Consider the following 71,753-nt stretch of genomic DNA (forward strand, 5'->3'; position numbering starts at 1 on the left):
ATGCACTCTCAGTTAGGCTCACGGATAAACATACATTCACGGTTAGGGCCACACTCCGATAATCAACATGAGAAACCTTCGAGGCGAAATGTTCATTCGCGGCAAGGCACGTAAGGAGCATCGTCCACCTTGCATCGGAGTAGGTAGCATAGCGAACGAAGATAAGCAATCACTCAATTCGGCTCAAGTTTAACCAGTAGCCTGCAAGTTACTCGCTCACATGGTAGAAACATACCACACTGACCGCAACCACTGCATAGACGAGCCGAACACATAGAAGAGCAGCCTAGACCAGTAGGTCACGATCGGGGGCAGCCGAGGGCTCTGCCACTTCAATAAAGGCAAATTCAGGAAGAAGTAGAAATACTCATGACCGAGCGATTGCGCGATTTCCCGCGTAACGAAGCTATTGATAAGACACTTCGATGAAACATGACCAACATAAACGAGTCATCTTTCAATGACAATATTGAGCAGACGGGACTACCCCACATAAATTGCCAGATATAAAGACATTTTCTGTTTTGACAAATGCAGCAGCTCAGCCTAATGGCACGCCGGGGGCAGACGAGTACCAGAAGGACACACCAGCCCGACTACCAAGAACTAGGGGCATACCTTGTTCTTAACACTCCAGATAATTCCTCCTGCTGCGCATAACCTGGCCCAAACCAGCCCCATCTTTGATTTCACAACCACACATGTATGCTCCATGGTTCCCGACAACCATTGATCTATCACCATGGCTCATAACTGTGCTAATCTTGCACCATGGTTCCCAGCCATGCCGATTTTTCCATGTTGCTCGTGCCAACCAAGCCTCAAAAAGGCACATGATGAAACACTTAATGTGTTGGAAATGTGCCCTAAAGCCAATCATATGATGATACTTTACAGACATTTCACATGTTAAACTAATCTAAGTTTAATATCAAGGGCAAAGATTATTGTTTGAGCCGTCTCATATAAATGTTATATGCTTAAACGATAAAGTCCAAGGAATATGTGATTGGGAGAATACGATCTAAAGAAGTTGGATTCATGAGACCATTCTTTCGTAGACGCATCCTAAATGTTCCTGATTATAGGATTGCCAATTGGGCATTGACAGTCCGTTAAGATCAGTACGTGCTGTGTCTTCTCTCAGGGAGAGTGACTAGTCTCGAGTCATTAGTGTGTGTGACATCAAGACAAGTACGTAGGTGCTCAATAGAGAATGAGTTCACTGAACACGATCAATGAAGAGTTCTCATATTCATGTCACATGAGAACTCATGGTTGGGATAATGCAAAGTAGTCCTTTGACCTGAGGCATCGTCGTTGTCTTGTGGTTAAGTCCTTGATATTTGATTATGTCAAACGTCATTCCATTGGAGTGTCCACGACATCGTTGGGGTTAAGCCACTTAGCCATTGAGGCAAGTGAATGCGCAACAAGGGATCTCTAACCTTCAAACTGTTTGAGGGAGAATACTCTATGATATGATTTAGAATCTCTGGCCAGAGTATGAATGAGATTTAGGAATGCGTTCCAAATCACATTCAAGGAAATCATATAAGCACACGAATCACATTGGATAGTAGACATGAATAAATAAACTATCAAACCAAACAATGTGGTCAAGAGTATTAGATTAGAGAAATACCGTATTGCATTTGTAATCCCAAACTGAATAGGTTCTTCACCTCTTCTGATTAGCTTGCGTAACCATGATATACTGCTAGGTGTCACTCATGGTTTGTGGAAGCCCTAAACGTGTGTAATCACTAAAGGGAGAATTGAAAGTAAGTTTCAATTCACAATCGATTTGAAAGAGTTCTAATCGCCCACTGCCTCGCTAAAAGGAACCTAATGGATCGTACACCGTGTAAGGTGGAGATTGAAGAAACAATGGAGATGAGTAAGAATAATTAAATGGTTTAATTATTTATGGCAAGGATTAATTAATATGTTAATTAATCAAACGAATAAAGTTCGTTAAAGACCTCAGGCTAGTTTTGGGCCTCAAGGCCCAATGGGCTTCGAACGTCAAGTCCATTGACTTAAGTTGTATGACAACTTAATTCACAAAGGCCCAAAAGCCCAAACAAAACCCCATGGCCGGCCATTTAGAGGAAGGGTAGTGAACTTGCTTTAATAACAAGTTTGCCACTCAAATGAATAAAGGTATAAATATGACTTTATAGCCAAAATTCATTAAGGGTTTGTTTTGGAGAAAATTGGAGAGAACATGTCTCTCCATTTCTCTCTAAAGAGGCCGGCCCCTTGGAGGGTGCATCTAGCAATCCCACTACTCCAAGGTCACTCATTTCTTCTCCAATCTAACCTTGGTGAAGATACTTAGAGGTTCTCTATTTTGGGAACTTGGAGAATCCTATTCTTCCATCCAAATCCATAGATTTAATATGCAAGGAATGAAGGCCCTCTCTTTGGGTGATTAGCCTTTGCTTATGCAAAGAGGAATCTACAAAGGTATATTTCTCAACTCACTTTGATTTGAGTTGAGTTTTGGTTCACCAATCTACTAGGCTTTGAATTTCATGGTTAATGTTTTGTTTTTAAGTGCATGCAAGCATGATTCCGCCTTTAATTGTTAATTGCATGCTTATTGATGTTGCTTAAATGAACATGTTTTCACAAAATTATCCTTCATAATGATGGCACAATAATTCTGGGAGCAGCTTATTGAGCTTACACCCTTACGCGAGGTCCACAAGCAGTTTGAGGTCTCAAGCAGATCGCTAAACATGACCTCGCAGACTAAGGATTATTTCGGTTGTCCCAGCAGTCCAGTTTTCCTCAACTGCACTCACGACAACGACTTCCATGCTTTCTAGTGCAAGAGTGTAAACCAATTCCCCGACACCCATATGGGTCTGCTCTCCAGTGCAAGAGGATAAACTAATTGCTCTCCAGTGCGAGTGGGTAAACCAATTTCCTAACACCCGTATGGGTCTGCTCTCCAGTACGAGAGGATAAACTAATTACTCTTCAGTGCGAAAGGGTAAACCAATTCCCCGACACCCATATGGGTTTATTCTCGAGTGCGAGATGATAAATTAATTGCTCTCAAATGCGAGAGGGTAAACTAATTGATCTCTAGTGTGATAGGGTAAACTAATTCCCTGACACCCATATGAGTAAGCTCTTTAGTGCGAGAAAGCCACATAGTTCAAAAGATCGAATGCTTGAAGATTAATTAACCAACAAATGGTTAGGGGGCAGCAACCACTTTTACACTTAACAGTTCACTCATCCGACACTTCATCTTCAACAACTTTGATCTTGGCAGCTTCATCCTTGACTGCTCCATCTATGGCAGTTGAAAAATCAAACTCAAGCAGTTTCCTCATTTTGAGCAGGCAGCCCAAACAATTGCCTATTCCACGCCACTTCCTCAACCCATGCCGAACCAATCCTTGACTTCAATCAAGCCAAGCTGCTCAAGCAATGACCCTTGCCACATCACCTCCTTGGCCCATGCCAAGACGACTTCTGGCCCCTGCCAGCCAACGTGTCGCACCACCCTGATGACTGCCCCGTGGCAGCACCACCCAAGAAAAAGACAAGAAGAAATTAAGTTTTTATTACATTGGTGTGGCACGGAGAAGACGAAGAAAGCAACAAAAAACGGTCTTTTGCACGGGCAAGATGTAGAAGATTGCTAGAGGAGGGGGAACAAATATCCTCTAAGCTCTCTCTCTTGTAGGGTAGAATAAATCTCTCCAAAGTTGATTTAATAACCCACTTAAGGTGGACTGAAATAGGATTTGAGAGAAATTTATTTTCTTTTCCTAGAAGGATCTAATTTCATATTAAAGAGAGAATCTACATCAAAACAGGAAGCAGTCCTAAGTTTCCTAGACCAAGAAGATCTCTACATCTGCTGCCCTTTCTTATGAGCAGCCCAGCAGGTGTGGGGGCATTTGTGGAGCAAAAAATAATCACAGGGCGACACGTGGATTTTTGGTAAAAAGGACAAAGTTACCCCTGAGACACACCGGTTGACTTACGCGTGAGCAGTGGACAATCATTCTTTAATCAAGCCAAGAGTGTCCAAAAAAGGTAACCAATTCCAAATTATCTCATCCATCCTCATCTTAGGTAATTACTTCATAACGTACAAATTATTCCATATAAATGGAGATTAATTCCTAATTAATCCATTAATCATCAATTAAATCACCCATCTCACACAAAAATACCTCTAAGGGCCGGCCACCTCCATGCTCTATATATATCACCCCATTTTCTCTAAAAACCTAAGTTCCACACTCTTGCAAAACTCCCAAAAACTCTCAAAATACTTTTCTCTCTAAATTCTAACTTTGGCATCGGAGGTTCTTTGGCCAAAGCCCTCCCATTCATCATGAGCGCGTGAGGCTTTTGGCCTTGACCTAAGGTGTTAATTGTTTTGTAGGTGCAATTTTGTCTAAGAAGAAGAAGGCGGAAATTTGTATCCACATTAATCATGCAAGTGATTTGGAAGGCATGGGAGATGAGAATGAGTAGGGTGTGGACTCCACTTGGCATACAACCAAAAGTCATAAAAGACGGAAAGTGGTCCTGTTCGGATCTATTCCATCAAATCCACCAAATCAAATTATATTAACATCCGACAAATTGTTAAATACACTTCACATAATTAATACACCTCATATTTGCTTTTTCAATTAAAAATTATCTTAATACACCTCATATACTTACCCATAATACCCTCACACCCCCCATTCATAATATACACCTTACATTTTCTATATACACCCCATATTCTCTATACATCCCACATTTCTCAAATCTTATAAAGCTTTTAATTTGGACAAATAATGCCGACTGAAATTTTGACAAAAGAAGCCGTCTGAGATTTATAGCATATGTGAGTTGTTTTCAATTCCACCATTAAAACCCATGTCATCTGTTTTTAATATTTTGTGGTAATTTTAGGTGTTTAATTTTTCATGTAATCCCTATGATCCCTAAAATATGAATATAAACATAGAAACTTGAATAACACATCAAAAACAAGATTCAATAATTATCGATGTCATCAAAATCACTAAAACAATAAATAGTATGAAGTTTTACCTCATGTGAAGCTTCCGAAACATCGATTTCATGTTTCATTCGTTAAAAATATTTTTTCTCAATCAACATGTTTGTAGTTTCATTGGTTAAGGTTTTGTTAAACAATTGAGGGTTAAAGGGGTTTTGATAGTTGAAGAAGATGAATAATATGTTAAAAGTGATTTGGGGTGTATATATAATTTTTTAATTTTTTTAACCTTATAAGGTCAAAATTGCCACTACATAGTAGGATAAATAAATTATTTAATATTAAATTTTAATGTAGGGTGCATTCAACATTTTGTGGGATGCTAATATAAAAAGCCATCAAATAATCTGGACTCTTAAAATTTGATCTAACGGCTAAAATTATTATAACTTTTAAAGTGGACCTTTGTTTGTAGTCATTGGATCAAATTTCAAGGGTTCGGATTGTTTGATTTGATGGAAATCACCCAAATCGCCCTTCACGCTGAGAAATTCATAAAATTTTCGTTGTATCTCCGAATTCGATTCTGCTTGCGCTGACACGTTCGTACCGTCGAGTACCTTGAATATGCAGTAAAATAATAGCTCATACGCTCACAAAATGATGGTCAATGAAAGTCAACAATCTTGCCTAAAGGGGCATTTTCGTTAATTCACTCTTTTAAAATTAATAAAAACGTAAAATTAGGGACATGTTGTCACACTTGGCCTCCTGAACTCGCTAATCATTCTCTCTAGTTGGTTATAATCCTATCAAATTTAAATTGAATTTGGATTCAATTTTATCGAATTTAGTTGAATTTTTTTCCAATTGGGATTGTGGAATGCGAGAAAAATGTCAGCGCGAAATACTCGTCCATTGGTTAACTCTTAAAAAAATAGTTTTTTTTATAGTTAATCCACATGGAGCCATATGATTGGATTAGTGGGACCACATCAACACACAAACAAAAAATATTGATGAAATTTTAATGGAATTATTAAATTGTTGGGCGTTAGGGACCAAATTTATCGATTTTTGAAACTCAAGGACCAAAATGAGGAGTTGGATCAATGTCAGAGACCATTTGTGATAAAAAAAAACTTATTTTGTGTAATCCACGTGTCACCATTTCATTAGATTTGTGGTTCCACATATAAACTAATAGGATAGTTGACGGACAGAAGGACCAAATTGATGTGAGGTAATGGATATCAGGGACGACATTTATTGATTTTGAATGTGAATGACCAAAATGATAAGTTTGATCAATCTCAATGACCATTTATGATAAAAACTCTTCTTTTTCTTATGCCAAACCACAAAACACAACACTCATAACTCTCTTTCTTTCCTTTACAGCTGCCCAACTTACACACAATGCTCTTTTCTTTCTCCTCTCTCTCTCTCTCTTCCTTCCTCTTCCGTTTCCCTTCTTCCATCTAATTTCTTCAACCCTTTTTCTTCTTCAATGGAGCTGAATTTTGGACATCTTATAGTTCTCGATCAGACGAACAACTTTCATGAAGGATCTTTCTCGATCTGAGCGACGGAAAATGGGGTTTTGGCACTCATAACATGACTGTCTAGTTTCCTGCGGAAATGGAGGCTGGGCTGGTTTTTCAAGCACCGTTGGATATTTTTGAAATTTGGATATGTTATAGGTACTGGGCAGATGAACAGCGTTCAAGAAGGAATTATTTCTGTTTGAGCGCAGAAAGTTGGAGGTCTGAAGCTCCAAACATGACAGTCGGATTTTCTGCGGATTTCAAGGCTGTAATAGTGTTTCAAATATCTGGAATGATTTCACCGTTGGATCGTTCTGAGTTTTTTATATATTATGGAAGAGACAATGAAAAGCAACTTCTATGAATAAAATATATCAATCTGAGCAAGAGAAAATAGAGTTTCGAAGCTCACAACAGGCCTGAATGGTTGACAGACAAGTGATGAACAGTCACTGATCACACCTGCGTTTCTGAAGTTATACTGCTCAGAAGGACCTCAAATTTGGATATGTTGTAGTTAACAAGTTAATGAACAACTCTCATGAAGATGTCTTTTCGATTTGAGCTACACAAGTTGGTGTTTTGGTCTGCTAAACAGGTATGACGAATTTCTGTTTTCTGGAAAATCTTTCTTTAAAGGAGGAAATGATGGTGATTTTGGTTGAAATATTATTGGGTGAGCTTGAACATATTTTCTGGATTGTTTCTTTCACAGGTTCTCATGGGAGAGAAAGGATTAACAAATGGATTTTGCTTGCTTTCCATGGCGTAGGTGATGATCTCCAAATGTAAATGCATAAACAACACAAGAATTTAAGTGGTTCACCATAATTGGCTACATCAACTGGGTTTTGTATCTTGTATATCTATTTCAATTTGTGTATGTACAGATTACAAGAAGGTGGCTTAAGAGCTTTAACAAAATATGTAAAGAGGGAGAGTTATCTGATGAGAGGAAGATTGGCTTCCAATGGTGTATCTTTTACTCATAGCCTCTGCCATTTTTTTTATAGGGAGAAGAATGAAGAAGACTCGGAAATTCCCAAACTCCCAAATTCTCAAACACTCAAGAAGACTTGGAAAATTCTCTGCGTTTTTCGTCAAACCCTTGAAGAACCACCAAGCACCCCTACACGTGCCGGTTCTTCAAATGCCACAAGCTGAAACCTTGAGACGTTCGTTCATTCGAGATCAAGTCATGGCAACTCTCGGATCAACAACTTTCGGAGATCGAATCAGATGATTCAAGTTATTTGTAAGTTTGTAACCCTAAACATTTACATTAATACAATGTTCTTTGTACACGTGTTCTCGTTTGATTTGTCATAGGATTTTCGTGTTTACACTTGTAAATATTGAACTCTTAGTGAAAGTTCTAAAGTGAAATACGAAATCCACATTTGAAATCAATTATCAAATACTGTATGCCAACATAAACACCAAGTAGAAAAATTGATGGTTATATAAGTCAGAAATGTAACTCGCCAATCACTTTACTAATTAGATTCTTATATTCTCATCATACGTGATTTATAGTTTTATAACTACTCATCCAATCAAGAAAATCTAATCCCATCTTACGTACTATAAGAACCAAAACGTAATGATTCTGAAATCATAAGAAAGAAATGTAAAATTAAAGCCTATTTGACAAACATGGTAATCACCATAGAGTGTCTAATCCTTAAGCTCCAATACCACTTTGTCCTGCCTTGACCTATGAATAAGGAGTATTCATGAGATAGGATGTGTGGAAGCATATTTAATAGAAATAAGTTCTATAACCAAGACATGATGGGGAAAAAATTAAAATAAATCTTATTTGTAACTAATACACGCTACACCGTAAAGCACTTGCTAATAATATTTACATAATATATACTTGAATTTACTACATAAAATTTATCGAATATGCATCAAAATAAAAACACTAATTATTAGTTTACAAATTAGTTCACTAAGGAAATAGGCATCTACCAAATAATAATTAAAATGTAGCAAGTCTTGCAAATACATAAAATATATGCAAATGAAATGCATGAATGTCACTCCCTTCTAATCCCACCAACACATGCCTAAGGCACCCAAGCCAGCACGTTCCATACCATACTTATACCACTTGGCTCTGAATACCTTAGAATACGAGTTAACTCCTGTGCATTTCTTAAGACCAACTTTTGTAATTTAAATTATCAATTTCCACTTTATTATATAGGCATTTCGCCCAAAGCCCAATTGTATACTTAAGCCTTTCCTCCGATACATGACATATTCAAGGTTTCAGAATATATATCCAAGGCATTCTCCAACCCTTGAATATCTTCACAACTCAAACACTTTACACAACTAAGCACTTGATATAGCACAACACTGTTTTTCTTGCTTTATGCATTTATATGTAATATGCAACATTGACTTCAAGAATCACATGCTATATTGCTATATGATAATTTTATAACCAAACCAAACAAATGAAACACACAAATAAATTATATAAATAATAGTAAGGGAGATTGGTGAGAGTTGATGATTAGAGTATACTAGAAATATTGCCCGCGCGTTGCTGCGAGATTAAAAACTGCATGAAAAAATATGTTTCAGAAGGATAAAAGATTGTTACAAATGATTAATGTTATCTACACTGAAAGATGTTTCAACTTTTTGAAAAAAGTTTTACATGAAAAGTATAAATTGAGTGAATCAAGCTCTTGAAGCTCTTTGAACCACTTTATGAGCCTAATTGGTACAATTGAAAATGAAGAGTTTAATAAAACTTTATGAACATAATTGAAACAAATTAATACCTTGACTGACTAAATGAACCGCAAATGAAAACATCTAAAATCCTATTCATTAAGTACAATTACCAAAGGAAGCTGAATAAAACGTCAAAAGTGATACACTGAGATAAGGTTGGTGGCGTCAAAATCACTAATAAAATATGCATCAAAATCACTAAAACTTGACTTCACTTGCTTGTTAAAATATAAAAAATTCAAATAATATTGTTTCCAAAAACTTGTCTAAAGAAAAGAACACCATTCACCTCTAAGGCTCTAACCATTTTTTGGTGGGTGGGATGGACGCGCTTCCTCTTCCACATTTAAAGACCAATGTTGGGGGTAGACCAAGAGTAAGTGCAACCCGACTGCAGCAAAAAAAAACGCAATTGACTTTCACACTACAGAAATAAATGTTAAAAAACACATACTTGCACCCAATGCTTTTTTTTTTTTTTGGGTGCAGTATAAGAATAAAAAAGGATAACATTCCCCCGAAACCCAAATTCATCCCCCAATTTCTTGCAACAAAATTTTAGTAATTACAAACGTCCCAAACTTACTAAAAGGTTTTCAATAACCTTCTTGCATTGCAGGGTCCAAGAAGAACCAAACCATTTCAGGAACTCACATCGCAAACATAATAGAACTAATTCAAATATGAAAATCCACAAATCATAATGCTTCTCTCTAGTGAATCATCTTCATGGACCGCAACTTCTAAAATCCTAAAAGGCTTCTTTCTTTCTCCACTATCTGAATGTTCCATTTATTTTCTACTATTGAACTAAATTTTCACTTAATTAAATCTCAAACACTTCCAACTAAATCTTAAATCAAACAGAGCTGTTCAATTATATTAAACTACACATAGGGAGAGGGAAAGAGAAGAGAGACCTGGAATTTCCAGGATCCTCAGTACTGAGAGGGGCATAATTCCGATTGGGATTCAAAAGCAAAGTATACACCAAATGCCATATCAGTGTTGTCGGATGCTGAAAAGTAACTGTAATCCAGGGAACAATTTCGTTTATAAGCAAAATACAAAATAATTAGAAAGATTCCGGGAAAATTTGTGATGGTGGAAAACATAAAAGCCAAACTAAAACTATAAGCCTGTATTAGAGGTTTATTAAATCCAATGTTGAAACCTATTTAATAGGATTGTTCAAAACCTAAAGAAGGATTGAATAGTCTTGATAGAGTAGAGGGAAAAGAAGAAGCAAGCCACTATAAAATTACAAACATCGTCCAACTGAGAACAATATGTAAAAAAGTTGGCTACTTATTTGTAAGATGGAGAATAAATGAAGGCATGCTCATGGATATGGAGGCTAATGAACATGGTTAGATACTGGGTATGCATATCATTCATTTAGTAGATATTGAGGGCAGGAAATGTAGTTTCATAATTGGAGAAGACCACTTAGGAAGAAAAATACAACATAAATGTGAATTGCAAATATAAATCCAATTTTCAAACTAAATTCACTAATATAAATCTGAAACTTGAATTATTTATGTTTTCTATTAAAAGTTCCAGTGCTTATCTTCTAGCCATCATACGTCTAAAACAATACTTTTTCATCCAAATTTTTGAAACCATTCATACTCATACCAATCAACTCTATCGTGCTCAAATCAATTCCGTCTAATACGTAACAAAAAATTTGTATTTACATGTTTACTATACCATGTCTCCTTTTCATGTCCATTAGTGAAGTCAATATCGTCGCACCAACTGACCATTATTTTGCAACTGTGAAAGAGAGATCTAGTTAAAACCTACCCCACGGGATCTTGCCACTGGAGGAGCAGCTTCCGCCACCGTAAAAAGCATCGCTTCCTCAAGAGAATGTCTCCTTGTTTCCTTTGGAGCTCCACATGTGGCTCCATCCTTTACCAAACTATTGGAACTGATGCTCATATCTACTGGTTTAGGAACTGGTTGTTTTGCATTCTTCGCAACCCAGTCTTCCCTCATACCTGAAAGTTCCCAAGAAAGTTAAGAGCAGAAGGAAATAATAACTGACGCATTCTCCATGTTCCACATAAAGCTCATAATTCATTTTAGAAAACAACTTACTTGGCACGAATAGCTTTCTCAGTCCCAAAATTTGGTGGCAATTCTTTTCCCAATAACTATTTCCCTTTTCATTCACTTGTCTACACAAAAGTACATAGAGAATTAACTAACAGGATAATGAATCAGAACGTAGTAGGTTAGAAAAGATTAAAAAACACAGAGAGCAAGAATGTGAACACTGAACTTCCGTTTTCTAACAAATCAAAGCACCCTAATAACAAAACTCACAAACCTGGAAGGTCCTCTTGCGCTTATCAACCACGACTCTGAGCTGATTGAGCAGCTGCTGCACCATCTCTAGCCAATTCAAGAGCAAGCACACCATTAAAAATCTCGAAACAAACCGATGCTTCTTGTTCCCCCAGCTCAGGTCCTGAAACATGCACTCCTTGAGTACTCTCTGCTCAGAATCACCTCGTGGAATTGCCTCGTGTGCATAAGGAAGCAACTGCAACTCAATAAGACAGATTACTGTAAAGTAAATCATGGTTCCCAATCCAAATACATATGCTAAGCAAAGCACAAATAAAGACATGAAATCATTGTAAATTTTGAATAAAATCTCTCTCTCTCTCTCTCTCTCACACACACACACACAAAATAGGAGAAGCAGATTTGCAGAGACATAAAAGGGTAAAAAATGAAGAGGCAACAAACGGTAGGAAGAGTATAAGGAATGTTTAAAACCTTCTTAGAATTAACCACATTTGGATTTGTTCAAAAAATTACAGAAAAGAATTACCAACTACATTACACTAACATTGTTGTCCCACTAAAAAAAAACTCACCAAAAATAGTCTCCGTGGTTAAAGAGGGATTCTGTCTGATTCCAAAACATATATCTCTCACTGTCAATCAAATATGTACTAAATCAGTGTAATGCACTATATCATGTTCCGAACCACAATGCATTCAAAGCAATAATCAATTGAGCACACTAAATAAGTGGAAACATTTATACCTCATTCCAATTTGTGCCTCCTCATGTTTGCTTGTAGTTACAGACTTTGATAGGGTTTCCATTTTCTTCCAACTGAAGAAAGGAATTGGCATCTAGTTATGTTTCAATAGTTATGTGTTCAATGCGAGGGAGAGCCAAATCCAAGCAGTAGGTTTCCGTTAACTTCCCACCAAGGAAAGTAAAATCAATTGCAACGATAAAGAAAAAGCACAAACTTATAAAATATGATACAAAACCATAAAAAGCAGGAAACGGTATTCTCAAAATGCACAAAAATATAAAAACAGATAGATCCCTACGTATTCAACCTTCAGAGCACACAAAAAGTTAAAATTTTCTTCAATAAAAAAGTCAAAGGGAAAATCTGAAATTATATAGCCCAAGCACAAACAGCTTGGAAGCCTGCACACAAAAGCCCCAAAAAACTACAGCCACACTCAAAATCCGAACGCAGGAACAAAACTCCAAAAATGAAAAAAAATAAAATATTTACAGAAAACGGATCTGCAAATGGAACAGAACCCCAAAATATTTAAATTTTGTTCAACAAAAGATATAATATGAAAAACAGAAATTATATACCTTGATAAGAAAGGGCTTCCAATCTTGTATGCAAAAACCCCATAATTCGAACCCCAGCCTTTCCTGAAAGCAAAAACCAAATCAAATCAGGCAACCACACACAAATCCCAAAAAAAAAGTAAAAATCAAGCACACTGAGAAAGACGAAAAACTCACCAGGAAACGCTAGGTTATGTGAGCAAGAAATTGGATTCCGACCGAATTCAAAAAAGGCAGAAACTTGTAAGGGTTGAGGGTTTTCAAACAAAAGAATTTTGCAAGAGCGCAAAAGTTTCTGACCAAGAACCGGCGTCGATAATTGGCGAGAGAAATATGCAAACGGCAGATAGAAAAGAAAGGAAGACTGATTTGCAGAGCTTGTGTGAAGGGGATGAATTTTCAAATCGCTGAAATCTCTCTCTCTCTCTCTCTGTCTCATCTCCCTCTCTAAGAAAATCCCTAAAATCCCTCCACAAATCCTCCCATATCTCTCTCTCACACACACTCTCTATCTCAGGGGCGGTCCATCCCCCGAAATCCTCATCGAATGACAACGAAGCCACCTACCCCACAATTCGCTCAAAACATTAGAGGACCAAATTGCCCTTCCAAACACATCATCCCTACCGTCGAATTTTAAGCTTTGATGGGCAGAACTGTCATCAAACGACAGAGGGTCCAACTGAGGGCCGGGCTTTTACCGAAAACTAACGAAGCCCATGAAAAAAATTGAGGCAGCCCAAACCCCAACCCAGCCACAGATTTGGTGGCAGCAGTGTGTAAATAAGGCAAAATCAAGGGACAAAATTTTGACTGTAGCTAAGCTACAGTCAAATCCTTCCTCAATTTTAGAATAGATAATATCTTACCATCGTTTTCTCTTTTCTCATCAAGCAAGCTGTTACAATTTTTTTTATTTATTTTTCCTTATTTTTGAACCCTTCCTTTTACTTTTACATCCTTTTGAATCCACCACTCATCACTTCCACCGTTCCACCAACAGAATACTTCACACTCAACTTTATGTTTGTGCCATCCCATAACTTTTGCTGCCTTTCATACAGGGTTCCCCACAAAACACCCCACTTCTTGCTCATCATCTCACACTTTGTCAACTCCACAGTCAAGGGTTTGGTGATGGACACGTTGGCTGGAACGGAGCAGTTCTCTTGGACGGTGAGCGACTTAATAGTTTATATGATCTTAGTCACAACGTCGTCGTTGTCCTCCGTGCCCCGGCTTTCACTGCTTAGTGTGACTAGCCAAAGCCAACGATGGTGCTTCTCGCTAAACTAATAAGGTTTTAGCTTCCAATTCACGACCACACTTGGGCGAGCCATAATTTGTCTTAAGTATTCATTCTTTAGCCATTGATTCAACTGAGATATTTCTTAAGACACGCTAATTCTTTCGAGACATCTCGAGACTTGATATTGGAAACGAACCAGGGGAACTGGGAGTATCCACTGAGGCCCAAATCCAACTCGATCAAAATATCCCCCACACAAAGCAAGTGGAGAAGAAGAAAAAGAAGAGTGCGAGGGAGAGTTTTTGAGCCAGAGAAAGAGGTTAGTACTTTTATAATTACGGGTTCGTTTGGATGTACTTTTAAAATGATTGAAAACGCTTTTAGAGAAAATATTTTTTGGTTCCAAAAGCACTTAAAATGCTTTATGCAAGAAGCACTAATTATGTGCTTCTTTCAGGAAGCACTTTAAGTGCTTTTTTCAGAATATACTTGCATTTTTACTAAGAATTAGTTCCAAAAATATTTTCAACAAAAGCGCTTTTAGTCATTTTAAAAGCACATCCAAACGAGCTCTACATCACTTCTAGGTTTCTAGCTATATAGTTCTTGAGCTAATTTTTAGTCTTAGGCTATTTCCACTGTCAATTTATTTATTTATTTAATTTTTTTTTTTTTTACAAACGATATTATTTAAACTAAGGGGAGGAGGTGGACTTAACCTCATAATGGGCTAACAATAATGCGGTCCAAACTCGCATTTGTGGAGAATCGAACCTAAGAGACCTCTCACTTACAAATGAAAAGGAATACCACTACACCGTAGTACTAAGTGGCATTTCCACTGTCAATGTTGTGTTGTCATCAGTCATCAGTCCTTCTCAATGAACAACGACCTGGACGACAAATTGGAAACTGAGAATTCAGTTGCTGTTGGACAATGCTGCATTAAGAATTTTCCCTTGTAAGTTACACCACATCAGATCGAGGAGGCTGTGAAATTAATGTTTGTGAAAACCATTGATGATAGTCTTATTAAGCCAACATTCTGATAATATAATTAGGGTCAATTCTCAATGCTTGCTAGCGTGCCGTAGCGAATTCATCGTTGTTGCTCTTCTCCTCCTCCTCTCTTGTATCTGTATCTTATCTTTGAGCATTTAGCTGCACTAGAATTAATATTGCTTTCTTCAATTGTATATGGTATATATTGTATGCTAATTTAATTAATTTCTTGAAATTCTAGCAACATATATCTCAAGTCCTTTTCTTTTCACCGGGTTCTTCATCACTTAATACGTTTTAGCATCTAACTGATTTTTAATAAATTTGTATAACTTTTTTCTCAGCATTTGATGTACTGAAGATATGCATGCAGCTGCTTGAATTTGGTTGATTATTGTTATTAGAGCCATAATCAAGAGTATCTAGATCCAAATTATCATAAGCTATATAGTCAATAAAAAAATAAAATAAAGAGATTATCATCAGTCATCTATGCACAACTCGTGCCAGCAAACGCTGTCTAGGTTGATGCGGACTCAGGTCTTTTGCACTGGCAGTAATAATTGAGTCTAGAGAAGGAAGCTACGAACCTGTTGTTGTGGCTTGGGTAATTCCATCTCCTCCATCCCCGCACATAACTGCATTTCGCTAGGATAAAAAAAAGGGTCTTCTGTCTTTATGTACAAAGTAAGAGTCCACATGCTCAATCCAGGAATCTTTTTCTGTATCACACTGGCATATGAAGCAGTTTCAGCTTTCTTCTGCTTTCTAAGTCATAGCGAAAGATCAGCCTTCGAGTGCCAAAGAACAGCACATGAGAATTTGGACTTATTGTAAAGGGTACCAGAGTATCATGGTGTTGATTGTACTTGACATCCGAAGCGAAAAGCACTTTCATTCTTAACGTCATGCCACCCACACTATATCTGAGAGTCCATCTATCACCAGATTCACATCCTGGTCGATCATCATAAGACCAAAAATAAAAATTATCTGAAGCATCACGGTTTACATAACAGACAAGGTCCATTGACACCCCAAGACATCCCATCATTGTTTTATCATCATCGTCATGGTCCTTCTCCTCATGGACAGGACAAGGAGGGAGTTGAAAGGCACGAGCTTCAACAGTATTGAGATCAATACACAAAAGTTTCCCTGAGGTAGCTAAGCTGTATAACACCCCACGCAAGTAGAAAAATTTCCTGCAAAGTTTGAACCTTTTGAAGCCCTCAACAAAATTGGGGTCAAGTCGCAACCCATGTCGAACCCAGTGTCTAGAATGCGACGAGAAAATGTCCATTGGGGTGGTTGTGGTTATGGAGGTTGGTTGTTGCTGGGAATGGAAATAATCAATTCGAACAACTCTGTAGTGATCTGACTCGACAGGGTCATAAGCCAAGGCAGCACAGAAATCGGCCTCCTCGGCTTCGACTACAGGAAGAGGGATGGAGGCGTGTTGCTTAGTGATGGGGTTGCTCACACAAAACTGGTAAGTTGTTGGGTTGAACAACAGAAGTAACCCATTACAAGAGTCCCTGAGATTGTCAGAGAAGTCACGTCTCTGCCACCGACACAGTTCACCGCCCAAATCCACAAGCGGTGACGACGATTCGGGGGACTTGAAGAAGGGATAATCATATAAATAGACCAGGGAGAGTAACTGATACATACCGCAAGAGTGGATCGTACGGTAGAAAAGACCCACGGTAGGAGACCGCGGCCAAAACATCCGCAGCCACACACGGGAGATTATTCGGTGCCATTGCCAGGACTTGGACACCATCTTGCACTTAACCAAATCCCTTTGTGATAATCTACACAAAACATCAAACAACGAATCCTCGCACCAACATAATAATAATGATAATAAATTGCTCCTCCTCGTAACTCCTGAATCTGAAACTGAATTTGAATCTGAATCGTTAAGATTAACACTCAGATTCAGGTCAACGGCAGCCTCTGCCGGAGCCGGAGAGGAAACCATTGATGACGACGACTACCCCTAGTGGCGGAGCCAGAATTCTGAACCAAGGGGTGCCTTCACAAATATGTATATATATATATATGTATGTATGTATGTATGCATGTATGTATGTATGTAAAAAGTTGAATTCATAACATGTTAACATATGTAATTTGTTTAATTCTCACAAAACTGAAAAAATTCCCTTAAATTCAATACTAAGAAGAAAAAAATGTAAAAATCCAGACAAAGTAAGAGGTAGGTTGTGGAAGGCTAAAGAAAATACAAAGAAGTAGAAAAAGAAGGAAAATGGGGAGAGGTCTGCAAATAAAGAAGGTGGGTTGCTTTAGAAAATTATAGGGTGTATATTACTGTTAGGTGAGAGAATCGAACCAGAAGTGGGGTTGCTTTTTCCATTTAAAATTGCACATCTCTTTTAAAACTCCCTGGCCAAACTTATGATTTCATTAGACATCCGAAAAGATTTAAAATTAAAACAGCTTAACAACGTCGTTTGCTTCATCTTCTTCCATGAGGTTCACACCTCAGATGAAGTCAGGATGGGCCAGGAACTACCCTAGTCGCTTGGTGGCTCCGCCCCTGACCTCTACCCCTACCCTAGAATGAATGAATTCTGAAACTAAGCAATTAACAGAACAGAAACGTTGTCAATGTATTTCTTTCACGAGTAACGTATTCGTAATGTTTTGTGAGAAGCTGTAAAGGGAAGTAGATCGTCGATCGATATAGTCTCTAGATATAGCCCTAAACTCTTTTTCAGTTTGCAGAGCCTCCGGATGAGTTTGTTAGCCGTTCGGTCCTGTTTCTCCCTACCTCATTCGCCAAATAAAGGGTAACCCGCGTGCTTTTATTTTTAGTTTTTTGAGGCCTCGCGCACAAATTTTTTTTTAAATTTTTAGTTTTCAAGTTGAACAATTAAGTAAAAAAAAAAATTAAATTAAATAGGAGTATGTGATTGTGATAAGTTGAAAGAGTGTGTTTCTCTTTAATTTTAGTCTTCAGATTAAATAAATAAAAATAACATTACAAATTAAATAAGTCTATTTGTTAAAAAAATTTGTGTTTATCATCTTTTTATTTATCCCTTCTCTCTATTCCACTTTGGATTTACATAGGGAATTTATGGGGTGTATTTAATCGAGAATTTAAGAGACTTTAATGAATTTATAAATTTATGGATTTATATGAAGTTTAATTGATTTGTAGAGATTCCATACAAAATTTTGATTCAATTCTCTCGAAATCTCATGAGGAGATGTGAGATTTGTGAATACTTAAAATACATTACGAAATTTCTCAAATTTCCTCTAATTCATCAACTTTCTGAAATTCTTTAAAATCAATTTCTAATTGAATACACCTGAAATGTTATAAACTTCTTTAAAATCATAATTGAATGCACCCGAATTTCTAAGGATTTTAATTAACTATCTTAAAATTCTAATTGAATACACCTTAAATTTTAGAGAATCACTTAAAATCCTAATTGAATACCCTTAAATTCATTAAAAGAATTAAAATCTCTCAAAATCTCAATTGAATAGCCCCTTACTTTCCTTGTTTTGGTGTGACTAGGAATAGGAAACTCATGATTCTCTTCGTCTCTTTTCCCCTTTGGGTTTGGGGAATTTATTAATTGTAAGTTGTAACACTTGTGTGAGTGATTAAACAAAGAATCCAAATCCAAATAGTTTATTTCATAGACCAAAAAACAAAAAATCGCTTATTTCACAAAGAGTATAGCATTCAAAGAAAAAGTTAAAAAAAAAAAAATCAAAATTTGGTAAATCAAAACAGATGTACAGTCGGGCAGACCTAATAAATATTAGATGCATAATGGGCTCAGTGTATAAAATATGTGTGCTGGATGGCCCTCAAAAAGCACGCATAGGAACCTATAAAATCATAAGAAAAATAACGAAAAAGGTTTGAAAACTTTGAGTTTTAATAATAAGGATAAAATAAAAGGTAAAGTAAATAGTAACAGGGTTGACTTTTTAGTATAAAAATATGGTTTTTCATTAAAGTGAACAGTACTGAGTGCTTTTCGTTAAAAGTTCCCTAAAATCATACCTTAGGGGGCATTTGTTTGCCCTCACTAAGTGGGATTGGATTGGACTAGACTAAAACTCAGAGCAATACCGTGTTTATTATGCAGCAGGACAACCTTTCGTGGGACTGGGACTCGCCTCGACAAAGGACGTCGCTAGACAGTCTTAGCGAGTCCCATCGAAAGGCATCGGATTGCTAAGACCTTCGCTGCTTCACTCCATCTGCTTCTCTTCGTCCGCTTCTCTCCCTTGCTCTGCTTCATCTGCTTCTCTCTCCCTTACCCATCTATCTGCTTCTCTCTTTCCCAAATCTGAAACCGCACCTAGTGCCTAAATCTCAACACCAAAATTTAAAAAAAAAAAAATCAAAGCAAAAACAACAACAATCCCCATATAAAAATTCTTCCTTATTCCCAATAATTCCCAAAAAAATCCCAAAAAAAAAAAAAAATTCCCAGAAAATTCCCGAGAAATGGATAGAGAAAGGAAGAGAGTAGCTTTGGTACAAAGAAAAATGGAGAGATGGAGGAGAGAGTAGCTTTAGGGACGATTTTGCAGGAAAAATCGCTTTGAAGGATATTGTTTTGCAGGAAAAAATGAGTGATGGGGAATGGCACTAACGAGGAAGAAAAGAATGAACTCCCAAGGAGAAGATAGTGTTCCAGACACAAACACAATGAAAAAGCTTGAATAAAAAGTAAAATATTATTGAGTTAATAAAAAAAATATTATTAAGTGTTATTTAATGATATAAAATTATAGTTGTTAACTATTTTTTTTTTTTTAGTTCGGCACTTTACCAAACGTTTCATTAAATTAGTCCAACTTAGTCTACTCTAAGCCAATCCAGCTTAGTCCATAAAGATAATCCAGTTCGAATTAGTCTAGTGCAACAAACGCACCTTAGAAGTACATAAATTATTTTTGTTTTTCTTTTCGGAGTGGTGAGGTTTGCCTACTCCTTGAAATGAACTTGTTTACGTGCATTCAATGTATTTGTAACTTGAGAGCAGTGTTCGAAACCATTGCCAGACCATTCAAAATCAACGGCGTTCCTTTGAGACGTGTGAATCAGTCCTATGTGATTTTGCCACCTCCACCAAGGTTGACATTTCAGGGGTGAATATATGTAGAAAAGTTTGATGAAAAATATTTTGCAAAGGTGTTGGGGCCAAAAATCTCACATGCAAGCACAATTATACTTCGAAGCTCGAGTACCGAGAAAGTGCCATGAGCTGAGCTTAAATCCATGCGAAGATACTGAATTAAGGGTACGTAACTAAATTTACGATCACGTCATGCTAATAAAATATTAATTTATAACTTGAACGTTAGTATAATCATGCCAAGCCTATGCAAATCCATGCAAATTTATCATGGCAAAGTCATGTTATGACGTTCACATCGTAGACAAATCGTGCCAACCACGTTATATGCTAAAATGAGCCTAAGCCACATGTAGGGGCTTGCCAAGTGGATCGTGGTGTGGATAGCTATGAAAGTTTATTGGGCCTACGTGAAACTAAGGTTGTGGAAGACTTTGGGCTTATGTCTTATAAATTCTAGTCTTGTAATCCCACCTTAATCTTAGCTGTCCAATTCAAACTAGAAACATTTCTAATTAAATATGAAATAATACTAGCTAGTTTTGTAGAAAAAGATCTTACGTTGAGACTAGTTTACATATCAAAAGTATGAGTTCTTATATAAACATAGTGTAATAAAGAAACCCAAAGAAAATAATTTATACTTGAAATAAAAATAATTACCACATACTTGTGTATAATTTGTTTTTAAAATACGGAGTATTACAATCAACCCCCCTTAAAATAAATTTCGTCCTCAAAATTTGTAAAACCTTAATCGTTTTGTAAATAAGGTAAACAAATATAAAAGATGTAGAAAAATATATCACAAAAATATAGTAACGGTTGAAGAACATTAGTAAAGTATTTAGTTATAGTGGGTGCATGGAGACTACCCTTGCATATAAAATGGATTGCAATTCTCCAATTACTATGTCTCCCCAACTCTAGCATATAAATAGTGATAGAAGTATTGCAGGTTCACAAACTAATCATGAACATCACCTACATCAGATTACTACTGGTAGCTAGTTAGTATTGTTAGAGTTAGTTTTATGAACAGTTGTTGCTAAGTTAAAGTGCTGAGTCAGCACACATTTGATGTTTATAGGGGTGTGATATCCACACACCCCAAATTACTTCTCACACATCCCTTGTTAATTTTTGTCCGTTGATCTTCTTCAATTCATCCAATCCGACAGCCGAAAATTAGAAGGGTGTGTGGATATCACACCCCATGTACAAATACTCTCTCGATGTATGATTTTGATTCATTAAAATGAAAGATTCAGTTTTTTTTTTTTTCACTTTCTCTCATGATATCCCTCTCTGGTGTCTAACGGCGCGTCAATCCTACGCTTCCCCTTTCTCATACTTTCTTGTATTTTCTCACATTTTCTCGTCTCCCAAATAGATCTCTGCTTCTCCAATTCTTCAATTTATGCCGCAATTCGTCTGATTCCTCTCATGACGACAACTCTGAACTCTCCTAATTCCTCTTCTTCGGGAAATCCTTCTTGTATGGAGCAACTTGTGCAGCCACAAAATCCATCACATTCTCCTTTGAAATTCGACTTCCGTGCTTCCTCACCACAAATGCCACTAGTCTATATCTTCCCACTTTCTTCATCCACCACACCTGCCACTACAACATCAAGTATCTCAGAACTGTTAATCAACACTTTCTAAATCTGCCAGCGCAATCTGAAACCCCTTATATTTGATCACGTCTTTAAGCCGGTCCTGTAGGTTTAAGTATCCATCTTCATCAAAGTACACAACGTCCCCTTTTTGCAGCCAACCCTCTTCATCAATTGTCGGCATTGTTTAAGTATGCATTCATGGTAGGCCCGCGTAGCCACAACTCACCGTTACTTGTTGGAGGCAGAGAGGATCCTGTTTTCCAATCCACCACTCTGGCCTGCGTGTTTGGAGCTAAAAGCCCTATTGAAGAAGGTTTTTTAAGGCTTTCGGTGTTGAAACAGCGAGTTCCTACTGCCGTGGTCTCAGTCATTCTATAACCCCGAATCAAATCGACATGAGGAAGAAACCTGAACAAACCTGCTTCAAACTCTTGAGGCTTTGTTCGGCCAAACCATCTTTAACTTTTATTGTCAATGCTGTTAAAATTGGTGGAACGACCGGAAAGTGTGTAACTTTGTACTCATCAATTGCGTTCACCACCTTATTGACATCAGATTTCTTCATCACAACAATTCTTGATCCTAAAGACAACAACCCCATCACGAAAAGGGACAACCCATAAATATGAAACAACATAAGAACATCCAAATATACATTTCTCAAACTCGAACCCTCATTGCAAAGCCTCAAACTGCACGAAAAGCTCCAATGCAGCTATGAAATTCCTGCGTGTGATCATAACACCTTTGCTCGCAACAGCAGTCCCCGAAGAATACATTATAACCGTGGTGTCTTGCTCCTAATCATCAGCCTCGGAGCCAAATCAATATTACCATAAACAAGCTTATAAAAAACCAAAAAAAACATCATTCTTGGAATCCAAAACTGCATTTTCGGGCACAATAACACCCAATGCATATAGCTTACTAACATATTCAAGTCCAGTAAACACACGACACACTTTCAAATCATCAACCTGTTTCTTGATTTCCATGACACTGCTGAGAGGATTCATCGTCGTGACGATTGCACCAGCGTGCAAAACTCCCCAGAAAGCAATGGAATAGTAAATGGAATTCAGCAAAAAGATCATAACAACGTTACCTTGTGAAACCCCCATTTTTCGGAGGCCAGAGGCAAATGCTTTGACAAAAGAGTAAAGCTGGGAGTAAGAAAGTGAGGACCCAGATGAGGAATCAATGAGGGCAGGTGAAAGCGAAACCCCATTGTACTGGTGTGAAAAATGGAGGAGACAACATCTAGAAAAGGGTCCGTGAGGAGGGTAATTTCAGGGTTTACTACGGTAAATTCCTGTTTCTGGTCAAGGTAGTTGTGATTCTGAGTGCTCTGTTTCCGTGAGGGACTAGGATTCTCTCCCATCCTCTTTCCATCCCCTTCCATCCCCTCCTCTCACATTCTCTATTTAGTATTTCTCTTTCTATAAAAAATTAATATAAGATGTTGACGTGGCTTAACAGTGACCGTTCAAATAGAAGAGGAGGGAAATAGAGGGAAAAAAAGAAGGGAGAGAATTCTGTAAGATATGGTAATTGAAGTTGTTGGTTAAGGTAGTTATGGTCATTGGAGAGAGAGAGAGAGAGAGAGAGAGAGAGAGGTTTATGTGTTATTGGTGTGTATTTTCCAGGGGAGTTCTAATGGTGGCCACAAAAATTCATGGTCAAGAGTGACTAAGAAGAGATTAGAAATTCATAAGTGTTTTGCTATTTCCCCTCCTCATAATCTTGCTATGGTTAGTATTCATCTTTTTTCTTCTATTTTATAATTGAAGTTGACTTATACTTAGCCAAGTTATATTAGTGCAGTGTTTCCCTAATGTGCCTAAGTTTGAATCTCTTTTCTTAAATTAGCCACTGATGAGGTTTGAACCTATAAAGGCTCAACCCATTTTCACCACTGTGGTAAAGAGCCTATTGCCTTTGACTAGTTTAAATTAATACATTGTGGAATTTTCTAGTATAAAATATAAAAACATTTGCAAGTGGTTTGTAGCTCAGTTAGTTAAAAGCATTCGCACTTGCACCCAAGATCCGATATTCAAATCCCCTCCTGTAGTTTTAGTATAGATTATCCTATTGTTTGTCAAAACAAAAATATAAATAATTTGAAGTTAGTGTATTTCTTTTTGAGTAATTACAATTGAAATGGTGTGTTACTTGGTTGGAAAGGAAGGCTAAATAATCAAAAGGTTAACTGAGGAAGGTGTCAATTCATTGTAATTAATATGTAATTAAATTGTTAGCCGAACATGTGGTCGGCCCTAACGTAGATTCACATCCCATAATTTTTTATACATGGTTTTATATGTTTGCGTGATAAATTTGAACACGAATTTTGTTATCCACGAATCTTCAAGTTTTTTTAACTAACACATAGAATATAAAATTTAAGAGCTATGAAAAACAAGTTTAGCTATAAACTTATAGCATCGAGTGCTATGTAGCATTGAAGCCACACACTCGTTTATCTGATCATAAGACAACCCTCATGGCATATATCGTCATCATCATGTACATGAATCCACATGTAGGGGTGGGTTGGAAAAACCGAAAAAAAAAAACCGGACCGAAAACCGAACTGATGCTGAAAAAATCAAACTGAAAAAAAAAACCGAACCGAATCTGTTGAACCGAACCAAACCGAAATTCTTCAAAACGACGTCGTTTTTTAATTCTTTTATTAATTAATAATCTTTATTCTAAACGGCAATGTTTTAGTGTTTTACCCAGCTTTAACCCTAAGGTTCTCCTGTATTCCTCTCGTGACTCTACGTCTCTCCCATTTCCCAGTTCGACTTCGTGCGCCTCCTCTCTCTCTCTCTCTCTATCGGTCTTCAAAGTTGAATCACTCTCTCTAAAGCTCTCTGTCTCTCATTCCCAGCGGCGACCCACGACCCTTCTCACTCTCAATCTCTCACACCTCGCCGTCAGCTTCTTCTGCCGTTTCAAGTCTCAACAGCAAAAGGTTAGTCTCACACTCTCACTTCTCTGTGTTTTATTTTCTACTCTATTTATCTATTCAAATTGTTCTGATCGGACAAAGATTAGAGAATGATTCATACTGTGGCCTTTACAGATTTTCAATTATTAATTTACATTTTCTGTCGATAAAGATTACAGGGATTCATACTTTGCATTTTCTGGATTTATATATACAAGTTGGTGTGCTTGATGCTTAATTATTCCCTTATTGCCTCACTTACAATGATTAGGACTTGTTATCCTGAATGGGATACTAAATGATTTACCTGGTGGCCGAAAATGTTTCAAAAACTGTATCTTCTGTTCTATGGACACTTAAATATCTCCCTTGTTCGAATTTAAAGGGAAGGATCTTCCTATTTGCGTGTTTGTACTAAACAATTAAGACCTTATTTGTAGCAACTGTTTAGGTGACAATATGTTCAAATTTGAAGGGAAAGATCTTTCCTGTTTCCGTTTTTGTAATCAACAAATAAGACCTTATTTGTCACGGAGGATTATAGAGTGTAAGCTTAGTGTTGCTTTTGAAACTGGTGTTGCTTTAGACTAGTTCTATCATAAAATATGTTAATAGCATTATAAACTGGTGTTTCTTTTGAAACTAGTTCTATTGAAAAGTATGTCTTAATTCTTGGCACTAAGCAAACTTTCGTTTGTTTATTTTTACTCATTGCTAGGCTTTCGTTAATAGCATTATAAACTGCATTTCTTCATTAGTTTGATTTAGGTTGATTAGGTGAGGACGTTGCAAATAAGATAGTGACTGTTAAGGTTTTGTTTATGACTTAAATTTAATAATGTGCTTGATAGCTAAGGTGATTTACCATTAAGGTTTTGCTGCATGATTTCACTCTGCATATTTCATATGCTTACTAGTTTTCTACTGCTACTGACAGTGAATGTTATAGTTTTGATTAACATTTACTTTTGTATAAGTTTTTAGTACTAACTACTATCCTCTTATTAATTTGTGCGAATTAGATGAAGTCAAATGCGTCAAAGGTTTCAAGGGCCTCAAGCTCAAGTTCAAACTCAATGAGATCAAAATCAAATAGCCTTCATGATCAAACGAACTCATCTTCAAGTATACCATCGGAAGTAAGTAGTCATATATTTTTATTACTTTAGCCCTTATGTTTAATAATTAATTCATTAATTGTGATGATTCTCTTACTTGAATAATTAATTGTATGATTCTCTTATTTTAGATGGACATTGTTGGTGAATCAACTCCGCCTCAAAACACCGTGGTGGCCCCTTGACAAACTCCTACTTCTCTTGGTGGATCTGGAAATCCCTCTTATGCAACTCCAAAAGAAGGTGACGCAAGTGACCAAGTAAAGAAGAAGCTCTTTTGGAATCATTAAAAAGTCATGAACAGTCTACAGTTTGGGAGCACTTTGAAAGAAAAATTAAGGGTGGTTGAGTTAAGGGGTTGTGCAAGTATTACGCCCAATCATATATGGCCGACCCGGATAAAAATGGTACAACTAATTTGAGAAACCATATAGCAAGATATAGAAGCTACGGTCCTAATAAGGAAATATTTGCCGCAAATAGGCAAAAGATCTTAACCTTTGCCGGGACGAAAGATAAGTTGGAAGTTATAGGTTTTTCTCAAGAGGAAGTAACTAAGGCTTGTGTTGAGATGATAATTATAGATGAGTTGCCTTTTATTTTTGTTGAAGGAGAAGGTTTTCGCCGTTTTTGCATGCAAGCATGTTCTATGTGGAGAGTGACTAGTCGTAAGACAATTGCTAAGGATGTACTTAGCTTGTTTTATTCTGAAAATGATAAATTGAAGAGCTAATTGAAGACATTTAGGGTGTGTCTAACATTGGATACATAGACTTATATTCAACAAACCAATTACATGGTTCTTACAGCCCATTTTATTGATGATGATTGGATGTTACATAAAAAGATTTTGAATTTTTGTGTCATTCCAAATCATAAAAGAGAATCCATTGCTCAACTTTTGGAGGAATGTTTAGTGAAGTGGGGTATAGAGAATGTGTTAACTATTACGGTTGACAATGCTTCCGCAAATGATTCTTGTTTAAGGGACTTGGTGCACCGAATAAGTGGGTGGGGGATTCCTAATGCATTCTTGCATGATGGAAAATATTTGCATATGAGGTGTATTGCTCATATTCTCAATTTGGTTGTGAATGATGGGATAAAATTGTTGAATACGGCTATACAAAGCATTTGTAATGCGGTTAGGTATGTAAGATCTTCCATTCAAAGGTTGGAAAACTTTAAAAGGTGTGTTGAGAAAGTGAGAATAGAGAGCAAAGGGCTTGTGAGTTTGGATGTCCCTACTAGGTGGAATTCCACATTTTTAATGTTGGAATCGGCTTTAAAGTTCAAGATGGTTTTTTATAGATTAAAAGTAGATGATGGTCATTACCTTCTGTACTTTGTTAAAGACAATCATGATAATATGAGGGAGGGGCCACCTTCGATGGATGATTGGAGTGAGGCGAGGATATTTGCAATCTTTTTTAGACCTTTTTATGAAGTCACTTTAAAAGTATGTTGTTCTAATACTCCAACCGTTCATACTACTTTTGGTGATTTGTTTAAAATCAAAAGTCTCTTGCATGAAAACAAAGATGATGAACTTTTGTCTATGATCTCCATGTTGATGCAAGAAAAATACGACAAGTATTGAAGTTCAATTGAGGACATGAATCAATATCTTTTTATTGCACTTGTGCTTGATTCTCGCCACAAATTGGAGAAAGTTGTTGATTATTTTGAGATACACTTTGGTGAGGATGAAGAAAAAGTTGAAAGTGCCACAAATGGGGTGAATGACTTGTTGATTGATCTTTACAAGATTAATGAAGATTTGTCTTTTAGTACTCAACAAAGTATAAGTAGTGGTGGTAGTTCTCAAACAACAAGTGGAGACTCTTCATCAAGCATGACCAAAATAGAAAGAAAGTTGAAAGAAAAAAGTGAAATGAGAAAAGCAAAGAGAGCCCGGGTTGTGCATAATGATGTTGACAAGTATCTTTCCGATCCTAATGAAGGAGAAGAAGAGGAGAACTTTGATATATTGAATTGGTGGAAGAATGGGGTTTCTAAGTACCCTATTTTGGCACGTGTTGCAAGAGAGATCTTAGCTATTCCCATATCACACTACTACAATATTAGCTTTAGGTGGTGGATGATGGTGGCAGATATTAGAAACATTATGTCGGATAAATTATATCCGACACATCATTTAATTAGTGGCGTATATTAGAAAAATAATGTCGGTTATATCCGACATAAAATCATGGCGGATATTTAGTGGCGGATATCAAAAAAATCATATCGGTTATAACCGACAGTATTTTTGAATTTAAAAAAAATATATTTTTGACATATTATGACGGTTTTTAAGTTAATGATAGTGGTTATAACCGACAAAAATTGACTATTTTATTATTTTACTTTCTGGCGGTTATTATTTTAGTATAACCAACAGAAATGAAAATTTTATTATTTAACTTTGTTGATGCACAAAATCGGAGGTCTTAGAACAACGTAAATTCGACCGTGAATCTGCAAGAAATGTAAATGACACAAGATGTATCGTGGTTCACCCAAAGGTTTGGGTTACGTCCACACTGATTATATATTTATCTGAGGGAGAGAGAGCTTTGAGAGTGAGAGCTTTGAGAGGGGGTGAGAGGGCCTAGGAATTGGCCTCAGAAATGGCCTCCTCTAATTATGAGGGTAAGGAGTCTTTTTATAGAATAAGAGCTCCTCACTTATTACATATTTGTCTATTCCTTTATTACATAATTACATTTGAGTCCCCCAAGTATTTATACGAGATCTAAATACGAAGGCCCTAAATATGGTATAAACAGTAATCCCCCAAGTCTTCAGTCAAGAGAGTCTTTTGGCTGGAGACTTGAAATTCAGTCCATATGTGGGCCGAAGTAACTAGATGTCGTCTTGAACTGGCACTTGATATGAGGCGGTGCTCAAAGTGAAATGATGCTCAACTATAAGTAGCACATGTTGCGAGGCTGCTCGGCTTGTGGCTTATGTTGCCTTGGTTGGCTCGGCTTGCGGCGCTTGAAGGTGAGAGAGTCCATTTTATAGAATAAGGGTTCGTTCCTCAATACATAAATGATGGGCTAGAGTTTGATGCTCGCGGCGAGGCGGTTGCTCAGTAGGCGACGATGATCTCTAATGGTGGTGAGAGTCCCTTTTATAGAATAAGGGCTCGCTCCTCAATACATAAGTGATGAGTTAAGAGTGATGCTCGCAGGGAGGCGGTTGCTCAGCTGGCAGCGTTGCTCTCTAATGAAGATGATGGAGTCCCTTTTATAGAATAAGGGCTCGCTCCTCAATACATAAGTGATAGGCTAAGAGTGATGCTTGCGGCGAGGCGGTTGCTCAGCTGGCGGCGTTGCTCTCTAATGAAGGTGAGGGAGTCCCTTTTATAAAATAAAGGCTCGCTCCTTAGTACATGAATAATGGGTGCTCTCTAATGAAAGTGAGAGAGTCCATTTTATAGAATAAGGGCTCGCTCCTTAATACATAAATAATGGGCTAAGTCCCCCAAGTATTTTTCATGAGGCCCAGTTGAGGCCCAATATATGGTACATAATGTAGTCCCCCAAGTCTTCGGTCAATAGAGTCTATTGGCTGGAGACTTCAAATTGAATCCATGTATGGGTCGAAGTGGCGGTTGTTCGGAGGCGGTATTTGTATACCCTGCACTGAAGCTTTGTAGGTGAAGCTTTGTAAGTGAAGCTTTGAAGCTAGAGCTCTGTAAATGAAGCTTTCGAAGCTAGAGCTTTTGTAAATGAAGCTTTTGAAGCTAGAGCTCTGTAAATGAAGCTTTTGAACTAGAGCTCTGTAAATGAAGCTTTTGAAGCTGTTTGACATGAGTGATGCTCATGAATGTTTATGTTGATTGACATGAGTGATGCTCATGGATGTTGTCATGAGTGATGCTCATGAATGTTAACATGAGTGATGCTCATGAATGTTGACATGAATGATGGTCATGAATGTTTATGTATGATTGTCATAAGTGATGCTCATGAATGTTTATGTATGAACGACATGAGTAATGCTCATGTATAATTTGGAGTACTGGGCGTACTTTTGATCACCTGGTTGGTGGCATGAAGGAGAGTACGGGTTGTACATTTCATCACCTGGTTGGTGGCATGAATTGTTAGTTGCCAAATGATATTAGAGTACGGGTTGTACATTTTATCACCTGGTTAGTGGTAATAGCGGCAGGTTGCTGAATAATTTTGGAGTACTGGACGTACTTTTGGTTACCTGGTTGGTGCTATTTTGGGCTTATGGGCCTTCGCCCTCCACACAACATTCCAGCCCATTTATTTTGGGCTTTGCCTTTTTTTTTTTTAATTATCTCTGATGGGGTTTATACAGATGTTACCGAAAGATAAGGAAAATAAATTACATCATTCGGGTGGGATGTTTATTCCTTGGTTTTGCAGTGTTTTTCTAATGCATTCTCTCTGTCTCTTCATTTGGCAGACATAAGGAATCATAATAATAGGAAGATCTTTTGCTTTTCTTCTTTTCTCTTTTCCTTTTATGCTTTTCTCCTGCTTTGCTTTTGCTTTCTCTTTTTACTTTCTCAGAAAATGATTCCACATAGCAGCGACAATCCAGAAGGAACTGGACAAATTCGTTGCAGTCGCAACTCATCCTGGACACCCCTTGTTCTGCATAGCGGACCCACGGGATAAGATCGTCATCATTCATATCCCAGTACACTATCTGTGGCACCACATCCCTGTAATGGGCTTCTTCAACGCCGTTGTATTCCTTGTACGATTCGTGCGGGAACACCTTCCTCGCGATGCTCTCGCAGATCAGAGTGGCCTGATCGAACGAGGAGTCGATCGAAGGGTTCGCCAGTTGCGGGTTTGGGCTCGCATTTGGGTTCGGGTTGAGACGGTGGGGTGGTCTGTGCAGGTTTACTGAACTTCTAGAGGGCCGAGAAGAGTCGGGGGATTTGATCGTACGGCTTGTGATAATTGGGCATAGAGAACAGCGTGGAAAATGAGGAGTTGGACTGGGTGTGGTGAAGGACACCGCACAAGCATGGACCGCCGACCACGTGGAGAGCCACCACTGCATCTATGCATGATTTCTGTTTCTTTCTATTTCTCTTCCTTATTCTTCAAGGGATTTGAGTAAAAGTTTTGAACTTTCAAATGGGTTTTCTGAAATCTGAAATGGGTTCTGCTTAAAATCGAAGAGAAATGATTGGAGTAGGAGTGAGAGATGTGGTGGCTCCGTGGGTTTTATGGGAAAGCTTTGGGTTGTTGGGTTTTTGCAGATTCACGGTGGAGGTGAAAAAATGAAATAGAATCGACACAACTTTTCGTATCGTTTCCCACAGACGGCGCCAAATGTTGATGTACAAAACCGGAGGTCTTGGAACAACATAAATCTGACCGTGAATCTGCAAGAAATGTAAATGAGACAAGATGTATCGTGGTTCACCCCAAGGTTTGGGCTACGTCCATACTGATTATGTATTTATCTGAGGGATAGAGAGCTCTGAGAGTGAGAGCTTTGAGAAAGAGTGAAAGGGCCTAGGAATTGGCCTCAGAAATGACCTCCTCTAATTGTGAGGGTAAGGAGTTATTTTATAGAATAAGAGTTCCTCACTTATTACATATTTGCCCCTTCCTTTATTACATAATTACATTTGAGTCTCCCGAGTATTTATACGAGATCTAAATACAGAAACCCTAAATATGATATAAACAAACTTTATGTTCATCCATAAGAAGATTGGCAGTCTTAAGATCCTTGTGGATTATATTATTTTGGTGCAAATAGTTCATTCCCTTGGAGACGTCAATTGCTACTTTGAGTAGAGTTGGAAGCTTAAACACACCCTTGTGCTTATGCAGAAAATCGTATACACTTCCTTTGGACATAAATTCTGATAAGCAGGAACATGAGCATCAAAAGGTGGTCATCAGTGAATTCAAATCGCATTAAATTAAAATTCGTAAGTGTTGACAATCAATATATCACTATTCTCTTCAGTTGTAACCAATTAGACGTTGTATAACAAAGATGAAAGTACGACACCCATCCATAGCAATCATGAATACTCAAGAAATAAGATACTTGTGCAGACTTGGATTGTCTGCCCTCCCATTTAGGTGCCCTCCTCGTGCCCTCCTGTTTTGTATGGTCACGGTTAAGCCACGTCAATATTTTATATTATTTTTTATAAAAATAATAAAACAAAAAGAAATAATAATATAAAATGTTGACGTGGCTTAACCGTGACCACAAAAACAGGAAGGCACGAGGAAAGCACAGAAATTGGAGGGCAGAGAATCCAAGTCCTACTTGTGCACATGAGAATCATTAATATATATATATATATATATATATATATATATATATATATATATATATATATATATATATATATATATATATATATTCTCTAAGATAAACCTGTCACAATGCATAGGTTTGGAGGTCGTGTACATGCTTCTATAAATTGCACAACATTCTTGTGCCGAATCTTCCTGCCAAATGTCATGATATCATGAAGTTTACAAAGCTGCATGGTAAATGACAACTGCCATCAACAAGTATAAGTAGGTATATGGATGCACCTCAATATATAAACTTCCTGTGAAAAATCCCTGAGCAGCTCTGCATTGACACGCTCAGAATGCGTATCGTAAAATGCGTATCGCATCAAAACATTTCGTATATTAGATCGTTGAAAAACGTTTCGTAGAATATGTATCGTTGAAAAACGGTAGATTAAACTAACACTTAGAGTTAATGTTATACTTCCCATCAAGTATAAAATAAGATTTTGTGGTATTCAATAGTGGAAATATTTTAAATTAAAGATCGAATTTGTTCAATGCATTCTTATAGAGTCGAGGAGTGTGGCTGTAAAAAATCATCAAAATTGGAGCTAAATTAACCGTTAAATTGTGATTTTTCGTTTATAACTGTCGAAAACTTTTGTTACCTAATCTCTAAATATTTGTTTTTTGTGATTTTTTACGTATGTGATCTCGGAATGTGTACAAACAAGTTTGACGGTTAGATCATTGAAAAAAGTTTCATAGAATGTGTATTGCATCATAACGGTAGATTAAATAAACACTTAAGAGTTAATGTTACACTTCCATTAAGTATAAAATAAGATTTTTGTGGTATCCACTAGTGTAAATATTTTAAATTGAAGATCGAATTTGTTTAATGCATTCTTATAGGGTCGAGGAGTGTAAATGTAAAAAATCATCAAAATCGGAGCTAAAATAACTATTAAATTGTGATTTTTCGTTTACAATCGTTGAAAACTTTTGTTCCGTTACCTAAACTCTGAATGTTTGTTTTTTGTGATTTTTTACGTATGTGATCTCGGAGTGTGTACAAATAAGTTTGATAGTTGGATCGTTGAAAAAAGTTTCGTAGAATGCATATTGCGTCAAAACGGTAGATTAAACAAACACTTAGAGTTAATATTTACTTCCATCAAGTATAAAATAAGATTTTGTGGTATCCACTAGTGTAAATATTTTAAATTGAAGATTGAATTCGTTCATTGCATTATTATAGGATCGATGAGTGTAGCTGTAAAAAAATCATCAAAATTGAAGCTAAAATAACCGTTAAATTGTGATTTTTCGTTTATAACCGTCGAAAACTTTTGTTTCGTTACCTAATCTTTGAATTTTTTTTTTTGCGATTTTTTACGTATGCGATCTTGTAGTATCTACAAACAAGTTTGACGGTTAGATCATTGAAACTAGTTTCATAGAATGAATATCTCTGTTAAATTTGCCTAAATTTTGAAGTGTGAAAAGTAATTTGTGTTAAATTTTTATTTATGTTATTCAAGTATTGATTAGACAATATTTAGTTTATGCGATGATATTTTCATTGTACAATTATCTTTTTGTTTCTTTATTGCATATTTTACATGAGTTATTATCTATTAAACCAAACAATTATTTATTTAATTTTTAAGAACGTATGCTATTTAAATTCTTATTATTTATTTATTTATTATACCAAACAATTATTATTTTATTTTTTAAAATCGTAACAAAATTTTGTGGGGGAATTTAAAATTTTGGGAGGGAATTTTGGAGGGGTTTTTGCCGCCATTTTTTTTTTGTCGATTATAACCAACATAAATAAAAAATTTCTGTCGATTTATATTTAAAAAAAATGTTTCTGTTGGTTTTAACCGACAATAATGAAAAATTTCGAACATAATACCCCCTCCATCTCTTCTTGCGCCGGTGCCTTCTCCCTTCCCCCATATTACCCCTTTTCTCCTCCCTGCATTTCCTTCTCTTCCCTTCTGTGCTCATTTCCTTCTCCCTTCCCACTTCCTTCCCCCTTTTCTCCCCTCCCTTTCTTCTACCAGGTTCAACACTTGCAGTTTATTGGGTTACAACCATGAAATCGTTAGATACAGATGCAGCAACATACAGTTTGGAGCATAAGATGTTGGACCAAGGAGTGCAGGTACAAATTTCACTTTTTAACATTTTAAGAGATTATTTTGGACGTCTTCTTTTGCAGTCTAGTTGTTGTCTTTGTTCTACGTAGTTATTTTTATTAGGAGTAATTAGGTTTTCATCCTTATTTTTACTACTCTATTGATTAAAACCTTATTACTTTTCAATTTTTGATCAAGGTCCTTTGTATTAATAATATCATTAATTATTTCAATAATAAAATATTTTTTATTTATAAATATATTCATTTAATATTAAAAATGTTACAATTAGTATATTTATATTTATGGCTAAATTTTTTATCATATTTTTTTATTTTTAGTTTGTACCCATTTTTAATTTGCAACCCTTTTTTAATTTGTACCAATTTTCCTTTCAATTTTAATTTGTACCCATATATTAATTTCTTTTTGTGCCCATATTTTTTAAAGTTTTATTTGTATTGTACCCATATTTTTTTATTTATTTGTACCCATTTTTATGTTTGCTAAATGTACCCATTTTGAAGAATGTACCCATGTTTTGATACAATAATTTTTTGGTTATTTTTTATGAATGTACCCATGTTTACACACACACACACAATAGTATATTTATATTTTAATATTTTTAATCCCACAAATTATGTTTTTTATTTAAAATCTCATTAATATAAACAACTATAAATTTTAATTTTTAATTTAAAAAATATAGTAACGTACATAGAAATAAATTATCAATTAATTTTAGGGACTTGGATCAAAAATTGAAAACCAACAAAGTTTCAGTCAAAGATTGTTCATAACTAGGGACCGCATCCAAAGTCTCCCTTTTTATTATCTCAATATTTCATGATTTGGAAGCATTTTGTTGTCCAACCGTACTATATTGGCCACTTGCTAAGGAAACTATGCTAAGTAAATCTAACTTCCTATCTGATTTGATCTATACTATGGCCTTGTCTGGCTTGGTCTTCTCTGTGTGTCATTTCCTATTTCTGATAGGTTAGATTTCTCTGTAACTTCTCCATGTTTCTAATACTGCTTCTATACATCTACAGGTCCTCTCTGAAAATGGCCAAGAAACTTTAAATACAGCTCTCAAAGCTGATTTGGTTGTATTGAACATCGCAGTTTCTGGGAAATGGTTGGAGGTTGTTCTTCGGGAAAATGTTCCCCGTGTTCTCCCAAAAGTGTTGTGGTGGATTCATGAAATGTGTGGCCATTACTTCAAATTGGATTATGTTAAGCACCTCCCACTTGTTGCAGGTTCTATGATAGATCTCCATTATCATAGATCTCATCAAATGCAGTGAATGCAGGAGATATGGAAAATGCAAAAAGTGCAGTGAATATGGAAAATGCAGAAAGTGGTTGTTTATTTTTTATTTATTATTAATATCTTTTCTGTCAGTTTTATCGGACAAGAATGATTTTATTTATTTTTATTAATACATTTTCTGTCGGTTAAATTCGACAGAAGTCTTGTTGGTTTTAGCCGACAGAAATACTGTTATTTATTCATTATTAATATATTCTCTGTCGGTTATATCCGACACAATTTCTGTCCGTTTTAGAGTATTTTTTGTCGAAAAATTCATTTCTTGACATTGGCAATTCTGTCGCTTATTATATCCGTCATTGCATCCATTTTTTGTCGGATTTTGCTTAAAATCCGACAGTAATATATGTTTTTTTATCGGTTTTTGGACCGCCAATTATAGATAATTTTGTAGTAGTGTCAACCATTGCTTCGGAATCCTCCTTTAGTACAAGTGGATGGATAATTGATCCATATCATAGTTCTTTAAGTCCAAAAATAGTGGAGGCTTTGATATGTACTCAAAATTGGCTTAACTCTATTCATGTTGCATTACATCATGAGCCAACCATTGAGGAGATGAAGTTTTGTGAAGAAGTTGAGAAATGTAATTTTATTTATAGCATTTGATTTTGTTAGATTATTTTAAATAACATTTTAATTAGTATCATTTCTTTTATTATTTGTATGTAGAAATGGCAAGTGGAAGTTAAAAAAAAAGTGCTATGTTGCCCCTTAGGCCGTCCAAGCATTACCAAGCAAATTGTCATTCAAACTTAAAAAAGTAGGTAGATCGCACGTTTAAAGTATGTATTCCATCACCAATTTCAACCATGTCTTGTTCATTCCAAAATCGCTCTCATACAATTCTTCTACTTGGACAATTTGATTTCTATGCATTTGTACTTCATCAAGAATGTCGTGTGATTATCAAGATGTGGTGATTCATGTACTTAAAAAAGGCATAAAAATTGCCTAGAAATCCCAAATTGCATTTAACATTTGCTAAATAAGTAGGACGACCATGATATTTGAATTTGGATTGGTTTGGCGAATTGCTATCAAGGTGTGGAACAGATGCCCAATCATTTTGCTCAGTAGGAAACATGTTATAGTTTTGCTCAGTAGCAATTTGATAGAAAATGTTTTGGCATCCTAGTACATGGATTCTAGGTTCCATTTCCAATGGTCGAACATGAGATCTAAGCGGTTTGTGGGGACCTCTCTACTTATCTACATAGAAACTTTGCTCAATTGGTCGTCTAATTAGTAGAAAAAACTTGACATAACTGCTATTTCATCATGTTCATGCATGCATTTTACACTTGATCTTGAGGTTGATCTTGTTGGATGAAGTTCGACCCTTTAAAGCATTAGGACACCCTCACTAACACAACTTACAAGTCGGGTTTTTTTCTTTTCATGACTCTGACACAGGTTGAAGTGAATAATTTTGAGGCTTTGATTCATTATGGTGCAGGTGCTGAGGTAGTTGTGTGCATTACGAAATCAGGGGAAGTTCTAAATTACCAGGCATTCACGAATGATATTTTAGATGTGGAAGACTTGAACTTTGGAATGTTTATTTTAGGTGTGGAAGACTTGAACTTTGATATTTATTTTAAGTTTGGACTTTTGAAAGATTTGAACTTTGATGTTTATTTAACTTTGGACTTTGAAAGACTTGATTATAATTGAACTTTGAATTGAATGTTTATTTTTGTTTGTACCATACTTGACCAATCCCGAAACTACCGAGCACCGGCCAACGCTATACTGTCAAGGACCCAGAAGAGTTCCCCTCCGACCAGGAGGCCAATCACTACTCGACACGTGTCAAGATTAGAAGCCAATCAGAGCGCAGCACGTGTCAACATCAAGAACCAATCATAACATGACACATGTCAATGTGACAAAGCTACAAGTTTTTCTATAAATAGGGGTCATTCCCCCACAATATTGCCTAATGCCATTTGTGTTAAATCATTCACAAGAACTCACTAAATTGAGAGCTTGATCCTTTGTACTTGTGTAAGCCCTTCACTACTAATAAGAACTCCTCTACTCCGTGGACGTAGCCAATCTGGGTGAACCACGTACATCCTGTGTTTGCTTCTCTGTCTCTATTCATTTACGTACTTATCCTCACTAGTGACCGAAGCAACCAAGCGAAGGTCATAAAACCTGACACTTTCTGTTGTACCAAAGTCCTCGCTGATTTTGTGCATCAACATTTGGCGCCGTCTGTGGGAAACGACACTTATTCCTACTCTCTTCAGCTGTGTCAAGCTGGTTTCTATCATTCGTACACTTTCTTTTGATCAGGCATCCCTCTCCAACATGGGAAGCGAAGGAAGCCACAGCACACAGAATGACACCCCCCTTGCACATAGTGCGAAACAACGAAAGAAGGAAGGAAACCGAGTTCTTCTTCAAGCTAAAGTCGATGAGTTGGAAGCTCAGAACAACAAGATAGCAATGAGGAATGAGGTCCTCCAGGAGCAATATGAGAAGCTCTTCGAGACACTCCACGAAGCTAGGCAAGCTCAGACACGCGAGATTGTTGCCCCCGTGGAAGTCAACCATCAACTGGGTGCCCTCCAACATGGAGGGTCACATGCATTCGACATAGATATCCCTGATAGGGAACAGATTACCCCTCGACTTGATAATCAACATGAGGCTTCTCTTAACCCAGTTGCTTCGACCTGAACCATGAGAAGTGGAGGGAGACACCTCTTTGCTGAAGGGGCAGAAGGATCGAAAGCCGTCTTTCGCGATTGTCGGGATTTCCTGAAGCAACGTCGAGAGAATTCCATCCATATAAGCTCAAAGATTAATGACCCAAGGATTTCTGAGAGACTCGGTCCCCTGCCACGGCCCAAGCCGGCCACCAATTTGGGGAAGGGGCAACAAGTCCCAGAGAGACATGAGGGTACAGGGGACTCAGAGGTGTTCCGACAGACATACCCTGGAAGCCAGTACAGCGAGTCCAGGGAAAAATCACATGCCCTTGATCAAACCTTCCTAACTCCAATAAGAGATGGAGATTTACGAAAGAAAGCTCCAGTGACACATAACTCCGCTCAGGACCCCCTTGTCCTACAAATTCTTGAGGAAGTAAACAAGTTGAAGGCTGAACGTCAGGCTGAAATACCTGACTGGAACCAACCCAGGCCTGGCCCTCTTACAAGGAGGATCCTCAACACCCCCCTTCAAGCAAAGACAAAGCAAAAGCTTGGCTTGCAACTTTATACTGGAAAAGATGACCCGATTGAGCACCTTAACCTCTTTGAATCCACCATGGCATACCGGATGCACACCGACGAAGAACGATGTCTTCTCTTCCCCTCCACCCTCTCTAGTGGAGCTCTAAATTGGTATTGTCGTCTTACACCTGAGACGGTAGACTCATTTGAGGAATTGAGGAAACTATTTGTTTCCCAACACATTTTCCAAACCGATCGCTTGCACTCTGCAGATGACTTGTACACTATCCGCCAGAAGCCAGACGAGTCATTACGTATGTATGCTGGCCGCTTCAGCCATGAATACTCCCGGTGTGCCGAGGCAGACGACAAGACTGCCCTCAAAGCCTTCACGGCAGGCCTACGTGATTGTTTCTTTAAATACATGATCAATGCCAATACTTGGAAGACTTACTCTGAGGTGATGGCGCAGGCTTATAACCATGCCTCCGCCGAGGCAAAGACATATCAAGAGAAACCCCCTACAACCATCCTTTATCAACAAGTGGGAGGTGGAAGCCAAACTCACCTAAATGAGAAGACCTCGACTTTCCAAACAGCAGTGGCACCTCCCCGTGCCTTGCATAATGCTTCACCGAATCAACAGACATATCAATTTCAAGGCAAGAGGAAGGATTTCCATCCTCACCACTCTCCTTTCAGTAAAAAGAGTAAGGGACACTATCCCGATAACCAAGGGTATCGCCATAATAACGCTCGCCCCCAGGCAGTCAATGCAGTGGGTCAAACCCGCGTCAAGATACCCCCTACCCCAAGGTATGAGACATACACGCCCTTGAATGCCACATGCGCGGCCATTTACCCCAGCATAGCTCACCTGATACCAAAACCAAAGCCGAGGCACCCAGATTACACGCCCCCGAATAACGCGGGCACGTTTTGTTGCTACCATGAGCATAACGGCCATGATAGCGAGAAATGTATCATCCTCCGTGATCGTATTGAAGCTTTGGCACGAGAAGGAAAAATTGATCAATTCCTTCTTCACCCTCAAAGGGATAACCGTAACCAACGCCAGGTGAATGTCATATATTCCATAAGCGGCGGCACACCCATATCTGAATCTTCCAATAGGGCCATGAAAAACAGTGAACGAAGTCTGAGGCCTGGTCACCAAGTGTTTCACGTGGAAGACATCAGGGGAGGGAAGTATCAAAAACCTAACTGGGATCCGATATGTTTCTACCCTGAGGAAGAAAGAGGCATCATCTACCCTCATAACGACCCATTGATCGTGGAGGCTCACATAGCCAACTTTGATGTTCGACGAATCCTCGTAGACACAGGGGCTTCGGTCAATATCATGTTTGCCGAAGCTTTCAGGGCGCTCAGTGTAGCTGAACACTTGCTCGATCGCTCAATTTCTCCTCTGATAAGCTTCTCCGGTGATATCGTGCAACCCTTAGGGAGCATACATTTTCCCTTTACTATTGGTACAGGCCCTTACACGGCTACCATTACCACTAACTTCCTAGTGGTTGACTGCCCAACGGCATACAATGTCATCTTTGGGCGCACAGGCATCAATGATCTCAAGGCTATGGTATCCACGCATATGCTGTTGATGAAATTTCCAACCCCCCATGGCAACGGCTACATCAGAGGAGATCAGCTTAGTGCACGATCATGTTACAACACTTCAGTTAAGCAACAACACTTGCCCGGACCCAAGGAAACCTTGTCTGTACATGACCAAGTCACAAAGACCAGCCTAGATGAAGCGAACTTGGATCTTCCTGATAGCAACAATCAACCCGATGATCCTCGAGATGACTCTTTCACCCAGCAAGCCCAACCTGCTGAAGAGTTGGAGAAGGTACCTATCTCAAGAGATTATCCAGATCGCATGGTGAAGATTGGCACCACATTGTCACCACCCCTTCGGTTAGCATTGATATCTTTTTTGAAAGAGAACACTGAAGTCTTCGCCTGGTCATACGAGGACATGCCAGACATCTCTCCCAATGTCATCTGTCATCGTTTGAGTATTGACCCCAAGATCAAGCCGGTGAGACAGAAGCGAAGATCTTATGACGCTGAACGATACGAGGCAATGAAAGCAGAAGTTGAAAAACTCAAAGGCATAGGCTTTGTCCGCGAAGTCAATTACCCGACATGGGTAGCAAATGTGGTCCTTGTTAAGAAAAATCCGACCAAAGAAAGTCTTTTGCTTCAAAAGGTCTTGTGGAGAATGTGTGTTGACTACACCGACCTAAACAAAGGGTGTCCGAAAGATAGCTTCCCTCTTCCTCTTATTGACATACTTATAGACTCTACGGCCGGGTGTGAACTCCTGAGCTTCATGGATGCTTACTCAGGATACAACCAAATCCTCATGAACCCTTCGGATCAAGAACACACAGCCTTCACTACCGACAGAGGACTATACTGCTATAAAGTCATGCCTTTCGGCCTAAAGAATGCAGGAGCGACTTATCAGAGACTAGTCAACTCAATGTTCGCCGAGCAGATTGGGAAGAGCATGGAAGTTTACGTTGATGATATGTTAGTCAAGAGCAAACATGCTGACCAACACATCACCAACCTATCTGAAACTTTCACTATTTTGAAGAGGTATCGAATGAGGTTAAACCCCAACAAATGTGCCTTCGGCGTAGGCTCTGGCAAATTCTTAGGTTTCATGATTAGCCAACGAGGCATTGAAGCTAATCCCGAGAAGATCAAAGCAATCCTCGACATGAAGGAACCGGTAACTTCAAAGGACATCCAGAGCCTTACTGGCAAGGTGGCAGCCTTAACCAGGTTCATTTTTAAGGCCACAGACAAATGTGCTCCATTTTTTAAAGCACTTAAGGGAAGTAGGAAATACATTACATGGACTGATGAATGTGCCGAGGCATTCAAAAACCTCAAGGAGTACATGAGTAAAGCCCCTCTACTCTCCAAGCCCGAGGTAGGAGACATTCTAATTATCTACCTATCGGTATCAGCTTCAGCCGTAAGTTCCGTTCTCATTCGAAAGGATGAGAATATTGAGCGTCCTGTCTACTACGCTAGCAAAGCCTTACAAGATGCGGAGACACGGTACTCTAACATTGAGAAATTGGCTCTGACATTGGTCATGTCTGCTCGAAAACTCCGCCCTTACTTCCAAGCGCACTCCATCATCGTGCTTACCAATTATCCTCTTCGACAGATACTCCAAAGTCCTGACACTTCAGGGCGAATGATCAAATGGGCAATAGCGTTGGGTGAGTTTGACATATCCTACCAACCAAAGCCAGCTGAGAAGGGCCAAGCAGTGGCAGACTTCATTGCCGACTTCACATATCCGGTTGACATTGCTTCTACACCTGAAGCAGTGGCTTCATTACCCCCGGAAGCTCAGAAGATAGAACCAACAACCCCAGCATGGAGTCTGTATGTTGATGGCTCATCCAACCAACAGGGCTGTGGAGCGGGATTAGTCTTGACTACACCCGACAAAGTAGCAATGGAGTATGCTCTTCGTTTCAAATTCAAGGCATCAAATAATGAGGCCGAGTATGAAGCCCTTCTAGCAGGATTACGTTTGGCCAAACACCTCGGGGTTAAACAAATTGATATTTTCAGTGACTCCCAATTGGTGGTCAACCAGGTTACCAACAACTTTGATGCTAAGGACAGCTCCATGGCAGCATATCTTGCGCAAACACAACTTTTGCTCAAGCACTTCCACTACCAGATCACCCAAGTTCCTCGAGCGGCAAACAGTCATGCAGACGCCCTGGCTCGCCTCGCCTCGGCTGTGGAAGACAAGATTGGAAGAAAAATTCATGTCGAACTGTTGGCAACACCAAGCACCATGGCCGCAGAAGTATGCAACTTACAACAGGGGGATAGTTGGATCACCCCGATCTATAATTTCCTTGCTCATGGCACCCTCCCAAATGATAAAGTCCAGGCTAAGCAAATTTGATACAAGTCTACCCGCTACCTGATCATCAATGATCAACTCTATAAGCGAGGTTTTAGCCTGCCATACTTAAGGTGTCTTACGCCTGCCGAGGCGGAAATCGTCATTCGGGAAATACATGAGGGAGTCTGTGGAGATCATGCTGGATCTCGGTCCCTAGCACACAAGACTTTTCGCCAAGGATATTACTGGCCAACACTCCACCAGGATGCCATCAAAGTATCCCGCTCATGTGACAAATGTCAACGATATGCAACTATTCCTCATTCCCCTCCAGAGCCTCTTACTCCTATGATCAGCCCTTGGCCCTTCGCCCAGTGGGGACTTGATTTGATCGGCCCAATGCCGGCAGGGAAGGGCAAAGTCTGTTACGCAGTCGTTGCAGTGGACTACTTCACAAAGTGGGCCGAAGTAGAACCCTTGGCAACCATTACTGAGGCAAAGATAGAAGACTTCGTGTGGAAAAACATCCTTTGTAGATTCGGCATTCCCAATGCGATAGTCACTGACAATGGGCGACAGTTTGACAACAAGAAGTTCAGGTTGTTCTGCTCTAAGTTCAACATCAACTTATGCTTTGCCTCTCCAGCTCATCCCCAGTCTAATGGACAAGTTGAGGCCATCAACAAAATAATCAAGCGCACTTTGAAAACCAGCTTGGACAAAGCTAAAGGCTGTTGGCCAGAATTTGTACCCCAAGTTCTTTGGTCATATCGCACTTCATATCGGACTTCAACAGGAGAAACTCCATTCTCACTTGCCTTTGGCACAGAGGCGGTTGTCCCTATTGAGCTCGAGCAAGCAACATTCCGAGTCCAGAACTACATTCAAAGTGAAAATGACAAACAACTCACCCTCAACTTGGATTTAGTCGAGGAACACAGAAACCAAGCTCACTTGAGGAATGTCGCCTACAAGCAGCGCATCTCCAACTATTATGACTCTAGGGTCAAGCCTCGTTCTTTCAAAATAGGAGACTGGGTCTTAAAGAAAAGATTACTCTGCGACAGAGTCCCGAGTGAAGGCACACTTAGTCCAAACTGGGATGGACCGTATGAAGTCATTGGCATCAGTCGCCCTGGCTCTTACACACTTAGAAGCTCCGATGGCAAGACCCTTGGCCATCCATGGAACGCTGATCACTTGAAGTACTACTACAAATAGACTCACGATGTACAAGTGTTGAGCTATAGCCGTTCGGCATCCTATGTAATGAAGGCCATTTGGCAATGAATTCAATAAAGAGGTAATTTAGCCAACTCAGCCCTCACTCTTTTACATTCATAGCAAGCGATGCCAGAACCCTTCTCAATCAGAAAGCAATCCGTCTTCCACAGTCACTACAAAACAAGCAAATGAAGACCGTGTCAAGCGCCAAAAAAAAAAAAAAAAAAAAAAAAAAAAAAAAAAAAAAAAAAAAAAACAGCTTCATCCAAAAAGCTTCACCCGAAAAGCTTCACCTCCAAAGCTTCACCCAAAAAGCTTCACCTCCAAAGCTTCACCCACAAAGCTTCACCTCCAAAGCTTCACCCAAAAAGCTTCACCTCCAAAGCTTCACCCACAAAGCTTCACCTAAAAAGCTTCACCCACAAAGCTTCACCCAAAAAAAAAAACTTCACCCGAAAAGCTTCACTTAAAAAAGCTTCACCTACAAAGCTTCACCTAAAAAATCTTCACCTAGAAAGCTTCATCTACAAAGCTTCATCTACAAAGCTTCACCCAAAAAAAAACTTCACCTCCAAAAAGCTTCACCCAAACAGCTTCACCTAAACAAGCTTCACCCACAAAGCTTCACCTAAAAAGTTTCACCCACAAAGCTTCACCCAAAAAAAAAACTTCACCCGAAAAGCTTCCCTTAAAAAAGCTTCACCTACAAAGCTTCACCTAAAAAACAGCTTCACCTCCAAAGCTTCACCTACAAAGCTTCAACACAAAACCTTGCTCCAAATAAACAAATTTTGTTCACAAAACCCAAGATGCCCTTGAACTTGTACAAAAACACTTGGGTCAACATAAACATTTTTTGTTTTACACCCACAAGGGCCCAAAATTTTCCTTCTTATTTATTCACTTATATATGTTCCCAAACATATTATGATAGATCAAATAATAATTCAAAGTCCAAAATTTAGTTATGGACAAAAATACAAGCAATTCACCAGTACTGAAGTTGCTACAAAAACTGGAATCTTCCCCAGCCTAGAAATCCAACAAAGCTTCGCCTCCTTTTCTCTATCAAATTTTTGCAGCTGCTGCTTTTCTCCAATGGAGCTGAATTTTGGACACCCTCTAGTTCTTGAGCAGATGAACAACTTTCAAGAAGGAACCATTTCTGTTTGAGCCACGGAAATTAAAGTGTTGAAGCTCCAAGCATGACAGTCGGATTCTTGCAGATTTCGAAGCTGCTGTGATGTTTCGAAGATCTGGAAATATTTAACCATTAGTTCATTCTGAATTTTTGATATGTTATGAAAGAGACGATGAGGAACAACTTCAATGAATAAAGCATGCTGATCTGAACAATAGAAAATGGAGTTTCGAAGCTCACAACAAATCTGACGGGTTGACAGAAAAATAATAACCAGTCATTCATCATACCTGAATTTCTTGAGTTATACAGCTCCGAGGGATCTCAATTTTGGATATGTTGTAGTTCACAAGCTGAGGAACAACTTCAATGAAGAACGTATGTTGATCTAAGCAAGAGAAAATGGAGTTTTTGAAGCTCACAACAGGTCTGACGTGTTGACAGACAAATGATGAACAATCACTCGTCGTACCTGAATTTCTCGAGTTGTACTGATCTGATGGCTCTCAAATTTGGATATGTTGTCGTTAAGGAATTAAAGAACAACTTTCATGAAGACAACTTTGTGATTCGAGCTACAGATGATGGTCTTATATTGAAAACCAATTCAGGGTGTTAAGGGAAATGAAAAACAATTCCACCAAAGAAACATCATTATGATGTTTCATCATTATGGTGTTTTCATCATTATGATGCTTTCATCATTGTGATGCTTCCATCATTGTGATGCTTCCATTATGATTGTAATGCACCAACGGTTACACCCTCTATCATAGCAGTATGTGTGTGTATCTCCCTATAGTCATCATGTGCAAGACTATCATAGTCAGATGGCTTTCCATAAAACAGCTACCAACCGTTACACCTTCTGCAATTCCACTTATTCGGGCCTAGCAACCTTCATAAACAAAATATATGAAGAAAAAGTCCGGGGCTACCACTTAGAAAACAACAGAATGAAGTTTTGGTACTTATGACATGGACTATTAGCAAGACACCTCATTCGTCAACTCCCTCGACTAGAGACTTGGGGGACTCCCACCATATGCTACTACGCCTTGGTACTCAAAAGTTCGTGACTACTCAGTGACTTGGATTTTTCAAGTCTCCAACCGAGAAGTTTTCCTCACTCGGGAAATTAAGGGAACACTACCTCAAACTACATGCTTCACTCACAAAGCTTCAACAATACAGGTTTCAACAAAAGCAAAAATTCAAAGAACTTTATGAAGAAGGCTTTGGTGTATTTAACACAATATGTTGAAATGAAGCAAAGCTTATTTATTAATATTTTCGATAAGCCACAAATATGTACATATACATGAGTCAAAATAAACAAACAAAAGGGAGCCTTCACAAAGGTTGCTTAGGGGAAGTCTCAGCAGTCGGTAGAGCCCCAGAAAGAGAAAGCACCGGAGGGTGGTTATCCGGAGCCTCAGTACTTGACAAAACCCCAGAAGGAGGAGGCATTGGAGGTTCATCATTTGAAGCTTCATTACCAGGTACAGCCCCAGAGGACGAAGGCAATAAATGCCTTTGGAACAAACCCACAAACCGCTGATGATCAAGTAAAACCTTACCATCAGATTCCTTCATCTGGTCAAGCTTCCTCTTCATGTTTGTAGCATAGTCATGGGCGAGCCGGTGCAACTGCTTATTCTCATGCTTGAGCCATCTAATCTCCTGTTTGAGACTCATTACTTCAGCAGCCAATGATTCAACTTGGCGGGTTCTAGCAAATAGACGTTGGGCCATATTAGACACAGAACCTGCACACTGAACACTAAGAGCCAGAGAGTCCTTAACAGCCAACTCATCAGACCGTTTGGAAAGTAGTCTGTTATCTTTGGGAGTGAGAAGGTTCCTGGCCACCACTGCAGCGGTCATATCATTCTTCATCACAGAATCCCCAACGGTAAGAGGACCAGTAGGGGATAGGAAGGATGGGCGCCATATGTTGTCTGGAGAAGGCGTGGCTGTCTCTTCTCCAAGGTTCAAGTCAAAACGACGGTCGGAGGGTCCAGACATTTTCAAATGTGTTGAAGAAGGAAGAGGTCAGACAAATCAAGATCTTAGAAGTGCAAGAAATGAGCTTCTACTGGTAGAGATTCAAGTGTGCTGTGGAACTTAATGCCAGCCTCTATAAAAATCTGCACTCGACGGAGTTTCAGAAATCGAAGAGGCGTTTGCTTTCTCAAAAGCTGGGCTGCTCAGAGACCACGAGGGCCGATCTCAGAAATCGAAGAGGCGTTTGCTTTCTCAAAAGCTGGGCTGCTCAGAGACCACGAGGGCCGATCTCAGAAATCGAAGAAGCACCTGCTTTTGCAGCCTCGTCAGCACCTGTCACATGCACAATCAGCTTTGCGGAAATTACGGGCAATCTGTCGAAGATTTCTGGTGAAGTAGAAAGCACGTGAATCTTACTGTTCAATCACCGCTCTCCATATGCACCATCAACTCCTCGGGTACCACATATAACTTTGTCAAAGATCTCTGACAAAATTTAGGCACGAGAATTTCGAAGTTCCAGCTACCCTACTATTACCCATAAGGGTAAAGGAACAGCACCACTGCTTGACAACTGGAAAGTCCCTATGTGTGTCGACCTCCGTGTTTTGCGGCAAGACAGGTTGGCAAGAACGTCCAACCTTTACTCACATTCGAGAAAAGACTCCCAACATAATTACTTTCTAAAAAACCGGAGTAGCACCGCTTTCCGAATCTCGAGAGTCAGATCCTCGACGGGATTGCTTGTTCGAAAACCGAAGAGGCACAACTCTCAGAACTTCGAGAGCCAGATTTCCTTAGATAAAGCTTGTCTGTAATCTTCACACGTAACATCAGCTTTCCAGATACCACATACCACTTTTTCAAAGTGCTCTGACAAAATTAAAACACGTGAAGCTGGCAGCTCCCACTACATTGCTGTGACCAAGAAGGGTAAAGGAATAGCATTACTACTTGTTATTGGGAAATCCCTATATACATTGACCTCCCTCCTCAACGGACAGGCAAACCTGCAAAAATGCTCAACCCTTTCTCGCATTCGAAAAGGCACCCTCAACATAACCTCTCGAAATACTCAGCTTTATTTCTCCCCGATAATACCTCAGCAAATAAGCCACACCAAGAACAAGAGTATCTCATATCATCAGGGTCGAAAGCAAGAGTATCCCATATCATGCTTTCTCCCTATCTTTGTCTTTGTCCTTGTCCACACCTGCAGGACAAGGAGAAAGAGAGCAGTCAGTCGGAACCTGAAATCAAACCTCCAATTTGGAACTGACTGCCTGGAGCCTTTGCCTGGTTGCTTACTTAGCATTGCTCTCGAGTACTCATCCTCAACTGCTGTCAAGGTCACGAATTCCACCGGCAAATACCTCATGACAGTTGATCAGATATTGGCTCTTTACACTGAAGCTGCCAAGCGTGGATGAGTCACTATGAAGGAATGTTCTGAAGGACCATTTAAATGCAAAGGTTGCACACCACTTCTGCCATGCAAAAGATTGAAGCAGAAGGTTCAACGGTGAGCTGAAACAGATCACTACAGCACGACACCTTTCCATACCACATTCATTATTCCGTCAACAGCAAAAGTATCCCATATCATCAAGGTCGAACGTACTCTAGATTTGATGGACTTGTTTTGACCCTCAAATTTTTGAGTCGGCCTTATACTCTGAAGGGCACCAGAAAACCCTCCAGCACAGTTCAAGAATAAGCCTGTGGAAAGTTACTTCTTCAAAAGCAAAAGTATCTCATATCATCTCTTATCCATTTGCTTCTCCTTATCCTGGCAGTTGAATGAGAGACAAGGAGAATGAGAACAATCAACCGGAAGCCGAAGTCAAACCTCTGATCCTGGGTTGCTTACTTGGAAGTTTGACTGCTTACCTTGTCTGTCACCTCTTTCGGCAGATCTCCTAGCTCGGCGACTTGGGGGACTCCTACTATAGGGTTTGTATCACACTTGACTAAGCCCGAAACTACAACTAAGCTTCAAGTGAAATTGATACATTACCTTGTGCGTCAACATCAGCTAAATACACCATTCCCGGATGGAGGAAAAGTACTTCCAGAGAAGGGCAGATGAAGATCAGACCACACTTCGGTACTTAGAAGTTTCGTGATTACTCAAGGGATTGGATCTTGCAAGTCCCCAACCGAGGAGTTTCCCTCACTCGGGAACTTAGGGGAGCACTGTTTGTACCATACTTGACCAATCCCGAAACTACCGAGCACCGGCCAACGCTATACTGTCAAGGACCCAGAAGAGTTCCCCTCCGACCAGGAGGCCAATCACTACTCGACACGTGTCAAGATTAGAAGCCAATCAGAGCGCAGCACGTGTCAACATCAAGAACCAATCATAACATGACACATGTCAATGTGACAAAGCTACAAGTTTTTCTATAAATAGGGGTCATTCCCCCACAATATTGCCTAATGCCATTTGTGTTAAATCATTCACAAGAACTCACTAAATTGAGAGTTTGATCCTTTGTACTTGTGTAAGCCCTTCACTACTAATAAGAACTCCTCTACTCCGTGGACGTAGCCAATCTGGGTGAACCACGTACATCCTGTGTTTGCTTCTCTGTCTCTATTCATTTACGTACTTATCCTCACTAGTGACCGAAGCAACCAAGCGAAGGTCATAAAACCTGACACTTTCTGTTGTACCAAAGTCCTCGCTGATTTTGTGCATCAACAATTTTCATTGTTTTTTATGATTATTTTAGAAATTTGGAATGCTTATTTTGACGATTATGTTGAAATGGGACTTTGATTTTATTTATACTCCTTTCGAAAATGTATTACAAAATGGTTGCAAATTGTTTTCATAGAAATTTTTTTACCTACAAAAAAAAAAAAATCGAATCAAGAAAAACCGAACCGAACGGAACCGAACCCACCCCTATCCACGGAACCGAACCCACCCCTATCCACATGGGAGTATTTTGAATCTTTAATCATGAAGGCGAGACATGCATAACTTGATCTAATAAAACACCCACTTATATCATTATTTAAATTGACCTTTAAAAGTATGAATTACACCAGTTGGTGAGGGCATAAATTAGTTTAAATATGGTAAAAATGAAAATTAGGCGGAATTAACGTCAAAGATGACATTGATGTGCAACATGAGAAAATGGAGATGCAATTGATCCACCTTAGAAAATAAGAAAAACTAATGAAAAGAGCTTGAAAACTTTGAGTTTTAACGAAAAAGACAAAATAAAGGGTAAAGTGAATAGTACCAGGATTGACTTTTTAGTGTAAAATGTAATTTTTTATTAAAGTGAATAGTACCGGCGGTTTTTCGTTAAAATTCCTTAGAAAATAAGAAAGAAAACGACAACATAAGAAACAACAATGAGGCTCGTAATTTCTCGTTGTGATCCATACAGCAACCCATCTTATAAGCCCACATGAATTACAAGTGTGGTATGGGCGGACCATAAAAGCCCAGCAACATATAATATGGCTTTAAAGTCGCGTCGTGCGTTGCTTGAGCGACCTGGCTAATCTCTCCATCATTTTCAAGTCAAAGTCTTTGGCAAAGGCATTAAAAACAGAGCGATGGAGAGTTTTGACGCATCTTTTAACGATTCGGGTTTCAGGAGGTTAAGTGACGTAATTTGAGTTGCAAGAGCAAGACTCGAATTGAGTTTCAAGATGCGTAAGTCTAACTGAAACAATTTATATAGAAATCGAACCATGTGATGACACATACATTCACTCTCAAACGCAATATACAATGTCGAAGAGAGAAAAAAAATGAATAAATCACTAAACCAAGAACTAGCTGGCACAAACTCTCATCTCGACGGTTTTAATCCTCACTTAAACACGTGTACACTATATGGAATAATATCCACCCAGATATATACATTCGAACAATACTTGAGTAGAAACTCCTACTCAAAGATGAGTAGAAACTCATACTCAAAACTCTTAGTGTTTTAATCACAGAGTTTTGTGTTTATGATCAGAACAGTTCATACTATGAATCACATTGTAAAGATCATCTCTGCAAAAAATAAATTAAAACTAAGGTCGTTTAGTCAATCTATTGTAGCAAATACATAGACGGTTCGTAATGCTTTTAACAAATCCATTCATTTGTTTTTAAACAGTTTGATGATTAAACAACCTTAGTTTTAATTGATTTTTTGCAGAGATGATCTTTATAGGGTGATTTATAATATGAATGTTTCTGATTATAAACACGAAGTTCTATAAATTGACAATGAACAATTTAAAAAAAAATTGAAGTAAGAGTTCTTACTCATATTTGAATAGTCAAGTATTGTTTTATCTATTCATAGCTCTGCCAAAACTTGCCGACACAATTACGGACTACCAGAAGCACCAAGAAGGAGTAAGAGGGAGGAGGGAACAGGAGTTTCCCAATTTGCACCAAACCATCAGATATGCCATAATTGCAAATAGGCCATGATTTGGACACGTTACCTTCGAATTTCGTTGCCTCCCTTGGAAGCTCCTCCTCCGCAGGAGAAATGTATTTTGGTAGTGAAAAGAAAGTCTCACGCGCAGAGGGCATGCAAATGCTCCATCATATGTTATATTTTTGAAGCCTCCACCAACATTATAATATAAGGGGCAAGAGTGGTTCGGACGGAAGAAGCAATATCACTCGACCATGATCAAATCGATCGCAATCTTATTCTGTCACCTTTTTAGGTTCGACTCAGTAGCACATGTGAATGCTATGTGCTTGCTCATAGTCATAGGTAACATCATGATGCATCGATATGAAAGATAATAGCGGGTTGATCGTTACCAAAAGGGTTGTATATCGTATTGTGTCTATGGATTCTTCAGTTGTTTGGATTTGGACTGAATCAACTTAGGTCATCTCCAACCGAAAGGGCTACGTTTAGCCCTCGTCCATATTGTAATCCTGTAAGAAATTATTTTTTAATGAATAGTGTCAAGCCATATCTATATACAATCTCCAACCGAAGGGGGCTCTTTTCTATCCCCCTAAATAATTTATTATTTTAAGTTTGTTTTTTTTTAATTTTATCTGTTAATTGAATTAAACTACTATATTAAAATAAGGTTTTCGAACATTTTTTTAGAGCCACTTATCGCTAAATGTTGTTTTAAGTTTCATGTTATTAAATATTTTAATTTTACTTGCATGTTAACAACTTAGACATTAAAATAATGTAAGATAGTATAGAAGGGTGAAAGGGATGTGAGAGATGGTGTAGAAATAACTTAGGTATTTATAGGAAAAAATTAGAATAAATTTTTTTTTTAGTGTCATCTTAAAAAAAAAAAGGTTACATGATGTGAGCTAACAGCATAGCTGGACCCAACTTTCAGGGCTGGTTGACTAACTATGTCTACCCAGCCCTCTTGCCATTTGGCTATATTTTGGCCTAGTGGGTCCTAAATTTTTTTGACTCAGTCTTCCATTGGAGATGAATTTTGTATCAAAACGGGCTATATTTTGGCTTATAGCCATTTGGCCAGCTCGGTTGGAGATGGTCTTATGTTAGGATGGTTAGGTTTTTTCCATGATAGGTTGAAAACCTAATCTAACACCTATATAAATAAGATCCCCTCACCAGCAACGAGTTTAAATATTCTGCAGCTACTTTGTGTGTGGTTTCTATTATTGATTGATATGTGCTAAGTTTATGATAACAAAATTAAGGAGGGTTAAGTTTATTAATACGTATCAATTAATTATAGATGTCACAAAGAGACCACACACAAAATAGATGCAAAATATTTGAACTCTCTTGCAACTGCCAACCGCACTACATTTTTGTTATCCCAATATTGTAGCGTGCAAATACTAAATTAACTGGTTTACTGCATATTGGCTGCAAGGGCGGAGCCGGGATTTTTTTCTTGGATGGGCTAGTTGAAAATAGTACCATAAAATCATATGTTTATTTTTTTGCTTATATAAAATATATAATAATCAATATAAAAGAACAACAATATAATATAAACTATTCTCAAAATCATAACCCTAACCGATAAATTCAAGGACCATATAAATAATTAACCTACTAATTAAATCAAGAATAAGTAAATAAAGAGATTAAGAACGTACCAAATGTGACATTCATTGAAAAAGTGCAACGGAAAGTCAGGAATTGCAGAGATAGGGATTTAATTGTGTATTTAAAGAACTTATTAATCTTTTCTTGAGTAAGAAGCACATAAGCTAAACTACATAGGGTAAATGGTCTTTTTATTTAAAGAATAGAATAAAGGGGGACTAGAGATAGAACTAATTTATAATTTTTAGCATAAAACTATTATTTACTACCTCTCCTCTACTAAATATACATTAAATAATAATATGTATTGAAATTGAGTAGGCTATTAGCATGAGTTTACAAAAGAATAGATCTATTCACAAACCCATTTTTACTTCCAACACAGCCTTATTAATATTTTGTCAGTGATCATTTTCAATTCATTCGTTCCGAACAACCGACAATTAAGAAAAGTGTGTAAGAAGTAAAAATGAGTGCATGGATAACACTACCCTTACAAAAAAACCTTCCTGGGCTATAGCCCATCTTAGCCTTGTAGGTGGCTACGCCATTGATTGGCTGTGGCGTCTTTGCCTGCTGGTGTCTTATGTTGGGTACTGTCAATCTTAAAGAATTAAAACACTGTGACGAGATATAATCATCACACATTCCTTAATGAAGTTTATAATGTCAATCCAATTAAAGTATGCATATTAGTACTGTTAAGTGCATGTGCCTAGGCTTTTCATTTGAGCATAATTTTGCAAGTTAATGGCAAAAAGCTGTTAATCTCAATAAGTTGGCCGCATCATTGAAAGTGCTTTTAAAGTAAGCTAAAAAATACTTTTGTGAAAAGTGATTGTAGAGGGTAACATCATGGTTCCACTTAAAAGGATTCAAGTACAACAGTACGTCATAAAGGTATAGTAGCTCGTGGCTGGTGGCCCTCTTTAGATAAAATTGTCATTTACTTCCTACTCATTCTTCTTAGCTTTTTCCTGCAAACGCATATTTTTCACTAATTTAGGATTAGAAAAGGGGTATGATATCTACACATAATTTTTTACTTCTATACACCTTTCTAATTTTTGGCCGTCAGATTGGATGAATTGAAGAAAATCAACGGACAGAAATTAACAAAGAATGTGTGAGAAGTAAAAAGAGGTGTGTGGATAGCACAAAAGAGATGTGTGGATAGTTCACCCCTTAGAAAAATGTTGGGGAGTTGCTAAAATCTCACTTGTGTTGGAAAATCTGACATGGATTGGATCAAAACATATAGAATTATAATCCTTTTAAATTACGAGTAAACTATAGTTTCATTCCCCAACTATCACTTCTTTTAAAATAAACCATCAAGACAAAGTTTCGCCAAATTGAGTCATGTAACTTGCATGTGACTCATTTGTTAAGATAATGTCATCTTTGCATTGTGCATCTTGGATAAATTAGCTTGATTCTTGGATAGATATGCTATCGGGTCTTGGGGCGTTAGGGTCTCGGGTTTGTGTATCAATGCCGAAGTCTCTAGTTTGTGTCTTGGGTTTTGGTGTCTTCGTCTCTTCGGCATCCGCAACTCTCGAAGTTGAATCTCTAGCGTTAGGGTCCGCACTCTCGGTTATCATATTTTTCAGGTCAAGTTCAAGGCTTCGTGATACCATTCGAGTCTCCAACTCGTGAGTCCCTAGATTGAGTCTCGAGTGCCAGGCCTTTCGTCCAGGGTCACAAGGAAGTCGAGGCTTGGGAGCAAGCAATAATTTTGTATTAAAATATCATTTACAAGAGTCGAACTTAAAAACTCTCATTTATTATAAGAAAGAAAGAATGTCACTAAATCATATCTTTATTTACTTTTGCAGATCAAACATAAATTAAATTAAATTGTAAATTATTCTACGCACCAAAAGAGACCTAAAACAATACCAACAGTGTTTGAAGTAGACTGGTAGCACGCACCAAAAACGGCGAGTGGAAAATGCAAATACAAAACTGCCCTCTCTTTTTATAAGCACTTGTTTCGATTAACTTCTATCCCTCATTTCATTATGCTCTGCTTCAACCAAACATAAGCTTCCTTTTGCTTCTCTCCAAAAGCAGAGCAAACCAAAAACAGGGGAACCACACAGCCATTGAAGAAGCTCAGAGGTTCATAACACACAGATGGGCCGGCTCGCACCGCTGTCGGAAGAGCCGATCATCAACGGAGAAGGCGCCGCGAACCGGTCGAGCAAAGGCATTCTGCGGAGCACTCAGCCGTGGCGGAACTGGATCAAGACCCACCTTTCTCCCCTCGTGCTCTTCCACAAGAGGTCCGACTTCAAAGTGCTTCTCGGTGTTCTGGGTTGCCCTCTCTTCCCTGTCTCTGCTCTCCCCAAACTACCCCTCAATGAGGTACTCATCCCTTCATTCTTAGTGATTGGTGGTCATGATTTGATTGATCATGAGTTCATAATGTGTTTGGATCATCTGGTACCTTGGTATGCAGAGCAGAGTACCTAATTTCTCTTTTGGTACTTTTTAATACAAAGGAGAAGGAGAAATCAAGTACGTAACTTCAGGTGTTTAAATAATCGTTCTTAACCATCTAAGTTAAAAGTCGGATTAGCTTATTTACATTGTTGATTAAACATAATTTATCACTTCTCAATTACGAATGGGTCCCACACATAAGGACAAAAGTGGTTATCAGTGTGATTAATATAACTAATATCAAAGAGGATGTAATCAAATGCATAATCGATCACAAGTAGAACAGTCCATAATCACTTAAGCTTGGATGTGTTTTTCTTTTAACATGATTTTTTTTTTTTAGGAAAACTAATTAAAAGTCCAAAAAACTTTAATCTTAATGAAAAATGACAAATAAGATGTAGTGAATAGTATCAGAAAAGGTAAAAATGAACAATACCGATTGTATTTCATTAAATTTTTTTTTTTTTTTGGGTTTAAAAGTTTTATTGGGTTTACTTTTGATGAGGGAGAGTGGGTTCCCATGCATGTGAGAAAATAACGACTGGCTATTGGCTAAAGAGAGAGCAAAGTGGTGGTGTTATGGGTCTTCTTTTGGTTTGTGTTTTTGCTCAGCTTTTTTGGCAAGTTGCTTCCGACACTTGTCTCCCACCATGAAAAAAGGAAGCACCTTTAATTTTGGATGAAATTTAATATTTTTTTAGTACAACGATGTATTTTACATTAAAAGAAAGAAGAGATTTGGTTAAGTCACACAATGACAACCCAATTTAGTATCGAATTCGTTAGTCGATATTCGAAGCTAAGATCTCTCACTTACAAATGAAGAAAAATACTACCAGACCGTAGTACTGAATAATGGTATGAAATTTAATTGTTAAAAATAATTAACATGTACTTAAAAAAGAGGAAAAATTAGGTTCACATCCTTGTTTTTGCTACTCCATTGATTAAAATCCTATTCATTTTCAATTTTTTATCAAGGTCCTTGTTATTAATAACATCATTAATTATTTGAATAATAAAATATTTTTATTTTTGAATATATTCCTTTAGTGTTAAAAATGTTACAATTAGTATATTTATATTTATGGCTAACTTTTTCATCATATATTTTTATTTTTAGTTTGTACCTATTTTTAATTTGTACCCATATATTAGTTTCTTTTTGTGCCCATATTTTTTAAAGTTTTATTTGTTTTTGTATCCATGTGTATAACATTACGTGAGATTGTATATTTATGTTTTATGCCTAAACTTTGTATCATATATTTATATTTTTAGTTTGTACCCACTTTTAATTTGCAACATTTTTTTTTAATTTGTAGTATTTTCTTTTTAGTTTTATTTTTTACCCATGTATTAATTTCTTTTAGTGCCTATATTTTTTAAAATTTCATTTGTACTCATAATTTTTTAATCTTTTATCTATATCCTAATTTATTTATAATGTACCCATTCTTCTTTATTAATGTATCACTCTGTTATATGTGAAATGTACCAATTTTTTTTTAACACTATGGATACATTTTTTTGTCATTTATTATTTATTATTTGTACATAGTTTTTATCCATTTATTCAATCAAACTGTTTGAATTTTTTTATTGTAACCGTTTCTAATAGTATTATAATGAGGGATTTTAAATTTTAAGGATTATAAATCTCATAGAATATCAAACAATTAATGTCAAAACTATAAAACTATAAATATTAATTGTAATATAATGAGGTGTACAAAGTCAAGGGACTTTGATCAAACTTTGAATACCATTAATCTTTTAGTCAAAGAATGTTAAGAATTAGGGACTGCATCCAAAGTATCCCAAAAAAAATATATCTTAAACAATAAACAAATTCATGAAGTTTTTATTATCCTCTGATTATTTATTTATTTTTTAATGGTTTTCCTAAGCAGGTGTCTTCTACTGCACAATACATAATACAACACTTCACAGCTGCCACTGGTTGTCGCAAGCTAGAAGGCAAAGTGAAGAACATATTCGCAACCGGGAAAGTGATCATGGCAATGGTGAATGATCCCGGCCCCAGTGGCAGCTCAGCTGCCGGAGCCACCACAGTTTCGGAAAAAGGATGCTTTGTGATGTGGCAGATGGTTCCTAATAAGTGGCTCATTGAGCTAGTTCTAGGTGGTCACAAGGTGGCAGCTGGTAGCGACGGCATTGTCGCTTGGCGCCACACGCCCTGGCTAGGCGCCCACGCTGCCAAAGGTGGTGTTCGTCCCCTCCGGCGAGCTCTTCAGGCAAGTCCTACTTAACTAAATATTTTTTGAATTAGAATTAATTCATCTAAATGTCGTGGTTTGGTCCCAAAGAAAAATGCACTGGGAAAATGTGTCTGAGGGGACCAGGGGCAAATAAATACAGTGTTGCTTGTTAGGTAGGGTAGTGTGAAAATAATGAACTTATTGTACCAGAACTGCCATCTGCATTTGTCACTTTAATTGAGAGAGGCGTCACCAAAATTATAGAAGTTGCCAGATATTAAACGGTTAGACTGTGAATTTGAACTATTGATCCAATTGATTATAATTAAAATGTAGTTTCGAATTACAATTTCACAATATACACATTAGTCTGACAACGTACATTTGACAAGAAACTATTAAGTGCATCTACATTTGAACTATACGAGAAAAGAAAATGAAATTGTTTGTAACACTCTACAAAGTCATCCTACGCTCTAGATGCACTCTTCCCTAGTGTAAAAGATACATACAGAAGGGTGAAGCAAAACGATTCTTTTGGAGTGCATATAACAGCTCCTAAAGAAATAAGCTCATAAAAACGTTATTTTGTCAAAATTTTTGTAGTCAAGCTAGAGTTGGCTAGTACGTAGTAGAGCAATGTACTCTCGAAAGATTGTGAATCTAGACCATTGACGTCAGCATTTGTCATAATGTGTAATAATGTAGTTTAAATTCGTCTTTAGCGAGAATCGAATCTAAAACATCTCATAATGTGTAATTTAACCATACAGTTTGACAATATTAACATTATGTGTATTTTACGATTCAAGCGTACTCAAAATAGAAAAGCACATGAAAAGCAGAAGAAAGCAACACACACCAGCAAAGCACTCGTCTCGTAATTAGAAGATTCCTCAAACACCATAATTGGTAGCCTTGACCTGTTCCCTTTACGTTTGCGTCTTCTTCTACATATCTAACAGATTTGTAGGGAAAATTATAAGGAAAGATCTGCAACGACCCCAAAGAAAACAGAAAGGTCTCAGACCCACGATACCAATAAGCTGAAATGTGCTTTTCAGGAAAAATAATGTTAGGTAAATTAATTTTTTAAATAAAATCTGTAAACTATGTGATGTGTTATTAATAGAAAATTAGTATGTGAATCAACACTTAATAATCTAATCATCAACAATCACGTTATAATTGTTTACAAAATATGATTTACATAAAGGATCTTCCTAGCATTATTGAGTCAGCAATTGTACAATATGCATGTTATTAGAGTAGGTATTATTTATCTACTTATTTTTTATATTTATTGTTTCATAGTATGTTTTTGGTGGAGTTGGATATCTAAATTACCTAATAATATGGGAAAGAACTATTCACACACTTATCTTTACTTCTCATACATTTTTGTTAATTTTTTACCATTGTTCTCCTTCAATTCATTCAATCCGACAGCAGAAAATGAAAATGATGTGTAAGAAATAAATATAGTTGTGCGGATAACTCTAGTTTAAAAAAATATACCATCTTTGTTAATCAAAAGAGCGTGAAAAGACAATTTGGTCGTCTATCAAAATAAAATCATTGACAATAATCTAATTTAAAACAAAATAAAAAAATTCACCTTCTCTCTCTCTCTCTCTCTTTTCTATATATTTTGTTGTTTTAATAGAGAGTGAAAAGACAATTTGGTTGTCTATCAAAATAAAATCATTGACAATAATCTAATTTAAAACAAAATAAAAAAATTTACCCTCTCTCTCTCTCTCTCTCTCTCTCTCTCTCTCTCTCTCTCTCTCTATATATATATATATATATATTTTTTTTTTTTTTTTTGTTCTTTTAATAATTTATTTATATTTACACACGTATAATATGTGGGCTTCACATGCATGTTAGGAATTTTTCTTTCTTTTACTTGCATTCATTGAGATTCATGATAAACACCAAACCATTGGATGCGTTCACAGTCAACGAATGCAATGGTTGTTTTTTGTTAACATGAGTAACCGGATATGTATTATCTCTTTTATGATATGAGTGCGAGCTCACCTGCATTCATTTCGATTTATGACGAACACAAAGATTATTGAATGTCTTATTTAACCTCGGTTAAACATATCCAATGGTCTTTGTGCTCGTCAAAAGATTATCACAAGTAAACAGACTACGTATAATATAAGACGTTATATCAGTGTTGAAATGTTTTTCTTTTTTGGTTAGTAGGGATTAGATCCAATGGCAATATCAGCTGTGTTTGCCCCAGCACAGTACATGGGAGAAAAGCAAATCACAGGCGTCGATTGCTTCGTGTTGAAGTTGTCAGCCGATCAAACGGATCTGGCTGAACGAAGCGATAGCACAGCAGAGATGATCAAGCATGTAATATTTGGCTACTTCAGCCAAAGAAATGGGCTGCTGGTGTACTTAGAGGACTCATACTTAACCAGGATCCACTCACCTGGCGCCTACCCTACCTACTGGGAGACCACAATGTCGACGAAAATCGAGGACTATCGGACGGTGGAGGGTGTGATGATCGCGCACGCCGGTCAGACGAGCGTGATCATCACACGGTTTGGGGACAACCTAAAGACGGGATCCGCGATCACGCGGCTGGAAGAAACATGGACCATTGATGATGTTGCATTCAACGTCCCCGGCTTGTCCATGGATTGCTTCATTCCTCCTAAAGAAGTACAGAAAGATTACCCCAAGAAAGATTTTGATTGGAGATCACCGTTGGATTGATGATGAGATGATGGTGATGATCTTGATCAAGATTAGTTGATAACAAAGGGATTTGATTATATGTTTTGATCCATGCCTTGTGTGAACAGTTGAATATTTTTGTCTCTTCATATACAAAGTGTAGATACAGTTATTTTCATACATGCTTATGTACATCTTTGTTTTTTTTCAAGAATTATTTAAGAGTTTGTTTGATAACTATTTTTGTTCACTATAGAAAGTAGTAGATGGTCTATTTCCTTCAACGTTTCGATAAAATGCTTGCTCCACAAATCTCGACAACATTGACGTCAGCATTTGTTTACGCTCAACAAACTCACTAGGAAGCTATCGGAAGCAAATTCTAACAAAGTACCAAATATCAACGTCGTAGGTGAAAACTAAAACAAACAATCTCAAATTGACACAAGAGATTTACGTGGTTCAGCGTAAAGCCTACTCCTCGGGCGAAGCACGGCGAGGAATTTCACTAAACAAACGGAGATTACAAAAAAGTGTTTAAACTCTCACAACCCAAATCCCACAAATTACAAACCCTAAACCAAACAAGTAGAGAACTCAAACCTAACGGAGAAGATTCTCCCAAATTGCTCTCTAACTCACAAATTGACTCTTACCAAATTGTCACACGAATGAGCCACACTAAATACACTAACCCTAAGGTCCTATTTATAGTGCATAGGACTTAGGTTACAATATGAATCATAATAGGAAATAAATCTAAATCCTAATCAAATAGGTAATTAACAAAATCTCTCCACCAAGGAAACTAACTAAGAAGTTAAAACCAAACCCAAATAGGACACCAAAACCAAATAGGTAACACAAACCTAATTTATTGCATCATCCTAATTTTGAGCCAAAAACCCAACACATTGACGTTAGCATTTGTTTACGCTCAACAAACTCACTTGGAAGCTATCGGCGTCTATTAACAATTTTTTTTTTTTTTTTGTGATGCTAAAAGTTGTTTATGTTGAAAAATAAAAACACGTTTCGATAATTTTACCTTGGAACTCTAGATATTAGAATTCTAGATCTGTTCGTTGCTTAAGAAGAATTGAACTCAAGACCTTAAATATACGAGTAGATGTTTAGATGTAGGAAACAATTGGTTTATTTAATGAACACTACTTGACTATTACTACGAATATGCAAATCACCGTTTAATGTATATGCAGAAAATCACCGTTTGATGTATATGTAATTAACTGGAAAAGCTTTTGTACGGGTAGATATAGCACAAGCTTTGAAAGTTTGCGAGTGAAAAATGGGACTGGTCCGTTATAGCCGTTGGGCTTCGCGCCTCAAAACATTGAATTCCCAATACAAGCCTTTCCTCTCCGCCACCTCCTTCTTTTCCTCCGGCACCACAGCCGGGAATGAGAACCCAGGTCGACCCGGACCGCCTCCGATTCAAGTCGCGCTCACAGAGTCATCCGGGCGCGGCGTCTTCGCCACCCGGAAAATCGAGAACGGCGAGCTCATACACACAGCCAAGCCCGTCCTGTCTCACCCTTCCCTCTCCACCGTCCACCGGGTCTGTTATTTTTGCCTCAGAAAGCTCAGAAACACGGACACCTCCCAACCACAACGTGTTTCGTTTTGCAGCGACGATTGCAAAAAGCAAGCTAAGGTTGGCAGTTCGAATTTTGGGTTATGAGCACCCAGTGTTCGAGCTTTTGTCTCTGAAAGAACTTGCTTAATTTGGGTTGTATTGCTGTTTTTTTTAGGGTTTTTATGATGTTGAGATGAGAGCAGATTGGTCAGTTTATGATGACTATTGCAGGTATGCTTGTTTTGCAGACAATGGAACAATATAGTTTATACTACAGAAGTTACTCATGCTACACACTGTATTTGCAGAATTTTGTTATTTCTTTATCATGTATGTATTGTAGGAAAACCATCAAGATTTCATCTTAAAGCGGTTTGTGATCTAACGGAAGTCATTAGAGAGTTTCCTTGCTTCTTTCCGGTGTCATTGGTTCTTAAGTCGACATTTTTGCCCCATTAACAGGGCTTGACAAAAACAAGAACAGCAACTGCTAGTACAAATACTTTTTTAGTTGATGAGCGTCAATATTATCTTTGTTTTAAGTATTTCACATGAAAGGGAAATAACAATTTTGCACAAATTTGTTTTATATATTTAGTTATGCTGGGTTTTTACACCTGGTCTGACAAGTCAGAAATGCTTCTAGCTACGTATTAATTTGGTTACTTGTAATTGTCTCTTACTAAAGGTCCCATGGTTTGAAATACCCACTTCTTGTAAAGCGGTTGGCTTGTATGGTCGTGTCGGGAGCTGCACCTGCCAATCTTCTTGACATACTCCAACCTGCTAGCTTATTCGCAGAGATGATTTCAGAGGTCAGTACATTGGCTTTATTCTATGTTGATGACGCTAGAGTTTGAACGTTGAAATGGTATCATGACTTTATTTTCTTTATATACGTTCCACCAAGTAGAAGGAGCTTCGAATTCTATTCCCGCTTCCCTAGTGCACAAAATTCACTTACTTGTACCTGGCGTGTTTGTCATGCTTTCAGAACAATTATAGCCCTTATGTCTTTCCCCTTAAAAGTAATTTTCTTGGGTTCTTTGTCTTAAGAAGAGTATCAAATATGTTAAAAATTAGGGACGCATAGCTTATTCTGGTTCCTTCTTCGGGTGGCTGAAAAGCTTGAAAACTTGACAGTTTGTATTTCTTTTGATCATCAAAGTTCCCTGCCTTTTCTCTTTCTTGCTACAACTTTGTAGTAGGCATTACCAGAATAAATTAGGGAACTTTAACGAAAAGCACCCGGTACTGTTCACTTTAACGAAAAACCACATTTTTACACTAAAAAGTCAATCATGGTACTATTCACTTTACCCTTTATTTTGTCCTTATCATTAAAACTCAAAGTTTTCAAGCCCTTTTCATTAGTTTTCCTAATAAATTAATGATTATTTATGCATCAAGGTGACAATTTTCAGATGGAAGCGGGGTTTGGCTTGCTAAGGAGTACCTTCAGAAACTCAAATATCACGGATGAACAGATGTCATGTATCCTTCAACTGACTGAAAATTAATATTTATTTCCATCTTAGTTTTCAGATCATGTGTACTTGGCATCAGCATTTGGGAGAATAATTTTCTTTGACATTAGAAGTTTTAACTAAGCAATGGTATATTGGCATACTGGCACGCATTCGCATTAATGCATTTCGAATTGAGTTGGTTGGGGGACTGTATGATGATCTCCTGTCATCAGCAGCAGCATCTATAGATGCTGAAGCTGCTGTTGGGAATGCTGTTTATATCCTTCCATCGTTCTATAATCATGATTGTGGTAAGCTCTTCTTGTCTTCTGCTTCTGCACTATTTTGGTAAAACTTTTCTCCCTCCTTTATTTTAATTATTTGAAATTGCAATTTTTCTCGGGAGAGGAAATATGGAAATTAAGAACTATACCATAAGTGTTTTGGGCATATTCTGCTTAGGCTTAGCACATGGAGTTATCACAAAAGTAATGAAAGTTCTAGGTCCAGTTAGTATCTTCCAGATGTTAATCTAATTTAGTCAAGATGTTAAATGAAATTTAATTTAACATGATATAAGACATTGAATAAAGTAGTTCGCACGGTAGGAGAAGCTGATAATTGTGCATATGTTCCCGTAGACACCTGTACGGCTCTATCATCCACCTCGTGTCTGCTTTGAGAAATTTGAATCAGCTGACATTTGTTTTTTTACTTCAGATCCAAATGCCCACATTATATGGATAGAGAACACAGATGCAAGATTGAAGGCCCTACGCGATGTGGACGCAGGTATGTGTATTGTGCAATAGTTTCTCTTTTGATAATGCTAAAGAACTACTTGCATTAATAGAAAACCAAATGCTAAAGAACTACTTGTAACAAATGAGCCGAGACTCTTTGATCCGGAGGTCGTAAGGGGGATCATGGGCCAGCTAGGTACTGGGAGTTGTCTAGTTGTTTGTTGATCAAGTCCCTTTGTTAGAAGGATTGATTTGGATAAAGATGAATCCTTAAACCCCCAGGAGTGTTAAAGCTAAAGGCACTAAGGAACACGGAAAGAATCTAGCTCGTTGTGGAGATGTGTTCAAAGTCCTAATTAAAGTAGGATTGGCCGAGTCTTAGTTAGATCAGGATGAGGAGTCCTAGTCCAGGTAAGGTTTTAACTCGGCCGGAAGTAGGTTCGCTACTATAAATACAGAGGATGAACACACATTCAAGTCCCTCCAATTCAACACACAAACTGCCCTGCGCAAACCCTCGCTCTACACGAAACCTTTCAACAACCTTGAGATTTTTATTTTCTTTTTCACCAACACATCTTCAGTTTGGATAAACAACAATGTGAAGGCAACCAGTGAACATCTTCAGTTTAGATAAACAGCACTGTTGCCGTAGAATCAGCCGACCGCGAAACACCTTCAATTTGGATAAACAGCACTGCGTCAAGGCCGACTGGTTATTTATCCAAGTCTCGGTCGAGAAGGGTTTTCGAATCCTTATTGGTAGAGGTCATCTCACGAGCCTTCTCGACGAAGTGACGTGTTACGAATCACTAGACTCGGCGCATTGAACGCCGAGTGGTTTTATGATTGGATACTCACAAGTTAGGTTTAGAGTTCGGCATTCTAACGGCTGAACCACATTTACGATTAAGACGTACATTTGCTTTGAATATTTGTGTCCATATAGTCTGGTGTTGATTCGGCATGCTTATACTCTTACGAATATAATCACCGTGACCAAATCTGACACTGACGATTTGTGAACTTCGTAGAACTAGCAGCCTTGTCTTTAGGCTCTAGAACCCAAAGGCCGAGACGTGTTCTTTCCTCGACCGCAATCGCAAGATCGAGAAGTCAGCAACGCATCCGACGCAACATCAACATATTTTACTCCTCGACCGAGCTCGGCTGACGAGTTGGCATGCCTGCATACAACCGAAGGACGTAGTTAGCTCATTAGTTACTCGGCCTACGCGCCACGTAGGCTTGGTAGTTTTTAGGGTCAACAATATTGTATAGTTGTAAGTTGTAGCCGTTCTCAATGAAATAATGTAAAAACAATTCTATTCTCCACAAACCAAGTTCTCTCTTCTTTCTATAGGTCCAAGGGCACCAGTCTTTTCATAATTAGTCTTTACATCCCCACATTCATTATCTTCATCATATGCAATACCTGTTCCGCTATCTTAAATTCTTAATGTTATCAATGTTGGCTATTAATTTAGGGTCCCGTCTTTTGGTGAATAGTGTTTGCATCTGGCAGACACTTGTTAATAAAATACCTCTCCCCGTCCCACAATCTTAATGCTAACAGCATATGCATGTAATGCTAAGAGTCAAGCCAATGGAAAGTAATGTATCGAAGCTGTTGCTTCAAAAACACTTCTTTTGTGATAACCATATAACATTGGAAATTGATTGAGCTACACGGGAAGTGTAGTCTATTAGCGTACCATATATGAGTTTGGGGCTAGGTAGATATGGTAAAGACGTGCTTATGCAAAATACTACACGGGGTCAGTAAAAAGTAAGTTATTGGGTGTTTTGCGTTTTCAGGTGAAGAGCTCCGGATCTGCTACATCGATGCAAGCATGGATCATGATGCCCGGCAGAGTATACTGTCCCAGGGGTTTGGTTTTCAGTGCAGTTGCCTTCGGTGTCTGTCCGGTGATTAATGGTATTTCTTTCGTATAAAAGCTGGGTATCATTTTCGTTTTTTTGGTGAATTTAGTCATTTTCGCCAAACGTCCAACTGAACATTTTACAGTATGAGTCAGCTGCAACATGAATTTTTGTTAATTAAGGTATGTCTAAATTTTAGGTCATTTGTTTATGTTTGATAAATGATTATTTCCATTATATACAAGCGACACGAAGGTACTATAATCTAGTTATTGCTTGTAAAACTAAAATTTCGTTGACTCGTGGAGAACCTTAATGATAAATTAAATTTTTTTGTAAAATTCCGCTAATATGAACAAACGTATGATTAATTCGCTTCAAGATGGTTTGTTGATTGGGTTCATATTTTGTTTTTGGTTTCAAAGCCATATTTTTGGGCCAACCTTTTTATAACCCCCCATGTTGGATGCCCTGAAAAATTTAATGGTCTAATAAGTTTGGGATGCAATGGCAACATGATAATTAATAGGGCAAAAGACTGTTTACTACCCTCATGTTTCGTGGTTTTCAACATTTAGTACATTAATTTTTTTTCATCACAGAGTCATACCTAAAATGTTAATTTTGAGACAGTTTCATACATCCGTTAGTCAAACTGTTAGTTCTCCCGTTAAGTGATGACGTGGCGCCCATGTGGACAATGACTGGGCGCCATGTGTCATTGAAAATTATTAAAATAATTAATTAAATTAAAAAAAAAAAACCGAACTCGAGGAAGAAGAAGGAAGAAGAACCCAGAAGAAGGAGGAAGAAGAAGAAGAACCCGAAGAGAAAGAAATGACCCGATTTCCACCTCCATCTCCTCCTTCTTCTTCTTCCTCCTCTTCGCTATTGATTCCGATCAACAAATCCCTAACCCTAATTCCTGGCCTCCCAAACGACGTCGTTGCACTGATCCTCTCTTTCATCCCCTTCTCCCACCAGGCCCGTCTTCGACCCACCTGCAAATGATGGAGGCTCTTCCTCTCCTCCAAAACCCTAATCGCCCTCCGCCAGACCTACCACCGCAGCAACCTCTCCCACCTCCTCTGCATCTTCCCCCAGGACCCCTCCATTGCCGCCCCTTACCTCTTCAATCCTCGAACCCTAACCTGGTGCCCCTTCCCACCCATGCCCTGCAATCCCCACGTTTACGACCTCTGCAACTTCACCTCCCTCTCAATTGGGCCCCATCTCTACGTCATCGGCGACTCGCTCTTCGACACTCGTTCGTTTCCGATCGACCGCCCCTCGTCGTCCTTCACGGTCTTCCGATTTGACTTCAGCACTTCCTCGTGGGACTTCCTTGCTCCAATGCTCACCTCGCGCGGAAGCTTCGCCTGCGCCGCGGTTCCAAATTCGGGAGGGATTCTCGTCGCTGGCGACGGATCTGCCACACTCTGTTCAGCGCGGCTGGAAGCCGAATGAGCTTAGTCGAGTGGTATGACATTGGTAGAAATGAATGGGTTGCAATGGACAGGTTGCCAAGTTTTCGGGCTGGGTGCGCGGGGTTCTTTGTTGAGGATGGCGAGGAGAGGGAGTTCTGGGTTATGGGTGGGTACGGCGAGTCCAGAACAATTTTAGGGGTTTTTCCGGTGGACGAGCATTACAGAGACGTCGTGGTAATGGAATTGAAGAATGGGAATGGTGGTTGCAGGTGGAGAGAGGTTGGAGATATGTGGGAAGCATGGGAGAGGATAAGACTAGGCAAAACTGTTGTCGTGGAAGATGGCGATGAACTGGGTTTGGGCAGATTTGGTTTTTTTTTTTTTCTTCTCCTTCTCCCTCCTCTTCTTCTTCTTCTGCAGATTCGTTAATTTTTTTTTCTTCTCCTCCTTCTTCTTCCTCCTCCTTCTTCTTCTTCTTCTGGGTTCTTCTTCCTTCTTCTTCTTCGAGTTTTTTGTTTTTCCTTCTTCTGATGAGTTGCAATTCGGGTTTTTTTTTTTTTTTTTTAAATTTAATTAATTATTTTAATATTTTTAATGACACGTGGCGCCCAGTCATTGTCCGCATGGGCGCCACGTCATCACTTAACGGGAGAACTAACAGTTTGACTAACAGATGTATGGAACTGTCCCAAAATTAACATTTTAGGTATGACTCTGAGATGAAAAAAAATTGATGTACTAAATGTTGAAAACCACGAAACATGAGGGTAGTAAACAATCTTTTGCCCTAATTAATAATTCAGTACTTTATTTTAGGATTTACATGTAATGGATTTACCGTCATCGTGACATTATGTTCAAATAACACATGACATGTATAAGTTTCTCAACGCATGACATTGTATTATTGATCACAACGCCACTTGACGATAAATCTGTTTCATATAAGGCTTTTGTTTTAGATGCCTAATCCAACATTAACATGCTTGAAAGCGCTATGTACCGAGTGTTATTGCAAGTTGCATGTGGTTAGAGAAGCATTTAAAAGTTTGTGTGTTTTTGTGCTCTTCATACTTGAAAGTGGATTTTGAGCAACCAAAGTTTAGCAATCAAAACTCCACTAAAACCCTTGTTGTTCACATTGAGTTGTAATGCCGAATCAGTCGCTCAATATCCTTGGCCTCTACCTTCTCAAATAAATTGTGACACTCTTTACGCAGGTTGTCTTGTAAGGTATTGGTCCTATAACGAGAATTCTCCTAAAGAGAAAAAACAAACAAACAAAAAAGTGGTTTTTGAACAACCTGAGTTTAGCAATGAAAACTCCACTAAAACCTTTGTCGTTAACATGAGTTGTTATGCTGAATCAGTTGCTCAAAATGAATAAATCCTACAATGAGAATTCTCCTAAAAAGAAAAAACAAACAAACAAAACGGAAAAGAAAAAATGATCATTATGATATGCATCACGTACAAAAGTTCATGTTGGTTGTGTGAGGATTATTTTGGATATGCAAGATTATTTTTTTTGTATAAACAATATTCTCTACACTAAGGGGGTGGGGGAGTAAAGAAAAATAATGCGAAAACTAAAGAAGAAAAAAATAAATAGTGTAATAATTGCGTTTGCCGGGAGTCGAACCCGGGTCTATTGCTTGGAAGGCAATTATCCTAACCGTTGGACTACAAACGCTTGAGATAATAATCTAGCACATTATCGGATTATAAATAAATCATACTTTTTTTGTTGTTGGATTTCATGGCTAACTAGTTACATAGTATATTATGGAAAAGAAAATTTGACATACAACGCGGATAGAGCACGACGATCATTTAGTCTTGGTAAAATTTAGTCTTTATTTTGCTTTGTATGCTATTTTGAATTAAAAGTTTTCAGATAAATAATATATAATGTTGATTGAGATTTATAGGCTTTGTTCACCAAAATTCAGAGACGACTAACTTAAGAAAAATTTTTAAAGTTCGGTCGTCAATCCAAGTGGTTTTTGGCAATAAAAACACTAATTGTGTCTCTCTAATAGGTAATTATCAACTTATATACTCATAGTTAGAGAACAATCACACACAATATACGGCTGGCCTACTTCTCATTGTTCCATCCACACCCTTCTTGACCCTAGATTATTTTGGGGGTTAAAATCAGAAATGGTCATAAAAACCCCACCCCACCCAAAGAACCGCTAATCAAAAACATAGTGGGGGAGATGCCAAGAGAGTTCCCGCCAACTTTGCCGTTGGTAAAAAAAATGTGTGAAAGGGTGGCATAAAAAGAGTCCCCCCTCTTGTGCCAAAATCTTCCCTATTAAAACAACCAACTCCATTTCCACACATTCACCTAACTCCCATCTCACTCCTCCCTCCACCCTTCCTTTCTCTCTCTAGAATATCAAGTTTACAAAAACCAAATCCAAACTACCAATCTTTTTACCTCATAAAAACCTTATGTAGTTTACTTGCTTCTTTTTCTCTTTTGGGATAGGAAGTGTTTAGCTAGGGTTTCAACCCAACCATGCATTTTTTACTTCAACAACTTTGGTTTGTTATCCTTCTCTTTTTTCCCCTCTTTTATTTGATTAATTTTTGTTTTTCTTTCTTTTTTCAGTTTTCCTGGCAGTGATGGGAGTTGTGTTCCTCAACTCTTTCTCACTGCCGTCAGCAGTTGCACCGGATAGTCTTGAGAGTGTGTGATGATCATAAGAGGAATTGGTGCTTGTTGAGGAGAAAAAGGAGTGTGGTTTTGTGTCAGGGGTCAAGTAGTGGCAATGTTGTAAAGACTGGCGGGTTTTCTTCCGTAGCTGTGATGGATGCCGGAAGCCTGGTTTTGACTCCGAATGACCAGAGGAGCCCGAAAGAGAGTAACATCGCGGTGAAGGATTTGGTGCCTTTTGGTGGATCATCATCAACTCCATCCACCTCTTTGGTTGACATGCATGACGACATTGGAATTCTAAAATTTCTTAGAGGAAAGGGGTTTTTCATAACTGGTGCAACCGGGTTTCTAGCAAAAGGTAAAAATATTTACTACTTTACAAACTGAAATGTGTCTTTGATCATTCTTTTGATCGTCAAGTAATTTCGATGAAAACTGCATGAATATAGCAAAGACCCTTTTGATGTGTGGCATAAGTTTTTGTTCTTTTTGTTAAAAACATCCAGTTCTTATCGAGAAGATATTGAGGACAGCGCCGGATGTGGGGAAGATATTTCTCTTGATCAAGGCAAAAAACAAGGAAGCTGCAATGGAGAGATTAAAAACTGAAGTATGTGTTCTCTATTGAGAGACCTAAACCAGTCACAATTTAGTTACAACAGTAAATAGTTAGTTGTGGTATTTGTGTAATTAGTTGTAGAAGATAAGGTCACTTATGTAAATAGTCTTTGTGACTATATATATCTCTGTGTACTGTCAATTAAGATATGAATGAGAAATATCTTCTTCAACATTTTCTACATGGTTTCATCGCCAAAAGCCTTCCGGCATTCGATCCTCCATTTCTTCCGCTCTACTTCTCTGATTTCTGTTCAAATTGATCAGATTTCTTCGTTGATTTGGTATTCTGATCACTGTTCTTGATCTGTCATGGTGTTTTTTTGTCTACAATTTCTTTCAATTTTGAGTTGGTGATACATCTGAGTTTTCTTCCAATTTCGTTGATTTGGGGATTTTTTGATCGATTTCTCTCTTTCTCGATCGATTTCTTGATTGATTTCGTGATCGATCTTGTGTTTTCTGTCTTTGATTCTTCCTTCTCTCTCGCATCTTGCGCTTGTATATCATGGCATCCCCCTCTGACTCTTCGTCTCCGTCGCTAAACCCTAATTTCTCTGAAAATCCTCAGAACTCGTATATGTCTCTTACGATCCAAAATATTGGTAGCATGGTGCCAATCAAGCTCAAACGCACTAATTACCTTCCAT

General features: G+C 38.0%; 3 protein-coding genes, 3 long non-coding RNA genes, 1 other non-coding gene and 3 pseudogenes across 20 annotated transcripts; 5 read left to right on the forward strand and 5 right to left on the reverse strand.

Annotated features, from left to right (window-relative positions):
* Positions 1 to 7,984: 7,984 nt before the first annotated feature.
* LOC103441376 (uncharacterized) lies at positions 7,985 to 14,008 on the reverse strand. Of its 11 annotated transcripts, none has more exons than XR_011573854.1 (10): positions 13,106 to 13,470; positions 12,950 to 13,012; positions 12,368 to 12,439; positions 12,195 to 12,254; positions 11,639 to 11,854; positions 11,407 to 11,486; positions 11,110 to 11,306; positions 10,218 to 10,326; positions 9,587 to 9,688; positions 7,985 to 8,257 (listed from the first exon to the last, which is right to left on the reverse strand). It is a non-coding gene; the product is annotated as an uncharacterized lncRNA (long non-coding RNA). The 11 variants fall into 11 exon arrangements; XR_011573853.1 differs by having other exon boundaries at positions 7,985 to 9,118; XR_003767494.2 differs by having other exon boundaries at positions 11,001 to 11,306.
* An 831-nt stretch (positions 14,009 to 14,839) lies between these two features.
* On the reverse strand, positions 14,840 to 17,212 carry LOC103441377 (uncharacterized). Of its 3 annotated transcripts, none has more exons than XM_070809427.1 (2): positions 15,770 to 17,212; positions 14,840 to 15,338 (listed from the first exon to the last, which is right to left on the reverse strand). In XM_070809427.1, exon 1 carries the CDS (start codon positions 17,164 to 17,166, stop codon positions 15,907 to 15,909), a length of 1,260 nt encoding a protein of 419 aa, XP_070665528.1. In that variant the 5' UTR covers positions 17,167 to 17,212; the 3' UTR covers positions 14,840 to 15,338; positions 15,770 to 15,906. The 3 variants fall into 3 exon arrangements, 2 of the variants coding, with proteins under 2 accessions (XP_070665528.1, XP_008378274.2); XM_008380052.4 differs by having other exon boundaries at positions 14,842 to 15,117; positions 15,770 to 17,181; XR_011573852.1 differs by having other exon boundaries at positions 15,248 to 15,343; positions 15,770 to 15,874.
* Positions 17,213 to 21,257: 4,045 nt separating this feature from the next.
* On the reverse strand, positions 21,258 to 23,457 carry LOC103441395 (4-coumarate--CoA ligase-like 6; annotated as a pseudogene).
* A 1,248-nt stretch (positions 23,458 to 24,705) lies between these two features.
* LOC103421240 (uncharacterized) lies at positions 24,706 to 26,764 on the forward strand. The gene is made up of 3 exons (XR_003767690.2): positions 24,706 to 24,928; positions 25,927 to 26,043; positions 26,154 to 26,764. It is a non-coding gene; the product is annotated as an uncharacterized lncRNA (long non-coding RNA).
* A 5,012-nt stretch (positions 26,765 to 31,776) lies between these two features.
* LOC103410832 (uncharacterized) lies at positions 31,777 to 32,649 on the reverse strand. Its single transcript, XR_525411.4, has 3 exons — positions 32,592 to 32,649; positions 32,428 to 32,501; positions 31,777 to 31,897 (listed from the first exon to the last, which is right to left on the reverse strand). It is a non-coding gene; the product is annotated as an uncharacterized lncRNA (long non-coding RNA).
* Positions 32,650 to 55,244: 22,595 nt separating this feature from the next.
* LOC103444451 (uncharacterized) lies at positions 55,245 to 60,931 on the forward strand. Its single transcript, XM_008383380.4, has 3 exons — positions 55,245 to 55,685; positions 57,680 to 58,024; positions 60,209 to 60,931. The coding sequence occupies exons 1-3, from the start codon at positions 55,455 to 55,457 to the stop codon at positions 60,731 to 60,733; spliced, it is 1,101 nt and encodes a 366-aa protein (XP_008381602.1). The 5' UTR covers positions 55,245 to 55,454; the 3' UTR covers positions 60,734 to 60,931.
* Positions 60,932 to 61,836: 905 nt separating this feature from the next.
* On the forward strand, positions 61,837 to 66,655 carry LOC103429416 (histone-lysine N-methyltransferase ATXR4). Of its 2 annotated transcripts, none has more exons than XM_008367567.4 (7): positions 61,837 to 62,369; positions 62,467 to 62,522; positions 62,980 to 63,106; positions 63,716 to 63,785; positions 63,892 to 64,071; positions 64,481 to 64,552; positions 66,322 to 66,655. In XM_008367567.4, exons 1-7 carry the CDS (start codon positions 62,004 to 62,006, stop codon positions 66,438 to 66,440), a joined length of 990 nt encoding a protein of 329 aa, XP_008365789.2. In that variant the 5' UTR covers positions 61,837 to 62,003; the 3' UTR covers positions 66,441 to 66,655. The 2 variants fall into 2 exon arrangements, with proteins under 2 accessions (XP_008365789.2, XP_070666144.1); XM_070810043.1 differs by lacking the exon at positions 66,322 to 66,655 and adding an exon at positions 65,538 to 65,861.
* Positions 66,656 to 67,224: 569 nt separating this feature from the next.
* Positions 67,225 to 70,523, forward strand: LOC114819975 (F-box/kelch-repeat protein OR23-like; annotated as a pseudogene).
* Positions 69,436 to 69,507, reverse strand: TRNAG-UCC (transfer RNA glycine (anticodon UCC)). The gene has a single exon. It is a non-coding gene; the product is annotated as a tRNA-Gly (tRNA).
* LOC103413574 (fatty acyl-CoA reductase 2, chloroplastic-like) overlaps positions 70,449 to 71,753 on the forward strand; it is a 9,599-nt pseudogene continuing 8,294 nt past the window's right edge.

Source organism: Malus domestica, chromosome 12 (genome assembly GCF_042453785.1).
Source record: "Malus domestica chromosome 12, GDT2T_hap1".
Classification (NCBI taxonomy): domain Eukaryota; kingdom Viridiplantae; phylum Streptophyta; class Magnoliopsida; order Rosales; family Rosaceae; genus Malus; species Malus domestica.

Excerpts from the sequence above, each read along its gene's own strand:
- LOC103444451 (XM_008383380.4), top strand. The coding sequence starts at position 55,455 with ATGGGCCGGCTCGCACCGCTGTCGGAAGAGCCGATCATCAACGGAGAA. Across the intron at positions 55,686-57,679 it reads CCAAACTACCCCTCAATGAG|GTGTCTTCTACTGCACAATA; the intron begins GTACTCATCCCT and ends TTTCCTAAGCAG. Across the intron at positions 58,025-60,208 it reads CCCTCCGGCGAGCTCTTCAG|GGATTAGATCCAATGGCAAT; the intron begins GCAAGTCCTACT and ends TTTGGTTAGTAG.
- LOC103441377 (XM_070809427.1), bottom strand. The coding sequence starts at position 17,166 with ATGGTTTCCTCTCCGGCTCCGGCAGAGGCTGCCGTTGACCTGAATCTG.
- LOC103429416 (XM_070810043.1), top strand. The coding sequence starts at position 62,004 with ATGGGACTGGTCCGTTATAGCCGTTGGGCTTCGCGCCTCAAAACATTG. Across the intron at positions 63,786-63,891 it reads CACGGATGAACAGATGTCAT|TTTTAACTAAGCAATGGTAT; the intron begins GTATCCTTCAAC and ends TGACATTAGAAG. Across the intron at positions 64,553-65,537 it reads CCTACGCGATGTGGACGCAG|AACTAGCAGCCTTGTCTTTA; the intron begins GTATGTGTATTG and ends TGAACTTCGTAG.